Source organism: Labeo rohita, chromosome 13, assembly GCF_022985175.1.
Source record: "Labeo rohita strain BAU-BD-2019 chromosome 13, IGBB_LRoh.1.0, whole genome shotgun sequence".
Taxonomy (NCBI): domain Eukaryota; kingdom Metazoa; phylum Chordata; class Actinopteri; order Cypriniformes; family Cyprinidae; genus Labeo; species Labeo rohita.
In genome coordinates, this window is record NC_066881.1 from 26,300,806 (window position 1) to 26,370,563 (window position 69,758).

Genomic DNA, 69,758 nt, shown 5'->3' on the forward strand with positions numbered 1-69,758 from the left:
TATATATATATATATATATATGTGTGTGTGTGTGTATGTGTACGTGTTTTTGCTACATTGTGGGGACAGGATAGTAAAACCTGAAATTTTTGGACTGGCCTGCGGTCCCCACAATGTTAAAAAATGATTAAAAATAGTAAATGATGTTTATCTGAAAGTGTAACGATGCAAACATGTTTTCTGTGAGGGCTAGGTTTAGGGTTAGGGTTGGGTTAGGGGATAGACAATATCGTTTGGTCAGTATAAAATCTATAGAAGTCTATGGAAAGTCCCCACAATTCACAAAAACAAACGTGTGTGGGAGTGAACATGGTCTGTGTATTTGATATGTGTGTATGTGTGTACCGTGCATTCATGTGTAAATTTAATGACTCTTCTGTTTGCTTTGAGAGGCGTTCTCAGTTTACCGATTATATTAAATATCCAAAAAGATGAAACACACACACACGAACGAGGCTGTGTTAAATCCTGTATATGAGTGACTGTGTGTCTGTGTTTAGCGTCTTTCCAAGCAACAGAGTTTCTCAGAAACTTTTGCAAACGATCAAAGTTTAGTATGAAGGATCAACAATAAAAACATAAGAAAGCTAAAGCTTAACCGAATATGCAATACTTCTAATTAGCTGCTATAGGCAAATAATTAGAAGAATAATATATAGCAGTAAACAGTAAAGTTATTTGTGCTACAAGCCAGTGTACAAATGACTATGATGATAGCTAATAATAATATGATAACAAATACAAGGTTGCAATTTTTATGGTAGAGTTCACCCAAAAATGAAAATTCTGTCATTAATTACTACTCTTCATGTCATTCCAAACACCTAAGACCTTAGTTTATAACACATGTTAAGATATTTTTGATGAACTCCAAGAGCTTTCTCACCCTGCATAGACAGGAAAAGCAACAAAACTGACTGCTTTTGTATAGCTAAAATAACTGGAACAACTGCCTGACACCAAAAGCCTTAGACATGTAAGTTACAAATGCCTGTAGTCGCTCTTACATTAAAAATAAGACGAAATAAGCAAGCCAAAATTTACTGTAGCAAGGAGGAAAAACTATTACCCTAGTAGTTACCCCAGTCACAAACATGTAACAAAAACTTTTGTAGCAAACATGTAACTATTTTGCGAGAAGAATAGAACCACCAGTGATGTCTAAACTAAATGAACAGACAGCAGTCTCACCAAAAATGGACCAAGAAGACGAACCAGTCCTCTTGAACAACTTGTAACCCAAATCTTACCAGCATCAGAGCAGCGTGAAGCCAGCAGACTCCTCCTGCTCTCCAGCTCATCTGCCTCTTCACTGATGGGAGTCAGACGTTCGACAGAGGGGGCATAATCAAACCTGTAGCCCATGCTGCCCTGACCTCGCAGTGGCAGCATCTTCTGTGGATCTACTCCAGATCCATGAACAACTCTCAAGCTCTGCTCCACCCCTGAACTCTCATCTTTCACTGAGACCTCAGAGTCAACAGCTTCGTTTTGGCCGAGGCGGCGGAAGCCATTGGAGAAAGCATCTGAAATCTGAGTGAGCCATGAAGAAAATGCGGAGATACCTTCCTGAGGAACGTCCGCCATTCCATCAGATTTCAAAATGTTTGTGACAACAGCTCAAAAGAAGGTCGATATTCAGATGCACAGAAGGCACAGTGAATTCCTTCATGCTGTTACTGTTTAAAAAACAAAATCAACAAAACTTATACAGAACATATTTATTTTTATAGTGTAACTAACAACCACAATTTGCACAGGAGAGTGACATCAATAATACAATTTAATTAAAAGCAAACCTCCCTCATCTTTGAGCTGGGCGATAAACGATATCATATCAAGATTAAATTTATGTTAATAATGATGATAAGCTTTAATTATTATTCTTCTGAGACTAAAATTTCTGACTCTAACTCCTCCTACAGCTTTAACTCTACAAACTCCAAACTCAGCCCAGATCTTCAGACTGATCTGGCCGGGTGTGCTATATCTTTTCTAACTGATCGGACTTACGGTTTTCCTAAAAATGACGTTTAAAACTGGGAAAAATCCCATAGACTTACATTGACGGAATGTTCAAATGAGCCAGCACTTTTCAAATTTCAACTGTCAAAACTCCCAGAATCCTTTGAGACTCAATCAGACTTCCCTTCTATGTACTGTATTTCTAATCCATTTAAACTCATTCAAACTCATCTATCTATCTATCTATCTATCTATCTATCTATCTATCTATCTATCTATCTATCATCTAACCCTTACTAACTATCTATCTATCTATCTATCTATCTATCTATCTATCTATCTATCTATCTATCTATCTATCTATCTATCTATCTATCTACTATCTATCTATCTATCTATCTATCTATCTATCCTTGCTATCTATCTATCTATCTATCTATCTATCTATCTATCTATCTATCACATATTAGAAACATGCTAGCAACTTTGCTAATCATGCTAGAAACATGCTAGTGACATGCTAATCATGCTAGAAACATGCTAACGACATGCGAATCATGCTAGAAACGTACTAGCGACATGCTAATCATGTTAGAAACATGCTAGCAACTTTGCTAATCATGCTAAAAACATGCTAGCAACATGCTAATCATGCTAGAAACATGCTAGCGACATGCTAATCATGCTAGAAACATGCTAGCAACTTTGTTAATCATGCTAGAAACATGCTAGCGACATGCTAATCATGCTAGAAACATGCTAGAAACATGCTAACAACATGCTAATCATGCAAGAAACATACTGACGACATGCTAATCATGCTAGAAACATGCTAGCGACATGCCAATCATGCTAGAAACATGCTAGCGACATGCTAATCATGCTAGAAACATGCTAGCAACTTTGCTAATCATGTTAGAAACATGCTAACGACATGCTAATCATGTTAGAAACATGCTAACAACATTGCTAATCATGCTAAAACATGTTAGCATGTTAGAAACATGCTAGCAACATGCAACATTGCTAATCATGCTAGAAACGTGCTAGCAAACTGTTAATCATGCTAGAAACATGCTAAACATGCTAGAAACATGCTAGCAACCTGCTAACAACTTGCTAATCATGCTAGAAACATGCTAGCAACTTTGCTAATCATGCTAGAAACGTGCTAGCAACATGCTAGCAACTTGCTAAACATGCTAGCAACCTGCTAATCATGCTAGAAACATGCTAACAACATGCTAACAACTGGCTAATCATGCTAGAAACATGCTAGCAACTTTGCTAATCATGCTTGAAACATGCTAGCAACCTGCTAATCTTGCTAGAAACATGCTAGCAACATGCTAATCATGCTAGCTAAAAAACATGCTAGCAACTTGCTAATCATGTTAGAAACATGCTAAACTTGCTAAAAAACATGTTAGCAACCTGCTAATCTTGCTAGAAACATGCTAGCAACATGCTAATCATGTTAGAAACATGCTAAAAATATGCTAACAACTTGCTAATCATGCTAGAAACAGACTAACAACATGCTAGTAACTTGGTAATAATGTTAGAATCATCTATCTATCTATCTATCTATCTTTCTGTCGATTGATAATCTGACCAATACTATCTATCTGTCTATCTATCTATCTATCTGATCTTTACATTCAAACTTTAAAACTTCTAAATATTTCAGACTGAAAACCATCCAAACTTAAAACTTCTTAAACTTCCTAAACTATTTAAACTTTTGAAACTTCTTAACTTTTTAAACTTTTTTTAACTTTTTAAACTTTTCAAACTTTTCAAACTTTTCAAACTATTTCAGATAAATGCTGATCTTTGGATCTTTCTATTCATCAAAGAATCCTGAAAAAAAACATACTCAACTATCTTAAATTGTCATAACAATAATAATAATAATAGATGTTTCCTAAACAGCAAATAAGAATATTACAATGATTTCTGAAGGATCATGTGACACTGAAGACAGAAGCAATGATGCTGAAAATTTAGATTTGATTGCAGTAATAAATTACATTTTAAAATAGACTTAAATAGAACAGTTATTTTAAATAGTAAACATATTTCACAATATTACTGTTTTTTTCTTTACTTTAGATAAAAAATGCAGGCTTGGCGAGCAGAAGAGACTTAAAAAAACATTAAAATCTTACTGTTCAAAAACTCTTGACTGGTAGTGTTTCTTATTATTGTAAGAAATATCATACAACCAAAGTCTGTTTTTTATTAATGTATACATATTTTCTGTTGTGCAGCATTTTGTTTGACAATAAAAATGCAAATGTTTAGTTGTAAATTAATTTCATTTGATTACATTTTAAAAGACTATTCAAACTGTTCAATTTTATTAACTTCATTACACACCATTTTTTATGTCTAACAAACATGTGGAAAGTATTTCCTTCCTATTAATGGTAGATGAGCACTGCGATATATATCGATATTGTATGATATAGAAAAAATGTTGTGATATTTTTGGCCATATCGCCCAGCCCTACATTAGCTACCTAATGAAAACTACTTTAAATAAAATTGATTAAACTGTTTTAAATGGTACTCTGTCCAAAAGCAATAAGCCAATCATTTATATTTATATATATATATATATATACTTTGTCTAAATAAATGAATAAAATGAATTAGAATAATTAATAATAAATAAATAAATAACACAACAAGTAAATTTAGATGTAACAACATTATACACAGTATGAAAACGGATATTTATTTTGAGCTTTGCCAAAGATTGATCTAACAAACAAAGATTGATTTTTCTAGGTAATCTAAATGTAAAAACTAGCATGCATAGTTAAATATCCAATTTCAATATCTCAACATCTCAAATATCAGCCAATAACCGATATGGTACCAATATATTGTGCATCCCTAGTACAAACACTTACCACTTACATGGCTTCCTCCAAAAACAACCAATTACTCCATTTAGAGCCCCAGCACCTCAGAAACTATCGACATATAGCAAACCTTCGGTCAAACCAGTTCAGCAGCACCTGAAGCATGGCATTTATCTAGCGAGTACACTCAGGACATCTCGTAGGACAGACAGAGTGAATGTTTACTAAAGGAGCTGCTTTGAAATACCACAGCAGAACTTCCTCCAACACCCAGCTGATATACTGACTGTGTAATGTGTGTGTGCGCAGGGTTGCAGGATTTACTCATAGGTGAGTATGTGTTTGCCTGGAATGAATAGAGATAAAGACAACCCACAGAGCACACAAAGATGTGTGTGGTTCAGTGCATATAATATAGATAATTGGATCCCAAACATTTCCCCTTTCTGCCACAGGTCATCAAACAGACTATTATTATATTCACCATGGACAGAAGAAAGTATTTTAATACTAAAGTTCACCTTTTACAAAATAGAGCAAAAGAAACATTTGTCTGAACAATAATGCTCACCGAGTCCTTGGTGAATCCCAGCGCGGTCTCTTCGTTTACGCCGGCTGTACTGCTCAAGGCATGGCAGACCTCCGACTCGAGCGAAACAAAGCTTCTTATTGATGAAGAGGAAGAGTATGGCCAGCAAAACGACAAATATACCCACAGCTGACAGGAAGCCCACTGCCTCAGGAGTGACTTGTGAGGAAACAGACACAAATACACATTGATCAGAAGCATATAAGTATAAAAGTTCAATTTTATGCTGTATTAATAATATTTTCGCCCATAAAGGGATAGTCTACCCAAAAATTAAAATGATGTAATAATCACTCACCCTCATGTTGTTTCAAACCTACATGACTTTCTTCTGAGGAACATATCAAGAATGCTGATAATTCCAGAGTTCCTATTAACTTCCATTGTATGGACAAACAATACAATGGAAGTCAATGGGAAATAAAATTGTCTAGTTATCAACATTCTTCATAATATCTTCTTTCATGTTCTACAGAAGACATACATGTTTGAAACAATATTAGGGTAGTAAGTAAATAATTGCATAATTTTCCTTTTTGGAGACATTTGTTTGGTCTACGCCATATTGATGGTGGGATTTACAATGCTTATGGGGACATTTGGTCCTCACAACCTTATGCAAACCCAACTCACACACAGATGAATGCAGCCACCATAATAATATTATAGAGTAGCTTTACCCTTTAACGTTTTTACACATCCTGGTATATAGCTGCTAGTTACACAAATGACACAGAAGACCTTGCGAATTCACAGTTTCTAGAATAAACTGTGAAGTTAATGATGTCTTTGCACGTACATCTTATTTAGCCCATAATGTCAAGCACACAGTTGTATTCATCTGGCACTGCACTCAACAACTACTGCACAATTTTTTTCCTGATTACTTTATTTATTAAAATATTTCTTTACAATATATATTTATTTATTTCTCAGAACTATATATTACTGTATATGAACACACTAATGTTCAAAAAGTTTAGAATCAGTAGGATTTTTCTGTTTTTAAAGAACGCTATAAAAAATAAAATTCAAAAATAGTAATGTGTTGAAATATTATTATAATTTTCTTTCTTAATTTTTTTTGAAAAAACATATATTACTTTTAAATTTTCAGCAGCCATTACTTCAATTATCAGTGTCACATGATCCTTCAGAAATCATTCTGATTTAGTGCTCAAGAAACACTCTTTATTATTGTCAGTGGTGAAAATAGTTATTAATGGTAATGAATTTGTGTGTGTGTGTGTGTGTGTATATATATACACACACACACACACACTACTAGTCAAAAGTTTTTGAACAGTAATATTTTTAATGTTTTTTTTTGTCTTCTCACCAAGCCTACATTTATTTGATCCAAAGTACAGCAAAAACAATACTTTTTTTTTAATTACTATTTAAAATAACTGTTTTCTATTTGAATATAATTTAAATTTTTATTTAGTCCTCTGATTTCAAAGCTGAATTTTTAGCATCATTACTCCAGTCACATTTATCTGAAATAGAAATCTTTTTTAACATTATAAATGTCTTTATCATCACTTTTGATAAATCATCCTTGCTAAATAAAAGTATTAATTTCTATAAGTATGAATGTTTCTTGAACAGCAAATCAGCATATCAGAATGATTTCTGAAACATCATGTGACACTGAAGACTGGAGTAATGATGCTAAAAATTTAGCTGTGAAATTTAGGAATAAATGACATTTTAAAATACATTCAAATAGAAAACAGATATTTTAAATAGTAAAAATATTTCAAAATGTTACTGTTTTTGCTGTACTTTGGATGAAGCCCTTTTGAGCAGAAGAGACTTCTTTAAAAAACATTAACAATCATCTGTTAAAAACCTTTTGACTGGTAGTGTATAAAACTGCCCTTTTGAATATTATTGAAATATTTTCTCTCAAATTCTTTTACTGCTAATATAACTGATTATTACAGCCCAGCTGCAGAACAGAATGCCAGTTTATATATGTATAAACTTAATTAGTCATATACAGTTGCAATATTTTCATTAAAAGGGAACTTGTTGGCCATTATAGGATTATCTCTGCCTGAACAGCCTTGCAGCAGCCAGAGAAACCATGGCCTCTTATTCATCAAAGGTGCTTTGAAGTGAACACTTCAAGTGTAAAATGGATCATTAAGTTGCATAAGAGTGAATATTTCACCGAGTCTGAGAGGGCAGCCACTCCTGAGTGTGTGTTTGAGAGTGTTTACATGTGTGTGTTGAATGAAAGGCTGAAGCCGAACACTATTATACTGAACCATCTAATCTGCACCCACACACACACAAGCCGTTTGCACAGTCACAGTTGTCGCTGCGATGAAAACAACTACCACTCTCACAAACGAGTGTGAAAAACACAAGCATCGATAAATATGTTTATAAAAACAAGAAATCGCTATCACTGTATGAAAAAGGGCAGAATGAACATTCTGCCAAACATCATCTTTTATGTTTTTCAAGAAAGTCAGTCATACAGGTTTTGAAAATGTTCATTTTTGGATGCACTATCCCTTTAAGACTCAAGTGAGATTACATGTGCTGCTGCATAGGGCTGTGAATGTCATATCCAAACACTTGGCCATGCTCTCCGCACTCTTCTACATGTGCAAGCAAGAACACGCTGACCTTGTAAGCACAGAAACACACATTCACACACACCCACATGGACCTCTGTACTGCATGAGCAGGATGGTTTCCTTGGAAACAACTCAAGCATTCTGTGAGGAGTGATTTGTGCATGGCTTTGTTCACATAAACACATACGCTTTCACGTTGCCATGGATTTTAGGTTTTCGAGTGCACAGTACGAGCACTAAATATTATTTAACATCACTATACCATTAATTACTAACTATTATCCAAGAAAGTTACATGTTTGTTTGCCTCATATACACTCAAAACTCCAGAAAGAAGGTATAAAAATGTCAGTGCATACAAAAATATGCGCCATTTAAGGGTAGATAAGGTACAAAAATGTACCTTTTAGCTTTTGTACCTCAGGATGCCACCCAAGTGATAGCTTTGTAACTTTTTTTTCTGTGAGTGAATGAGAAGTGAATCAAAAATGGCTTGCGTTGCTAGACAAGATGTAAAAATAAATACAGGGAGATGAAAATAGACTCCGTAGGGAATAACAAAACGCTGTTTTTCAAACACGGTAAAGTTCTTCCCATGCCTGAAAACTTGTAAAACATCTCCATCTGCTGACTATTTGTATGAACTGCTTTATAAAACTGCTTATAATGAGGAGCAGTTACTCAAATCCTCAAATTAAATAGCTATATTTTAAGTTTGTTGTTTTATTAAGTTATATATGTAATTAATACATTTTAGATCACATTAAGACAACACAATAAGCACACATGTTCCACATCTAGTAGTTGCTGATTAGATATGGAAGAAGGAAAAATGAAAGTTCATCAAGACAGATTTTGAATGTTGTGATTAATAATGCCATTCTGATTAAAGGGAAGGTTTTTTAAATGCCAAAACGTTTGAAAGCCAAAATTACGGGCTTGCCATTAGTTAATTGGTACAGGAAGTCGTCTCTCTCCATTTTTTCAGTAAGCTTCCTGTCAGGCTCTAACACCCTTCCTGACAGCTGAAAACTGAAGGCTCTCAAAATCCATTATACTCTAAACATAAAGGCACTCTTTTATGTCTTACACACAAAATTATATACACTAAATTCCTGGACAGAAGTGGTTTACCGTAAGTAAACTACACTACCGTTCAAAAGTTTGGGGTCAGTAGGACTTGTAATAGTCTTTAAAGAAGTCTCTTATGCTCATCAAGGCTGCATTTAATTGATTAAAAATATAGAAAAAAACAGTAATATTGCAAAATGTTTTTACAATATAAAATAATGTTTTTTATTTTAACATACTTTAAAATAGAATTTATTCCTGTGATTAAAAGCTGAATTTTTATCAGCTGTTACTCCAGTCTTAAGTGTCACATGATCCTTCAGAAATCATTCTAATATGCGGATTTATTATTAGAATGATCAATGTTGGATAATATCAACAGTTGTGCTGCCAAATATTTTTTTGGAACCTGTGATTTTTTTTTGTCAGGATTCTTTCATGAATAACAAGTTTAAAAAGTACAGTGTTTATTCAAAATATAAATATTTTATAACAATGTAAATTATTTATTATTAACTTTTAATAAACTTTTAATTATTAACTTAATACATCCTTAGTGAATAAAAGTATTAATTTCTTAAAAAAAAAAAAAAGAAACAATAAAAATGTACTGACCCCAAACTTTTGAACGGTAGTGTAAGTCACACAGACAAAAAAAAAAAAAAAACAGGCCTCAGAACACCAGTTCACAGGCCAAGCCTTGATGATGACATTTTAAAACCTTAATTATCTTATCTTACACTACTAGCAAATAGTTTTTCCTTTATTAAAATATAAAGCCTACATTTAAAGGCCAACAAAGTTTCAGCAAACAATCTTACATGATTTTACTTTTTAAGTAAATGTATTTGTTTACAGAAAAATAAAAACAGATACTGATTAAGAAGTTATCTTTTTGCAGTATTTTTTGCAACCTGTCCGTTTTAATTAACCTGTCAAACTAATAAAGTTATTTAAGAATTCTGCCAGTCTAAGACAATAAATTTCTCTCTGATGAGAATTTACCTCCCAAAATCTCAAAATAAATACACTACCATTCAAAAAATTCAGTCAGTGACATTTTTTTTAAATATATATTTTTTTATTTTAATTATTTAAATGTTTAAGCCACTTAACATCTTTTCTCTCAAATTCTTTTGTCGCTAATAAAATTGATGTATTACAGTATATAATGATTTTAAAAATAACACAGATGTCTTTCCAGGCTACATTTCATACTTAAAAAGGGTTATAAAAGTGATCTAAAATGCTAATTTTGATGCAAATTATTGCAGCACGGCTCAAAACGTGTGTGCCGCAACAGAACAGAATTCATAACTAAGAATTGCTCTTTTTGCAGTATTTTTTGCAACCTGTCCCTGTTTTAATTAACCTGTTAAACTCATAAAGTTATTTAAGAATTCTGCCAGGCCAAGAAAATAAAGTTTTGAGTCAGTAATGTTTTTTAAAATATGTTTTTTTTTTTTTTATTCAGCAAGGACACATTAAATTAATCAAAAGTGTAACAAAGACATTTACAATGTTACAAAATACGCTATTTTGAACTTTCTATTCATCAAAAAAAAAAAAAACACCTGTAAAATTTTCCATAAAAATATTAAGCAGAAGAACCATTTAAAGTGTCAAAATAAAAAGTTTATTTCAAATCACCAAATCAGCATATTAGAATGATTTCTGAAGTATCATGTGACACTGAAGGCTGAAGTAATGACTACTAAAAATTCAGCATTGCCAAAATTACATTTTAAAATAAATTAAAGTAGAAAACTGTTGTTGTATATTATACAAAATTTTATAATATTATTGTTTTCACTGTATTTTAATCAAACAAATGTAGCCTTGCTGAGCATTAATTCCTTCTTTAAGAAAATTTTTTGAAAATCTTATCAACCCTAAACTTTTGAATGGTAATTTAATTGTTGATTTTTTAGGTAAATTAAAAAAAAAATCTAGCTTAGAACCTGCTGGAAAATCAAAAATAGTACCCTTAAGCAAGCTCACACGCATGTAATGTACAAACACAACTTCCTTTAAAAACTTTCAGAGCCTAAATCACAGATGGGTCAAAAAGTAGGTCACTAAAGATTCAAAATCCTTGATTTATGTTTTTAAAGATGGGAAGGTTCTCTCTCCATTTGTTCATGTTTTACATGTGGAATTAATTAATGCTTTTGTCTCCACCTTCAAAATACACACACCACCTAAGATCATAAAATCCTGCCGCCTCTCATTGTCACGCTCTAATAAAGGCAGAGGTGGGGAACCGAGCCTCAGGTAAATGAGAATGAATCACTCTATAAATAAAGGAGAGCTGGCTGAACCTCAAGCACACAGCACATTCTCCACAGGACAAATCAAAAGCTGCTAACAGAGGAGTAAGTCAGAATTTTTTTATGAAATAAAAATTCAATTTCTTTGATAAATAAAGGTGCCATTTCCCTGAAACGGTATCATTCATGTCTGAGAATATTACTAGCCCAAGAACAGAATGAAATGTAGCAGGATTCTGGTCTATCCTGGGTCCAGAGTCTTTAACCATTAGACTAATGAGGTTATAGACCATTTTTCATCTAAGCTATCTAGAAATCAAAATAGTGCAAACACTGCAAAAAAAATGCTTTTCTTACTTAGATTTTTTGTCTTGTTTCCAGCCAAAATATCGAAAAATTCTAAAGGAGGATTTTCTAGACAATCAAAAATTATTGTCTTGTTTGCAGAAAAAAGACATCAAATTTAAGTGAGTTTTTGCTTAGAACAAGCAAAATAATCTGCCAATGGGGTAAGCAAAATAATCTTACTTCAAGCAGAAAACAAGATTATTTTGCTTACCCCATTGGCAGATGGAGCAAAAACTCACTTAATTGTGACTTGTTTTGCATTTTTTGCAGTGAAATAGTCACTAATGGAATTAGAGATAAAACTGAACTAATGCAAAATGAAAATAAATAATAAAAAATAATTAGCTCAGTTAGAATCTCATCTTAGTTATACAATAGTATGCATTAATAGTAAGGGAAATATATTATTAAAATAAAATATTTATTACGCTTCCAACTATAGAGTACAAATCAATAAGTGAACCAATTTATCATAAGTGAACTCCACTATTACGGAATATGGGAGGCCAAATCTCTTTTTCATGTTTTGACAGTAAATATTTCTCAGTCTGAGAGGATTCTACAGACTCTGTTAACATTTCTACCGTTACTGAATAACAGGTAATTTCATACAGCGACGCATGCTGTCAAAAAGCTAAGCTGCTGTTTATATTGCAACTGTTCACAACAGATCAAAAAAAAAAAAAAAAAAAAAAAAAGCAATCCTCTTAAACATAGTAAAATGCATTATAAGCAAATTGCTTTCAAGACAAATTAAAAAAGCAGATGTAAAACAATAAAAAATGGAAACAATTATAAAACTCTTGTTTTGACAACAGAAACTTAAACTTATATATTGTATAATATGACAAAACAAAACACATTAGGACTGTCAAATGATTAATCACGATTAGTCACATTTTTATTTATTATATAAACACACACACATAAATTTATATATTTTAAAAATTATTTAAATGTATATATATTTACATTTGTATATAATTCATATAAATAAATATAAATATTTTAGATATAAGTAACATATATTCATTAATATGTGTGTATGTATCATTTGTATTAATGAATCATTTGACAGCACTACAACACATTACAGCTTACCCTGATCTGATATTTACAAACAAATGGAAAACACAGTTCAAGTTAAAATCTACCTTCATTATATAATTGGCTCATCACTTTCAGAAAGAGGATTTAAAGCTGTTACTGGGGCGGCACCCTAAGATACAAAAGCTAAAAGGTACATCTTTGCACCTTATTTACCCTTATATAGTATATATTACTACCTGAAATACATATAGGCATATACAAATACAGGTATATATAAGCTACTTAAAGTGTACATATCAGTACCTTTTGAAAGGGTGCCGCCCCATTGACAGTTCTGTAGCATGCCTTTTTTTCTGAGGTTGTATTGTGTGCACTTGTTTAACAAGAAGCTATTATAAAATTATAATGATATTGAAATTTTCGTTTGGAGAACAGACTACCCTTGTAAAATACTCCCTGTGTGTGGCCGGGAACTCCCTGCAAAATAAACCAGCACATTTCATTATAAATCTCTTTAATGATTTATTAATTGAACTATTTTGAGTACTTTGGTTCTGAATTTCCCATTGGAGATCTAACAACGTTGATTTAGAGAATAAAGGACTTTCAGCAGGGCCAAAAATAAGCCTGTTTTTATTTATTTATTTTTTCTATATGATTATAGAGACACAGTTGCATAATCTACCACCTGACACTGATATGTGATTCTTCGGTTAGCTGAGGTATTGAACAATCTCGAAAAATGAACCTTCTTTAAACTTTCATCTACGCAAAAAATATTTATAACATCTTCTGTATTAAAGGAATAGTTTACCCAAAAATGAAAATTCATTCAATTCAGTCATTAATTATTCACCCTCATGTCATTCTAAACCTGTAAGACCTTTGTTCATCTTTGGAACACATATTAAGATATTTTTGATAAAATCCAAGAGCTTTCTGACCCTGCATAGACAGCAATGCAACTGATATGTTTCCAACTGACACAGAAGAGTAGAAATGATTGAACAAAGTTGTTATTTTTGTTTTCTTTGAGTACAAAAAGTATTCTCATAGCTTCATAACATTACAGTTTAACCACTGATGTCACATGGACTATTTTATCAATATCCTTACTACCCAGTGTTGCCAAGTCTGCTACTTTAACAATGTTGCCGCGTCATATTTAGCATCTGAAATACGAATTTAGCAGGGTTACCCTGACAAAAAAAAAAAAAAAAAAAAAAAAAAACGAAACGCAATTGGGTGGGTTTTGTTGTGAAAATCTGGCAACCCTGTTACTACCTGTCTGTGCCTTGAATGTGTCAATTATGTTGCTGTCTATGCAGGGTCAGAAAGCTCTGATTTTATAAAAAAATATATATATATCTTAATTTGTCTTACAAAGATAAATAAAGTATCTTACATGTTTGGAACGGCATGAGGGTGAGGGTGATTTTTCGGTGAACTATCCCTTTAAAGATCTGGGCCTTGAACAACCATAAAGAGGATTTTAGTGTATTGATGTGGATTGCTGATTGTATGTTAATTACCTTTGAACTTGTATAAATTAAATCCATTTCTGAATTAAAATTCTAAAATACTAACATGTTCAGTGTAGACACTTTATAAATCTACATCTAAACAGATTAGCTATATTTCTTCAAAGTTTTAGACAACCATTATTCAGTCACCCATTCGTGTGACGATAATGACAGCAGTGTTGGGGGTAGTGATTTGTTTAAAAAAGCCATTTAAAAAAAAGGTACTGGAAGAAACATGATCAAAATGTTTTAAAGCATCATAATGTGTGCTTTAAAACAGAACATTTTATTTAATCCAACCATAAACGTTTTGAAACTACTTCAAAGGCAACAACAATCAGCAGGTGAGGACATTAACAGCAGCACTTGCAAAAGCCAGAACATGGATTATATAAAACATCGCATGAAATTCTCCAGGCTTGTTTATTTATAATCGTTAGGATGAGATGTCAGTTGTTATAATGTCATGTTCAGTAGAGGAGATGAACCCTAGATGATATGAATGATGACAATGATGCTGGCAAAATTCATCGCTCAGCCCTGCCGCAAAATCAGCCAAGGAGCTTTAATAAATATACTGATACTGTGTATGACGATATTTGATCAAGAATGAGTTCAAAGCTTTGTAATATTGTCTAAAGCAACCCGATACTTACTATCTGATGCCATGGTCGCGTTGCACTGAACCAGCGGCGTCAATCGCCCGCCCTATCGATCAATATCGATCGATATCTTCATAAGTTTAAAGCACTGGGGATTCAAAGAAGCTTGGCGACCGGTCCAAATGTACGTTTCAGCCCGTCTGTCCCCGACAAACCTGCTGGAGAGAGACGGCGGAGAAGCCCACCGGGACACACTGCTTTCGCGGACGAGAACGCATACGGGCACGCGGGCATTTGGACGAGAACGCGCTGCGCGCTCGCTACGCTCTGCAGCAATGACCTCCAGAACCTTCATCCATGTATCAGTGTGTCATATTCACGTTTCAACATAGTTTACTAAATCTGACTACATTGTAAGACTATGAAAAAGACAAAACCTGTCATAAGTGTCATTTTTTTAAACTAAGATCATCTGAAAGCTGAATAAAAAAAGTATTCCACTGATGTATGGTTTGTTAGGATATGACAATATTTGGCCCAGATACTATTTGAAAAGCTGTAATCTGAGAGGGCAAAAAAAAAAGAAAAAAAATCAAAATAATAAAAAAGTGCCTTTAAATGAAGCTCTTAGCAATGCATATTACTAATTAAAAATTAAGTTTTGATATATTTACGGTAGGAAATGTATAAAATATCTTCATGGAACATGATCTTTATTTAATCCTAATGATTTCTGGCATAAAAGAAAAATTGAACATTTTGACCCATACAATGTATTGTTGGCTATTGCTACAAATATACCCAAGCAAATATGAGATATGTAATAATAATAATAATAAAAAAAACCCGAATTAAGCTATTTTATCAAATTATGTAAAAACCAAAAATATAATTTAATTGTGGGCATTTTAAAAACATTTTATTGCTGTTAAAGATGTCCAAATGCAGTTCTTAGCAATCCATATTACTAATCAAAAATTAAGTTTTGATATATTTATTTTAGGAAATTTACAAAATATCTTAATAGAACATGATCATTACCTCATATCCTAATGATTTTTGGCATAAAAGAAAAATTGATCATTTTGACCCATACAATGCATTTTTGGCTATTGCTACAAATAGTGCTCCTAAAGACTAGTTTTGTGGTCCAGGGTCACATATTGTTACAGGAGACAGTAAATAAAGCATATGTAAAGTGTTCTTTAAGAGTGTTTACACATAGCATTCATTATTGTAAGCATAATTCTCAATCAATCTCCAGGACCAGAACTTGAAAACACCATATATATGCACATATTTAGCAAACAGCGACTCTGTCCCTACACTGCTTATGTGTCTTATGTCCCCAGCAAGCACAGAGAGAAATAAATCTAATCTTTATGTGCAATCAGTCAATATGATTTGGATTTATTGAATTCATCTTAAAAGCTACGGCCTATTAGGTGCAAAATACGTAAATCTTGACTGTGCTGCAGATCTAAATTATCAGGCGACTCCACGCTGGCTGAGGCACGAATGAGCGAGGGAGAGAAATGCTAGGATTGGAAGTGATAAAACATATTGATTAAAATCAAGCAGCCGATTGTGTACATCAATAAAACCTTCAGGTTAAAAAGAACTGGACCACATGCATATAAAAGACCACACAACTCTTTTCTCAGTGTGTGTGAGATGTATTAGCTGGCAAAAATACAACATAAGGAATGTGGACTGATATAAAAAATAAAGAAAAGAAGGAGAGTCAAACATTTTGAATTATAAAATTGTTAACATCATTTAAAACAACAACATTAACATATTTAAAAACTACTTATTTTAAATAACTGCTTAATAACATGTTACTGCAAAAACTATCAGAGAACTGTAAACAGATTTTTTATAAGAACAATTATCTAAAATGTATTTTTGCCACAAATATTCTGATGCGCAATATTAAAATATAAAAAATGTATAATAATAAAAGCAACTTACATACACTGGCCTTCTAACCCAAAAGCAGCAACGTTTAAAATTACATGATAAAACAAATCAAATGAAACCAGAGCTCAAGGCACAGATCACACTAGCTTTTAACACTGGGATGCCCGCCAATCACACTCCATCCAGATGGTGGTGCTTAATACTAAGTGGGATCACTGCTCTTGTCAGGGTTCCAGTTGAATTTCTTCTTCTTTTTTTCTGGGGAATTAAAACGAAAAGTTAAAAAGTGAAGTTCTTGCATCAAACAGGCTCTTCTTTCAGTATTAGTCAGCATGATCTAATGACCCCAGGGGATCTGCAGGGTTTTTAAAATCCAATTTAAGCCTTTTAAAGACCTGCAAAGATCAAATTAATGCCATGAGGGTATGGTTGGGCAAAATGACTTTAAAAAATGGTGATGAGTTCACATCCAGAAAAAAAAAAAAATCCTGATAATTTACTCACCCCTATGTCATTGAAGATGTTCATGTCTTTCTTTCTTTAGTCGAAAGGAAATAAAGGTTTTTTAAGAAAACATTCCAGGATTTTTCTCCATATAGTGGACTATAATGGGATCAATGGGTTGAAGGTCCAAACTGCAGTTTCAATGCAGCATCAAGGAGCTCTACACAATCCCAGTTTAGGAATAAGGGTCTTATCTAGCAAAACAAAATACAAACTTCTATACTTTTTAACCTCAAATTCTCATCTTGCACTAGCTTGGCTTCACACATCACATAGTCACGTTCAGTGTTGGAGAAAGTTACTTTTAAAAGTAATGCATTACAATTCTGCGTTACTCCCTGAAAAAGTAACTAATTACATTACCTAGTTACTTTCTATGTAAAGTAATGCGTTACGTTACTTATGCGTAAAAATCTGGACAGGGCTTGATTCTGTTTTTAATATAAAACAATTCTAATGTAAAAGCCCTTTTACACCAAAAGTGAAATGCATTCACTTCAGTCTGAAAGAAAAGTACATTTATGCAGGAGATCACTCTTCAGCTATAAAAAAAAAAAAAGAAGCACAAATGTTAGTTTATCTAAAGTAATTTTTGCTTATTAGTATGGTTGAACTGCATCATCGAAGGTCAGCAGCAAAGACACTGGTTAATAAAATGGGATTAAATACATAAAGGATATTTGTTTTATTTTACATATTTAATTATTGTAGGGTTGCGTCATATTCTGAGTTTGCATTTCACTGTTTTTATTCATTTTGAGGAAAACTGAATCTGTTTTTTTCTGAGTGAGATGAATTAATGCATGTTCACATTTAGTCTAAAATACAGTAACATCATGTTTACTCCCAATTTCCCAACAGGAGACTTGTCAGTCAATAAATGGGCGAAAAAGTAACTGCCATTACTTATTTGAAAAAGTAACAGAGATATTTTCTTAGAAATTCAAAAGTAATGCGTTACTTCACTAGTTACTTGAAAAAAGTAATATTATCACATAACTCACATTACCTGTAATGCATTACCCCCAACAATGGTCATGTTAGAAAGGTCATGCATGACGTAGGTGGAAGTACCGACCCAGTGTTTACAAAGTAAACGTGCAAAGAATGTCAAACGCCCTTTATTCAAAAACACAAAACAATGATATCAACCGATTTTGAAATTGGAGGAGAAAATGAGATGGAATTTTTTTTACCCTACCCTACCTTTTTGAACAGAAGTACCCAGATGAAGAACTAACCATGTGTGACCTTTCCAACCTGACTGTGTAATGTTTGAAGTCATGTACATGCATTGCAGACCTAGTGCAAGATGATTATTTGTGGTTAAAAAGTATATAAATTTGTATTTTTTTAGAAACCGACTGATCATTTCACTAAATAAGACCCTTATTTCTTGGATGGGATCATGTAAAGCCCTTTGCAGCTGCACTGAAACTGCATTGACATTGAAGTCCACTATATGGAGAAAAATCCTGGAATGTTTTCCTCAAAAACCATTACTTCTTTTTGACTGAAGAAAGAAAGACATGAACATCTTGGATGACGTGGGGGGTGAGCAAATTATCAGGAAATTTTTATTCTGGAAGCGAACTAATCCTTTAAACAGTTCAAATAGTACTGGTTTTGACCAAAACAAAAAGTTTTAAAATGATAAACCTTACATCTGAGCCTTTAAACTGTTTTTAGTAAAAGGGATGAGTCAGAATGATAAATTACTATATAACGGCACTGACTGCAAAATGTTCTGTAACCATGAACCTGTAGAATGTGCAACATTCCTGTTTTTACTTTGAAAAGTGCACATTTAATTAAATCATAGCTTTTTGAAGTTTAATAATCAATCAGATGACGTAATCAGCATGACGTTATCCCATCTGTTTGCTTACCTGGTTCCTTCTCTTCTTTCACTGCAGTCAAACACCACAGCCGGGTCAAATTCGAAACCTCACCCTCACTTTCTATCATACAGAAATGGCGATAATCAATCAATGCAAACCAAACTATAACTATGTGAGTTTATCTGGGTGGGCAGGACTTACCCTGAGTTTTGAAGCGTAACTGAGTGCGTGTTTTAAGTGATGGAAATCTTTTCTTTTTTGATGACACCTTTTGTGAAATGTCTGGTGCAGCTTCTGAAACCAACTCTGTTTGTCTGTGACGTCGGGACTTGGAGGCCTAACAGGGAAATGAAGAAAAACAGTGCAATTACTTGTATAATCTTATGCAGATTATGCTTAATAATGTAATGGCCTTGAAAAAGTGTTTATTTTATGTGATCATGTACATTATGTACAATTTTAACAAACAACCCGACCGATCTCTTATGTGGCCTATATTTACCTCTATAACTTGTCCATATGATTTGGATTTGATCGACGCTAACAGCCGAGCTCTGCTGGAGCTCTTTGGGTGGAAAAAAAAAAAAAAAAAAAAACACACAGTGAATGACACACCCCTCTGGTAAAACAAAAGTACTGCAACATCACAATATTTCTCAGTGCTGCAGTATGAAATGCAGCACTATGTACTATTAAAGAGACATATATGAATATTAATTTTAACTGAATCTCTTACTTCTTGATTTGAAGGTCCCTCTCCAGCATCCTGCTGCTCAGATTTCTGAAAAAACAAACAAGCAAAACATATATAGTGCTTTAGACATGCACACAGTTACAAAACACACATACACATTCTAGAAACATACTCAAGAATAAGCTCAGTATTAAGAGCCATCATTGATCTAGTAGTTATGCACTACTGTTCTAATGTTTTATTTATATCTATTAATATCTATTAATAAATTAATATATAATAGGTAACCTATTCCTGTGATGCAAAGCTGAATTTTCAGCAGCCATTACTCCAGTCTTCAGTGTCACATGATCCTTGAGAAATCATTCTAATATGCTCATACATTTCTTAATACTATTAAAAGCAAACAAAAACAGAAAACAATACTTTAATATAGATTACTAAGCACAGATATACTTACTGTATGATTTATCTGCCAGTTGCAATAAGTGAGGATGGTACTGTTTAGTTTAGGAACCAGGTTTTGTTGTACAATGTCCAAGTTTGGGTCTGGTTCAGTGAAAGTGGCTTTCTTCAGACCCTCATAATGCTCGTGGATATTTGCAATTTCCTAAGGTCCGGAAAAATACAAATAGATTTGTTAACCAAAACAGCTTTCTCAGACATCTGAGAATGGCTCGATTTGAAAAAGGGGTTATCATTTTTACAGATTAATTAATTAATTTTTAGCATTATAAGATGATAAAAAGAATTTGTATATACACTGTGAACACACATTAATGTTCAAACATGTAAAAGTGAAGTTTGCATCCGATGAGCCCTCTAATTCATTAAGATCAATATAAATCATGTCTTTGCCTGATCATGACATGACCAACACAGTGACACTTTCTAAACTGTTTAAACATTACAGAGCAATAAAATGCTATAAAAATGCTTTATAAAATGCTTTCACACATTTACAAATGTATTTAAACAATGCTGAAGGATATACATTTTTGTATCATGGTAACTTACCTCCAGCACATCTGTGGTGACGAGTTCCTGAGGACGTGATGGCGGATCAACAAATTCTTCACAGATTTTCCTTCTCTTTCCATCTTCCCTCTTTATTCTGAAATTGAGCTGTAAACATGTACAATGAGCACCTTTGGTTGTCAGAGTTCAGAAAGATCAGGTTAAATCAGTTTGTTTACATCAGTATGGACACACAGCACAGAAAAAAAACACTCATCATTCTTCTCCTACATGACATATCCTAGTGAAACAGGATATTCAGTGTAGGGTGGAACTTTATCCAGTGACTGAAAAGAAAGACTTGAGAAACTAAGAGGGACTTAATAATAACATGTAAATAAATAAATAAAAAAAAATGCTAAATGCAAAAATAAATTATATACACTACCAGTCAAACGTTTTGAACAGTAAGATTTTTGGTGTTTTATTTTTTTTTTAAAACGTCACTTCTACTCACCAAGCCTGCATTTATTTGATCCAAAGTACAGCAAAAACAGTAATACTTTGAAATATTTTTACTATTTAAAATAACTGTTTTCTTTTGAAAATATTTTAAAATCTAATTTATTCCAGTGATCAAAGCTATTTAATATAGAATTTTCAGCATCATTACTCCAGTCTTCATTGTCACATGATCCTCCAGAAATCATTCTAATATGCCGATGTGCTGTTCAAGAAAAAAAACTGTATTATTATCAATACGGAGTAAATTATTTTCAGGATTCTTTGATGAATAGAAAGATCCAAAGATCAGCAACTATCTGAAATAAAAAGCTTTTGTAACAATAAACACTATACCTTTTAAAAGCTTGGAGTCAGAATAAGTTGTTTCTAATTATAGAAATTAATACTTTTATTTAGCAAGGATGCTTTAAATTAATCAAAAGCGATGAGAAAGACATTTATAATGTTACAGAATATTTGATGTTGTACTTTCTATTCTATTCAAGAAACATGAAAAAACTACTCAGACGTTTTCAACATACTACTACTTACTACTACTACTACTACTACTACTACTAATAATAATAATAATAATAATTTTTTTTTTTGAGCAGCAAATCTGAATTTTAGAATTATTTCTGAAGGATCATGTGACTGGAGTAATGATGCTAAAATTCAGGTGTGAAATCACAGGAATAAATTACATTTTAAATTACATTCAAATAAAAATGGTTATTTTAAATAGTAAAAATATTTCACAATTGTACTCTTTTTACTGTACTTTGGAGTAAAAAAATGCAGGTTTTGTGAGCAGAAGAGACTTCTTTAAAAAACATTAAAGACTGACTGTTCAAAAACTTTTGACTGGTAGTGTATTGTGAATGAATGAATAAACAAATTAATAAGTTTGTCTGATTCAAGCCTTTAGTTGTAACCCTGTGTCTTGCAGCACTGAGCTTATTAGCCTACCGGTGTTGGCATGGCAGTGAAGTAGAAAGCTTTATCTGACAGGAGCTTTCTGAAGACATAAACCACATCATAATGTTGAGCATTCACTGCATCCTTTTGAAACTGCGTAACATCATTCCAGTCCTTCAGAGCAATGCGGATCTACAAAGTGAAACATACGACAGCTCAAAAAAATATACCTGAGTTATAATTATGCCATCATTTACCCTGTCATGTCATTCCAAACCTGTCTTTCTTCTTTGGAACTAAAGATATTTTCACTTTTGTCCATACAATAAAAGCCAACGAGGTCCAAAACAAAACTTGTAAGGACAAAAAATGTCAAAAGTATCTTATGCAAAAGTCATACAGGTGGAATGACATGGGAGTAAATAACCCTAGGCCCTAGTAACAGAAAACAACAATTCTAACCAGTAGAACGGAATGACAAGTTGCTGAATGACGGCACACCTTTTCTCTGGGAGTGGCGAGTTGTGTGTTGAAGAGGCCGTACAGCAGATAAAGGCCCCCCACTCTGATCTGGAAAGTGTAGGGGGGTAAGAAGTAGGGAGACACCACGGACAGAATCAGACGAGCAAAACGTCTTCTCTCATTTAGCTCCGGTTTACCACTGCAGAGAGGAAGAGAGAAAAAGAAATTACATTTCAAACATAATAGGGGACGGGAATCCCCAGTACAAGATCACATTTGGGGGTGTGTGGCATCTTAAAAGTTTGAAACCCCCTGCACTAAAGCATCAATACACAAAATAAAACCAGTCACAGGTTTAAAAAAAAAAAAAAGAAAAAAAAAAAAAAAAAAAAGGCCATAATGTTAATAATAATAATAATACCCGATAAAAAAAAAAAAAAAAAAAAATTCAACAAGACAGTCATTAAAATTAAAAATACTTTTAGATATACTGATATTTAAAAAATTTGCATGAAACTGTCACTTGCATCAATGTCAAACTCACTGGAAGATGCTGCTGAAGTCCATGTCTTTCCAGATCTGTACAAACTGCTCGTACCGAACTGACTCGGTCGCTTGAAAACGACCCAGGAGTTCTTCGCAGTCTGCTTTTACCGGTTCCCTAAAATGATCCATCACCACAAACAATTATTAAAACTCATTCATGTTTTAAAATAAGATAAAACTCGCATTAAACGTGTTGTTTGTGTTCCCGTCTCACTCGCATGCTGCCTGTTTGTTAAGATGATTAAAGCTTTCTACTGCCATCTAGTGTTTCGGCTGTATGAAAAGTGTCAGTGTACCAAATACAGGTAGAAAGGACTTGCAGTATTTAAATCATTGAAACCCTAACTTGTTCTGGTTCTTGTCTGAATCCCAAATGTTTTTATGTATCTTCATGATATTGCAAAAAAATAAAAAAGTTGTTGTCAGAGGTTGATAAACAAATGTGACCCTGGACCACAAAACCAGTCGTAAGTAGCACAGATATATTTGTAGTAATAGCCAAAAATACACTGTATGGGTCAAAACTATTGATTTTTCCTTTATGCCAAAAATCAGGGTATTATGTAAAGATCATGTTCCATGAAGATATTTTACATTTCTTATCGTAAATATATCAAAACTTAATTTTTGATTAGTAATATGCATTGCTAAGCACTTCATTTGGACAACTTTAAAAGTGATTTTCTCAATATTTAGATTTTTTTGCACCCTCAGATTCCAGATTTTCAAATAGTTTTATCTCTTATTGTATTTTATCTCTTATTATCTTATTGATGTATAAATCTCAATTTCAAAAAAATTATGACTGGTTTTGTGGTCCAGGGTCACAAATATTAAAGATTCTAGTACAACAAAAGAACATAGGCCTAGTACATTTTTTTTATTGTTTATGGTTAAAGATTTTAATACGGGTTACATTCAAATGTTTATGATGCTCTGTCACAATAATAAAGATGGAAGTAATCAAGCTATAATGTACTAATGATTGCATCACTTATTGTTAAAGAGCAAGTCATAAAACTAACATTTTATAAAGTTAAAGATAAAAACACAATCTGACATCTGTAATACCAGCTCTATTATAAGTTTTGTTCATACACTAAGGAACTTTTCTTGGTAACAGATCCTTGAGGCTACTGACTTCAAAACAAACATGATGAGCATGCAGAAATACCTGCTAGATGGTAAAGTGTGCCTGCATAACACATGATCCCATTTATTTGCTGTCACTGGGTGGAGGGTAGGGTATGTAGGTCATTCTGGGCGTATTACCTTATTACTAAATACCTAATGTTCTGCTAGCATGTCTATGTTTTCTTTCCACGTCTGTGAGTGCTCATTCTAGTGACACATCCATTGTGCTCAAGCATTTCAAGACTGCTATTAATGTTTAAAGAACAACCACTGGAGAACAACAGCTGTACATTTTTACAAGGGTGTTTCTAAAGTTATTTTTAGCAATTGCATGCTTGTACTCAAGTAATGTCTTCTTTATATGCTGCATACTCAACAGTGATTTCATTTGCGTTAATTGCTGCGTTAAAGGATTGATTTTGATACTGCACCTGGTTAACCCACAATAATGTATCTATTGAAAGTAATACATTAATGAAATGAAGTACTAACTGAAAGCAATAAACTTTATTTTTTACTTTAACTGTCAAAATAAAAATACACTTGAAACACCAGTTTCTCAGAGCACTCCTATATAAAGTAATCATTGTTTGTGATTGAGAAGAACTGTAAACAAGACTAAGCTATAATATAAGACTACAGTTTTGTTGTTTGCTTGTGCTTTTGATTTGCTTTCCTTTCCTTTCTAAAGTAGCCACTCACTGATTATAAAAGCTCTCACATTCAAGAGTCGAGTTACAGTTTTTTTCAGTTGCTAACATCCTTTTGTCCAAACTTGTCACATTTTCAAAACTCTAAACACAACTAGCACAACATCTGTCTGTTGTGACCATACCATTAACACAATTTGTGTTGTTTTCACACAATATGCAATCAATTATCATGTTTCTAAAATGCTTACATTTTCTTTTCATACAAGCTTACCCAAAACCAAAATCATGGATCTTTGTCTTATTTATAAATGCTTAAACACAGCATGTCAGAAATGAAGACCTAATGTTCCAAACCTTAAATATAGTATTAAGCTTCTACTTCTGCAACAACAACAGCTCAAAAGTATTGAAAAAATTCTCTCTATATAAAATACTGTAACATCTGATTAGCACCTTTAAGTAACAAGATCACTGAAATATTTAGAAAAGCTGATTCCATTCTCAGTTTAAGGAACAGTCAGGTGTTGAAGCTCTTTCCATTACATCAACAACATAGAGTAAAAAAGACCTCTTTGATTTGGTTTTGTGGATGCAGAACACCACAAAAAAATCAGAGAGAGAGAAAAAAATAATGCCTGGCAGAGGGAGAGGAGTAGTTCAGAAAAACAGAGAGAGAGGAGTAAGAATGTGTTGGACTGTGCATTTTTATGTTTGTTTGTTTTTTTCCCCCTTTATACATGAGAAACCTATGAAAGCTTATTTCTGCCATCGAATATAAAGGGTAATTTGACTTTTGCATCTCACAATTCAGATTTTTTTTTTGTTTGGCAATTGTGAACATACAGTATCTCAAAATTCTGATAAAGTCTGAATTGCAAGATGGAAACTCACAATTCCAGCAGAAGCCTGAATTGTGAGATCAAAAGATTACTGTTTTTATTTTATTTTTATTTTCTTACACTGTGATGGAAACAAGTTTGCATAGTCACCAAAGGCCATGTATGTTGGATTTTCTCTTGTACATTCTATAAAGTGACTCATTGACTCATTCAGTAGCATGTTGCCAAGAAGAAACACATTCAACGCTTAAAAATGTTAAACGGGTTTCAGTTGAAGGTAAACTGAAGGCTAAATTACAGAAAAAAATATTTATTTTTATGTTGTCTATTATATGCAGGTAGAACTGAAACATGACAAGCAATGCAGTTTTTGTAAAGCCATCAATTGTTAGTATTTTGACAGTCACTGTGCTATGATTGACGATATGTTTCTGTTGGATAGAAACTAGTGCTAATGTTTGGACTGAATGACTATTTTGAATCAGGTTTGCTGTGTTTTGAAAGAGTTATTATATGTAGAAAAGGGTATTCAGCATTTTGAAATGTAGAGTTTGTATTCATTTAACAAAATGTGGTTTTGGCCACAAAATGAACTATTTGGTTAGCTGTGTGATGTAGGTGTGTTGCTGTGTTAAGAGTTAAAAAAAGGACTAAGTATTGGTAAATGGTTGTTAGCAATTGAAAAAAAACTGTAAAAGCAAGTGCATCTTCCAGTTCATTCGCTTTAGTGGCGTCGACTTTCGATGGACCCATGTAAGTCTATTGTAATGTAACTGTAGAATCTTACATGTTTATCACCAATTGACAAACTCTTTACTTATTTTTCTTTCCTTTAGTTACTATTATTGGAGCTGCTGCAGGAGCAGGTAAAATATACAGTGGGTACAGAAAGTATTCAGACCCCCTTAAATTTTTCACTCTTTGTTATATTGCAGCCATTTGCTAAAATCATTTAAGTTCATTTTTTTCCTCATTAATGTACACACAGCACCCCATATTGACAGAAAAACACAGAATTGTTGACATTTTTGCAGATTTATTAAAAAAGAAAAACTGAAATATCACATGGTCCTAAGTATTCAGACCCTTTGCTGTGACACTCATATATTTAACTCAGGTGCTGTCCATTTCTTCTGATCATCCTTGAGATGGTTCTACAGCTTCTTTGAGTCCAGCTGTGTTTGATTATACGGATTGGACTTGATTATGAAAGCCACACACCTGTCTATATAAGACCTTACAGCTCACAGTGCATGTCAGAGCAAATGAGAATCATGAGGTCAAAGGAACTGCCTGAAGAGCTCAGAGACAGAATTGTGGCAAGGCACAGATCTGGCCAAGGTTAAAAAACATTTCTGCTGCACTTAAGGTTCCTAAGAGCACAGTGGCCTCCATAATCCTTAAATGGAAGATGTTTGGGACGACCAGAACCCTTCCTAGAGCTGGCCGTCCGGCCAAACTGAGCTATCGGGGGAGAAGAGCCTTGGTGAGAGAGGTAAAGAAGAACCCAAAGATCACTGTGGCTGAGCTCCAGAGATGCAGTCGGGAGATGGGAGAAAGTTGTAGAAAGTCAACCATCACTGCAGCCCTCCACCAGTCGGGGCTTTATGGCAGAGTGGCCCGACGGAAGCCTCTCCTCAGTGCAAGACACATGAAAGCCCGCATGGAGTTTGCTAAAAAACACCTGAAGGACTCCAAGATGGTGAGAAATAAGATTCTCTGGTCTGATGAGACCAAGATAGAACTTTTGGGCCTTAATACTAAGCGGTATGTTTGGAAAAAACCAGGCACTGCTCATCACCTGTCCAATACAGTCCCAACAGTGAAGCATGGTGGTGGCGGCATCATGCTGTGGGGGTGTTTTTCAGCTGCAGGGACAGGACGACTGGTTGCAATCAAGGGAAAGATGAACGCGGCCAAGTACAGGGATATCCTGGATGAAAACCTTCTCCAGAGTGCTCAGGACCTCAGACTGGGCTGAAGGTTTACCTTCCAACAAGACAATGACCGTAAGCACACAGCTAAAATAACGAAGGAGTGGCTTCACAACAACTCCGTGACTGTTCTTGAATGGCCCAGCCAGAGCCCTGACTTAAACCCAATTGAGCATCTCTGGAGAGACCTAAAAATGGCTGTCCACCAACGTTTACCATCCAACCTGACAGAACTGGAGAGGATCTGCAAGGAGGAATGGCAGAGGATCCCCAAATCCAGGTGTGAAAAACTTGTTGCATCTTTCCCAAAAAGACTCATGGCTGTATTAGATCAAAAGGGTGCTTCTACTAAATACTGAGCAAAGGGTCTGAATACTTAGGACCGTGTGATATTTCAGTTTTTCTTTTTTAATAAATCTGCAAAAATGTCAACAATTCTGTGTTTTTCTGTCAATATGGGGTGCTGTGTGCACATTAATGAGGAAAAAAATGAACTCAAATGATTTTAGCAAATGGCTGCAATATAACAAAGAGTGAAAAATTTAAGGGGGTCTGAATACTTTCTGTACCCACTGTATATATATTATTCATTACTTCATTATATATATATATATATATATATATATATATATATATATATATATATATATATATATATATATATATATATATATATATATATATATATATATATTTTTTTTTTTTTTTTTTTTTTTTTTTTTTTATATTATTCATTACTAAAAATCAAGACTACAGATTAAACATGTTTATATCTAAATTGTATAGAATATTAAGATAAAAATATAAATATATAAAATGTTTAAGTCTCAAGTCTCATTTATTTATATAGCCCTTTATGCTACTTTGTAGGCCAAAGGACTGAACATCCAAGCGATAGTAAAATGAAATAAAATAAAAACATAAAATACATGACATACAATAACAAGATCAGGAATTAAAAGCGACAGAATAAAGATACGTTTTGACACGAGATTTAAAGACCGCAACTGAGGATGCAGACCTTACATCAGGGGGAAGTGCATTCCACAGTCTAGGACCAACAACTGAAAAAGCTCGATCCCCTTTTGTTTTTAAGCGAGTTCTCGGTACAAACAATTGAAGACAATTGGAGTACCTTTGTGCTCTACAAGAGTTCATACACACCAAGTCCTTAATATATTCCGGGGCCAACTCATGCACAGCTTTATAAACGTACAACAAAACCTTGTAATGAATTCACTGTTTCACAGGAAGCCAATGAAGTCTTTCTAGAACCGGAGTAATGTGCTCCCATTTCTTGACACCAGTAAGGAGCCTTGCAGCAGCATTTGTACCATCTGCAGCTTAGTCTTGAAGACACTTAGGCCTGAAAAAAAATAAAAATAAAAAAAAATAAAAAATCTCATTTTAGAAGAAAATTTCAAACTGCACAATTTTAGTCTTTTACATCTGAACACATATATAATAAATATAAAATAAATATAAAAAGAACTGTACACTACTAGTCATACGTTTTTGAACCGTAAGATTTTGAAATTTTTACAGAAGTGTCTTGTTCACGAAGCCTGCATTTATTTGATCCAAATTACAGCAAAAACAGTAAAATTCTGAAATATTTTTAATATTTAAATAACTTTTCTATTTTAATATATTTTAAAATGCAATTCTTGCTTGTGATTTCAAAGTTACATTTTTAGCATCATTACTCCAGTCACATGATCCTTCAGAAAGCATTGTAATATTCTGATTTGCTGCTCAAAAAACATTTTATTATTATTGTTATTATTATTATTATTATTATTATTATTATTATTATTATTACTATTATTATTATCATTATCATTATCATTATGTTAAAAACAGTGGAGTATAATTTTTTCAGGTTGCTTTGAATAGAAAGTTCAGAAGAACAGCATTTATCTGAAATAGAAACCTTTTGTAACATTACAAATGTCTTTATCATCACTTTTAATTAATTTAAAGCACCCTTGCTAGAGAAAATAATTAATTCCCATTATTTCTTCCCCTAAAAAAAATACTGACTCCAAGCTTTTGAATGGTATAGTGTATAAGGTTATACAAGCTTTTTATTTCAGATAAATGCTGATTGTTGGATCTTTGTATTCAAAGAATCCTGGAGAAAAAAAAAAAAAAAAAAAAAAAAAACTGTTTTAAATATTGATAATAATAAACGTTTCTTGAACAGCAAATCAGCATATTAGAATGATTTGTAAAGGATCATGTGACACTGAAGACTGGAGTAATGCTGAAAATTTAGCTTTGATCAAAGGAATAATCAGATTTTTAAAATATACAAATTGAAAACATTTCAAATATTAAAAATATTTCAAAATGTAACTTTTGTTGTAATTTGGATAAAATAAATGCAGGCTTTGTAAGCAGAAGAGACTTCTTTAAAAACATTAAAAATCTTACTGTTCAAAAACTTTTGATTGGTTGTGTACATCTCATAAGTCTTAATGTGTCTAAAAGTACTATTTCCAGAGTATTTTTGAAGCTTTTGGAGCCCACAATCCCTTTCCACTACAGATTTTCTGATGCAAATGTATGCAACTCTTTGCAAATTTAGTGATCTTGCATCATATATAAAGCATGCCGATTTAAAATCTACAGTATTCTGTGGAATGGGTGGTAAAATGTATAAAAGTGGGCCAAGATTCTCTACATCCTTCTTGGAAGCTGACAGCATAATTGAATTAACCATTCAATGAACATCCGGCCAACGTGTAGGACTTCATGAATGACATGCGTTCCAAATCTGGCCTGTGTATTTGAATGTTTTTATAGCAGATTGATATAAAAAAAAAAAAAAAAAAAAAAAAAAAAAAAAAAAAAAAAATTTACTCACCTTGCAAGCTGACCAGATTGTAGATGAGCTTGTCTCTTTAACACAACAGATTTGTAGAAATTTAGCATTATATCACTTGCCCTCCAATGGATCCTCTGCAGTGAATGGGTGTCGCGAGATTGAGAGTTCACACAGCTAATAAAAACATCAAAATAATCCGTAAGTAATTTACACGACTCCACTCTATCATTTAGCATCGTGAAAAGTGAAAAGTTGCATGTTTGTGGAGTGGGCCCTTACACTTATAGGGCATTGCAAGCCCTCTGAGGCATAAGCCAGGGCTATTTTTGTAGTCAACAATCTCACGAAAAGCTGTCTTTGACACCATCCGTCACCCACCGATCGATGCCTCACTACTGATCTCTCACTGACAGTGCGAGAATTTAGAGCAGCGTCTCGCTATGGTAAGAGTGCTTCAGGTGAACATTGGGCAGGTGAGAAAGTCACACCACCTGATGCCTTGGCTCATTCCCATAGATATGGTGTGATGGGACAGCACTCACCACCCAGCGTTATCCACCACCACCACCATCCAAGACAGCAATCTCATGAGAAATTGACCACAGATGCAAATCCATCAAAAAAATGTTTTAATTTGTTTATTTTCCATATGACTAATTTTTTTTTTTTTTTTATTTCAAAATTGTCAAAATGGTGTAATTTAATTTAGTTTATTCATTTTGCATATTACTAGTTATCTGTTTTAAAAATTGTTAAACGGCATTATTTACGGTTCTTTAAATGGCAGAAAACAGCATTAGTTGTGGCGCTCATTATCCCCTAAACAGCGTAAATGAACTATTTATTAATTTTTTTTTTATTTTGCATTTTACTAGTTTTATTATTTGAAAATTGTCAAACAACATTAATGTCAATTTATTGTCAAACATAAAGCGCTGTCAGTTGCTGCACTCATCTCCTAAACCAGACCTGTGCAAACTCGGTCCTGGAGGGCCGGTGTCCCTGCAGAGTTTAGCTCCAACCCTGATAAAACTCACCTGTTTGTAACTTTCTAGTAAACCTGAAGACACTGATTAGCTTGTTCAGGTGTGTTTAATCAGGGTTGGAGCTAAACTCTGCAGGGACACCGACCCTCCAAGACAGAGTCTGCCCAGGCCTGCCCTAAATGGCATAACTTAAATGTATTAATTTTTTTTCTTTTGCATTTAAGTTTTTTTTTTTTTTTAAATTGTCAAACAGCGGTATTTATGGCATTTTAGACAACAGAAAGCGACGTCAGTTGTAGCACTCATTACCCCCTGAATGGCGTAAATTAACTTAGTTTTTTTTGCATTTTACTTCTATTATTTGGAAATTGTCAAACGGCGTTATTTACGGCATTTTAAATGACAGAGCGACGTCAGTTGCGGCACTCATTATCCCATAAACAGCGTAACTTTAATTTTTTTTATTTTGCATTTTACTAGTTGTTTTGTTAGTTTTTTTAAATTGTCAAATGGCATTATTTACGGCATTTTAGACAACAGAAAGTGACGTCAGTTGTGGCACTCATTACCCCCTAAACAGCGTAAATTAACTTTTTTTTTTGCATTTTACTTTTATTATTTAAAAATTGTCAAACAGCGTTATTTAATGTCAATTTAAAACTCACCTGTTTGTAACTTTCTAGTAAACCTGAAGACACTGATTAGTTGTTCAGGTGAGTTTAATCAGGGTTGAAGCTAAACACTGCAGGGACACCGGCCCTCCAGGACCAGGTCTGCCTAGGCCTGCCCTAAATGGTGCAACTTCAATTAATTTTTTTCTTTTGCATTTTACTAGTGTTTTTTTTTTTTTTTTTTTATTAATTTAAAAATGGTCAAACTGCGTTATTTACAGCATTTTAAACGACAGAAAGCAACGTCAGTTGCGGCACTCATTATCCCCTAAACGGCGCAGCTTAAATTAATTTTTTTATTTTGTATTTTACTAGTTTTATTTAAAAAAAAAAAAAAAAGTCAAACTGCCTTATTTACAGCGTTTTAAACGACAGAAAGCAATGTCAGTTGTGGCACTCATTATCCCCTAAATGGCGTAACCTAGTGCTGGGCGATATGGAAAAATCATATATCAGGATATGGATTATTTTATATCACGATATACCACAATAAAGTACGTTTTCAGTTATTCTCTGAAAAGTTTGACAAAAATATCATTGCATACTTTTTTTGCAACTTTATTTTGAAGTGACATTTAACTGAACTGTCACAAATGAGAAAAATACATTTTAGTGCACACATTGGGGAGTCGCTCTCTAAACGTGGGGAATTAAAATTGCTTTTGAATGCGCGTGCGCGTCTGACTTTTGGTTTCGATGACCAAAGCATTGTAGCCGTTCCCACTCAACGTAAAGCGTCACTACGCAAAACCACAAGACGGAGTTTCTTTGCGAAAAAGTTCATTTTTATTCTTGATTATCACTTATATAAAGAGGGTAGAGTATGCATTGCATAGCGACAAGACATTATCATACATTTGTCATAGCCTATTTAATGCAATATTTTCTTTAGTAATTGATAAAATTAGGTTAGAAACGATAGAAACCATAGAAGAGAAATAGGACGATAGACACTTTTCTATCGTCCCCACGATATATATCGTCATATCGCCCAGCACTAGCGTAACCTACATTATTTTTTTATCTAGCATTTTACTAGATTCCTTATTTAAAAATTGTCTGCGTTATTTATGGCATTTTAAACGACGTCAGTTGCTGCACTCATTATCCTCTAAACAGCACAACTTAAATGAATTTATTTTGTATTTTACTAGCTTTATTTAAAAATTGTCAAACTGTGTTACTTGCGGCATTTTAAATGACAAAGCGACGTCAGTTGCGGCACTCATTATCGAAAATTCATTTAAGTTACGCCTTTTAGGGGATAATGAGTGCTGCAACTGACTGCGCTCTGTCGTACAACACCGTTTAGGGCAGAACTGGGCAGACCTAGTCCTGGAGGACCGGTGTCCCTGCAGAGTTTAGCTCAAACCCTGATAAAACTCACCTGAACAAGCTAATCAGTGTCTTCAGGTTTACTAGAAAGCTACAAACTGGTGAGTTTTATCAGGGTTGGAGTTAAACTCTGCAGGAACACCGGCCCTCCAGGATAGAGCTTGCCCGGTTCTGCCCTAAACGGTGTTGTACGACAGAGAGCGCAGTCAGTTGCAGCACTCATTATCCCCTAAACGGTGCAATTTAAATGAATTTTTTTATTTTGTATTTTACTAGTTTTATTTAAAAATTGTCAAACTGCGTTATTTACGGCATTTAAACGACAGAAAGCGACGTCAGTTGCGGCACTCATTATCCCCTAAATGGCGTAACTTACATTTATTTTTTTATTTTGCATTTTACTAGATTCCTTATTTGAAAACTGTCAAACAGCGTATTCTGCGGCATTTTAAATGACAGAAAGCGACGTCGTTGCGGCACTCATTATCAAATTCATTTAAGTTACGTCTTTTAGGGGATAATGAGTGTCGCAATTGACTGCGCTCTCTGTCGTACAACACCGTTTAGGGCAGAACTGGGCAGACCTAGTCCTGGAGGACCGGTGTCCCTGCAGAGTTTAGCCCCAACCCTGATAAAACTATATCAGGGTTGGAGTTAAACTCTGCAGGAACACCGGCCCTCCAGCATAGAGCTTGCCCAGGTCTGCCCTAAACGGTGTTGTACGACAAAGAGCGCAGTCAATTGTAGCACTCATTATCCCCTAAACAGCATAACTTTCATTTATTTTTTTATTTTGCATTTAATTAGTTTGAAAATTTGAAAATTTGAAAATTGTCAAACGGTGCTATTTACGGCATTTTAAATGACAGAAAGTGCCGACAGTAGCGGCGCTCATTATCCCATAAACGGTATTATTCAAATTTTTTTTTTTTATTTTGCATCATAGTTTGCAGTTTTTTTTTTATTCGAAAATTGTCAAACAGCGTTATTTATGGTGTTTTAAAACTAATTTAGGCCTTCAGGTGACGTCGGTATTTGGTCATGCAATTTAACTGAGGTTACCACTACTAACGTTACTACTTTTGTTGCGGTTGTTGTTTAACGTTACATTTTCTCACTCACCACAAGACAGGAGCGGCTGACTCTTCTTCTTCCATCAAACCGCGAATCCGTGAGTTTCTGGCCTCTAGCAGACACCCATCGCACATGCTTTGTGTACTCATGGCAGTAGCCGCATCGCTTAATCGCTCGTTTCAGCGTTGACTCGGGTGTATTTCTTCTCTTCTCTATAATCATCGTGTAGCGTGCGGTGGAGAGGAGATTCTCCCAATCGATACCACTTTTCGTCCCATTGACTTCCATTCAGAAAAGCAAACGCGTGCAAAAGTTTGGCGTTTTGCTGCATTGCACATTTAAAGCTTCGTGAACTCTGCCAATTCGTATCACGTGAAGCCGTGTGACCTATAGCTAATCGTTACCTCACCGCGTGACCACGTAGCTAGGTGTTGGCTAGAAAGAATACAGCTCTTGCTACTGGGCATACGCACATAAGTCTAACGTTGTTTTTGTCACACTGTACAACAATACTTTTTTATTATAGTAAGGGCTACGTTTATGGTTGGGGTAGGTGTATACGTTATAAAACACCGTCTAATAGCTAGAACAATTCATTTCATTGTTAGTTTCCGGTCGGAGTTGTACACCTGGGAGAAACGAGTCTTTTCGAAGCTTCGCATCGCGTGACCGCCTTACGAGGAGACGAGTGAAGAATCCAGAATTTTCGATGAAGTGGAGAAATAAACAAACCCGCCTGTTCAGTGGTGAAAGAACCCCTAGAGTCCATTGATGATCAACCCAACTGTGTGTTTACAGTACCTCAAACAACCCAGAATTTTGACCCAGCACAATTAACCCAACAATGTGTTCACAGAAATAACCCAGCACTTTTTAGAGTGCAGGCTTGGTGAGCAGAAGAGACTTCTTTAAAAACCATACATCTATATCTATCTACTATATGTTGTTATCATTATCTTACATTTCTGTCTTAGTGATTAACATCCCATTGGCAGAGGCTGTTTCTGTTTCAGTAGTTTGGGTGTGTATGAAATTTTTTCATGCACACCTAAATGCGGTAAGGGTGCTGTTTATAGCAACAAGTTAACTATTTTGAGATGCAATGGTATAACTCTGACTTTCGAAAAGCTAATCACTATACTGTACATGCTTTTTAAAAAATTACAAGTAATGATAAAATTCGAAAACATTTGAATACATCAGAGTGGTTCCAGCATAAATGACTCAATCATGCAACTTCCACCTGTTGCATCTATTACTCCCCTTCTGCAAATTCTTGAGAACTTACTGGGTACAGTGTTTGTACACTGCTCCTCAGATCAATCCAACATGTAACAGGCAGTCTTTCTACCTCAATTGTGGGACAATAAAATTTCATATTTTCCAAATATATATTTGAGATATAGTATAACATCCAGCTTCTTTAGGACTGTATAAAGCTGTTGTCATTCCAAACAAATCTGTCAGCATTTTCACATTTACATGAATCAAAATGGACTTTTATGATGCATCCAACAAGTACAGGCCTACATCTGATGTTAAGCATTCCCTGGGAATCAACATCAAGAAACCTTGATGTTGCTAGCATTTGTGATGTACTGCTTTTAGAAAATACAATCCATATTCATGGATTTATTATATAATTTATATTCAAAACAGCTTAATTTAAACAGTTTAATGTTACAGATTTTTCAAAGTTCACATTCATAATTTAGGCTAAGACAATTGTGTTATAATTACATTTACTTATTTAGCAGATGCTAAATGCAAAAAATGTGTGTAGTACAATGTGAACTTTAAATTAGAAAGCTAGATTAGAACAGCAAACGCAGAATTGATCCTGCAGTGCACATCAATGGTCCACCCACAGCTGCACCCACAGTGCCACCTATGGCACCTATAACAGCCTGAGCTGCAACAGGGATTCCAGCGGCACCTAATAAAATGAATGAAATTTTTACATAATTAGTCATTCAAAATAAGACTTCCATTAGAATTTGTAGATGGATGTTGTCACTTAAATTCAAAGATCCTGATTAATTCAGTATAGGGTGGATTTTCATGATGTACCTGATGTCTAATGTGCACAATTCATTACAACTGTATGCAGCATTATGTATAAATAAAAAAAGTCAAAGACATTTATTTTATCTCCAAGATTATCTTTAGGTCTTTGATTACATTTAGTAAGTAACCTTATAAGTGAGAAATAAAAATCTAAGGGCTTACCACCTTTTAAGATAAGAAAGTGTGGCCACAATCACTAGTGTCTTTTCATCAACCTATACTACTTAAAGAAACAATGTCACTTTAATTAAAAACTAAACCCACAGCTTAAACAGCCCAATTTATCTGAATTCATCCTAGGCCAAAGACAGCAGAGGTTTTTAGATATTGGCTCACCAATGGCTTGAAAAGCTGCCACCATGGATCCAGCTGCGATCCCTCCTCCGTTAGCCACAGCAGCAGTTGACATCAAACTGGAAGCAATAGAACCTGCAGCAATTCCACCTGCTGTGAATCCGGCCGCAGCTAGAACAGCAGGAGCTGCAACAACTGCTGCGACTATTGGTGTAAACATGGCATATTTGTAAAACCTTACTGGTTCAGTTGGATAGGGGAAAGTGGGGTAAGTTGAGCCAGTGGGTAAGTTGACCCACGCCCTGTATCTTGGCAACTGTTCACTTTTACTGTCATGTGACCATGTATTTTGGAATCACATCATTTCTGCCAGACTGTGAAAAGCAGAAACGCGTGGGAGGAGTGGAAGGCACCTATTTATTTTAAAAACTGTTTTTGACTCATCAAAGTAACATTTTAGCATAACAGACCTAATGGTTGTTACATCAAAGCAAATTTATTCAGGTTTAAAAATATTTATGATGCATATAGTATAGGTGATTTAGCAACATATACAACCATGCTAATTATTTAGCTAAATATTAGCCAAAATTGGTAAGCTAGCTAGTTATTTTTTTCCTCAAAAATGCCTGATATAGGACAAAGTGAGCCAAATGCTGTGGGGCCAAGACTTTAGCTTACCCTACTATAATGCACTGAAGTTAAATCTGTGAAGAATAAACTGGTATTTTAATGTGATATTACGCAACTGGAATATTATTTGTAGTTTATTTGATAGGGACAGTGTACAAGTGCACCAAATCCTTCTCTGAGAACCAGAAGATGCTTTTCATCACATTATAATCAAATATATCTTTTTACCTGTAGTCCCTAATGGTCTCTTTGTTAGTTTCAGTGACATTTATTCTTTCATTCTAATTCAATTTTTTTTTTTAATTTTACGCAACAAAGTCTCTGTTTAGTATGTTTTTGGGAAGGTTAAAACTGTGTTCAACATATTGTTTCAGAAATCCAAACAATTAAAGATTGAAAATTAAACTTCATTTGGTTTTATTTTAAGTTAACTTGAAGAAAGGAAATATGACTGTAAAATGAAATTTGATTATTATGTTAGTTTTTAAACGAGGTAAATTATTTTAAAAACTTCACATGGGTTTGAATCAGTCAGATGGTCAGTTTTCACCCAGATATTTGATCCTACCCACTGACTTGGATCAACTTGCCCCAGGTTAGGGACAGGAACAGGAACAATAAGCCATAATTTTAGAACCCTGAATTTTGGAACTTTATAATTCTGATCATTAAAATGATAAGAAACATCCTGAAATTGCTTTAGATACTTTCATAGTACTTCTGCCTCATTTTACTTTATCTTGACGATCATATAAGTAAAAAAATGGCCCATCTTACCCCACTCTTCCCTAAATGTTTAAAAGCACATAAAACACTTAGCCTGTGTTAACATTTGTGTTGCAACAGTTCATTACATTGAAGCTTAAGCCGCTTTTCCACTGTTGGGGCAAACCGGTGGCTTCTCGTAGTTTACTGATTCACACTGTGCCGATCCGGCCTAGGCCGCACAGTTATGGTTTCGTTTTCCAAGCAAGCCCTGCTCACTGCTTTCCAGGTGGAGCTGGCTGATAATAGAACTCGAGGAGTCACGCAAGTAATTACATAAGGTATGAATGTAAACAGCGATCGTTTTGGTGAATGGTCAAATATTTCTGTTTATTTCGCTCAAAAAAAAAAAAAAAAAAAAAAAAAAAACTACAGTTGCCAGACAAAAAACAATTGATCATTCCCAATTGGCGACATCGTTCAATTGGTTAGTTAACCGTGCTGAGAATTCTTGACCGAAAACGGTTTCTAATCTTGTACCGAACCGAGCTCAAGTGGAAACATAACTAAAAGCGTTTCTTACCGTTCGGCTCGACGGTGGAAAAGAGGCTTATATTTCAATAAAATGTACATCAGCAAAACTTGAAAATCATGTCTTCTCTAGTGAAAAGACATTTAACGTTTTATTTACCTGCTCCTGCACCAGCTGCGATCATTGTACCTTAGAAGAAAACAAACCATGTTAAACTTTGATTAATAAATATTAAAGATTCTGCTATATTTAGGCTACAGGTAGCTGTCTACTTACATGGATCCATCTTAAGTCAGCTGGGATGCTTTGTCCCAGCGAGCAAAAAGTAGTCTAGAACACATCTATAAGACGTAATTTATAGACATCCAGAAGACGTCTTCACAGGAGCCAGAATGAAAGTTTTTTATACGTCTTTTCTGGACATTGCATAGACGTAAATTAAAGACATGCTACAGATGTAATTTATAGACATCCAGAAGACGTCCTCACAGGAGCCAGAATGAAAGTTTTTTATACGTCTTTTCTGGACATTGCATAGACGTAAATTAAAGACGTGCTACAGACGTAATTTATAGACATCCAGAAGACGTCCTCACAGGAGCCAGAATGAAAGTTTTTTATACGTCTTTTCTGGACATTGCATAGACGTAAATTAAAGACATGCTACAGATGTAATTTATAGACATCCAGAAGACGTCCTCACAGGAGCCAGAATGAAAGTTTTTTATACGTCTTTTCAGGAGAATATTTAGACGTCAATTAAAGACGTGCTAAATACGTAATTGTTGGACAGCTAAAGGCAGCCAGAATAAAAGTTGGATTAAATGCTTTTTCTGTAGAAATGTCTAAGACAACTGTACTAACATGGAAATCCCATCTGTGCATATTTGCAAGGATCAAACTTTAAAAAATGTTTACTTCAAACAGTGGAAGTGAGTTAGTTCTCACTAAGAAAAACCCAGTTACTCTTGTTAATGGTTGTCGCGTCACGAAACTTCAGACAGACCATACACTGTAAAAAAAAAAAAAAAAAAAATAATATACGGTAAAATACCGGCAGCTGTGGTTGCCAGAAGTTCACCGTAAAATATATGGTCACAATGTGAAATGCTTTACAGAATACTTTTTGATAACCCGTAAATTTTACATTTGAGAACTGCTGCTTGTTTACAGTACATTTCTGTTAAATAAAACAGATACATTGTAAACATGTTTACAGTAATTTACTTTAAAATAAGCAGTTGTAAATGTAGATTTTCTTATAGTAAACTACTGTTAATATAATAAATATACTGTCAAACTAATTACATTCTATTTACGTAACAAACACAATACAACTGTATAGAATATTATAGTATTTTATTGTAATGTTCAATTTTACAGAAAATTACCGGCAGCTGTGGTTGCCAGAATTTCACTGCAAAAATACGGTAAAATACAAAAGGCATTACAGTTGTTTGCCACAGATTTTACAGTAATCAGTCAGGTTATTGGAATTGCTAAATTAACTAATAAATACTGTCTATAGTAAATCAAGGCACAAACCATAATTATTAGATTTTAAAGAAACAGATTCTGCACACAGGCACTGTGTTAAAACAGTCTGAGCTGATCCAATAACTTGACCAGTGTACTCACAAAGACGTGTTGATCTTGGAAATAAAATGTGTCCATATAAATTCAGGATAATCAATGATGACATAAACATCAATCAGGGCCGCTTGTCTGGTTGAACAACAGTAATGAGTCCACACTTGACGGAAGACATGGGACTGAGTCAGTTCGAGAAACTGGAAATGTACTGCTTGAAGACTTGAATGTTGTCACTATTTCAATGTGGATTGGCATGATCTATCTGCAGAAAACAGACACAAAGAAGTTAGTTCATAAGCAATATGCTTTAACAGAGATAAACTCAGTCTTCTTTTGTCAAATTGATTATTAATGAACTACACACAAGCAAGCAACACTCTGAATTATGCAGTCTACTTTGATAATCAATACGAGTATCAGGGAAAAAGACTGAAATATACACATCTACACCTATTGTAGCTGAAAAAATAAAGCACTGTTTATTTCATTTGTGCATTTGTACTGTGTATTATGAGGCGCCACGTAGGATTTAAATGAAACTTCGCTTATCAATACATACATAAAACACATGCATATACACCTAGAAACTACTTGCGTATACATGTATACTATTGGATGTTCAAAATATATATATGAAATACACATGCACACTAATATGAAATCCATACCAATACATCTTTTATTAGTAATGAATACATATACACTTGTGAATAACTTGTATATACATATTAACTTACCGCATGCATACGCTAATAGACACTCGCTTATACGTATAAACTTGATCCATGCATATACACCTACAACAACACGCACATATACATATAAACTCGCTGCATGCAGACACACCTGTACATACTCGCATATACATATAAACTTGATCCATGCATATACACCTAAAAACACTCGCACATACATATAAACTCGTTGCGCGCATATACACCCATAAAACACTCACGCAAACATACAAAATAAATTTCAGGTAAGACACAGGCTTTAGTTGTGTATATACATATATGCAAGTGATTTCATATGTGGATGTGCGTTAACTTTTCAGTGCAAACAGAAGGCATTTCAGTGTAAACGGAAGCAGCGGCACTTCCGGCGTAATCTCCAGATGCCGGGGCATTTTAAAACGCTTAACGTGACTTAATGCATTAAAATAGTGTTTTAAAAGACCTTTAATATAGCATACGATGTACCAGGGGCGAATTTCCACTAGTCACTTTTCAAAATCCCGTTCAGCACCGCCGAGAGTTCGCGCGATCATTCAAACAAAACCGAAAGTAAAACGCGCACGCGCCTTCAAAAGCAATTTTAATACCCCGCGTTTAGAGCGCGGCTCCCCAATGCGTGCAAATTAGGCTACATAACATATCTAGGATGTTATTAGTATGTAGGCTATAATAGGTTGTGTAGTTGTCTATAGTTCTGTATCATGCTCAAAAAATTTTGGTCTCTATTTGAATTGTTTTAACTATGTTCTGTTCTACTTTCTGAGTATGAATTATCACATGCAGTAAAAGACAACAACACTTAAGCACCATAAAAAGTTTTGCTACAAACTCAACTGACTGGCTTAATTCTCTCCTGCATGATTTCATAAGTCTCTTCAGACCTTAGAACTGTATATGAATTATGAGCTTCTTGAATGTTTGACCTCCTAACTAAAGCTCTTTTTCGCAAATTTAACATATAAATAAAGACAGTATGTATATGTATATATATATATATATATATATATATATATAACAGTCCTAGTTTATACAGTCCTAGTTATAGTAGCCAAGTAGGCTACTCTCTCAATATTCAAATAATTATTGATCTAGAGAGTCTGGAGAACTGTGCTGCAGTGGTTTGATCGAGATTGAGTGAAAAACCTAGGACTAGTTCGCAAAAGTAGGTTTTTAACATATTTGTGAATAATTAATGAACGGTTTGATTGACAGCAATGGTTCTTGAGGCAAAGTTGTTCATCATGAGGAGATCTATCAAATGATATGCATATTGTGTGGATGTGTGAAACACCACGTGATTACAGAGCCATAAAACTCGTTAGCGCCAACTAGTGGCCGATTTCTTTCAAAATTCTTACAGACCTTTAGGGCCATGAGTCGAACATGCCCAGTGAGTTTTGTTCCGATCGGCCTCCGTTAACCTTGTCTAATAGGTGCTCAAACTTCATTGGCCGATAGCGGCCATGTTTTTTGAGATACGCCAGTGTCCTCATAGACCCTTATGGCACGTTGGACAGAGACACTGCATACCAATTTTCAGGTCGATCGGACCAACGATTGCATAGTTATAGTCATTTTTATGTTTTTTCAGGCTTATAGCGCCACCAAGTGGCAGAGCTGTGCAATTTTTTGTATTTGTCCAAAGATTGAGTTTATACACATGTGTATCGAGTTTGGTGAAGATATCTCTTTTGGTTCATGAGTTATAGTCATTTTAGTAAAAATGGCCCCCCACCTGACAAACTTTTTGGGGCCCTTTCGCAACGATGAGTCAAAATTTGACATTTTTTTGATAATTATTGATATTCACTGTCCAGAGAACATTTCTGCACTGGTTTGGTTCCGATCGGGCGAAAAACCTAGGACTAGTTCGTAAAAGTAGGTTTTGAATTTACTTCAAAATGGCGGAAAAACCGGGCCCCGTAGAGCGAATCTGATTTTTTAGGCTTTTTATCGCCTTGACCCAAGGATTCCAAATATCAAATTTTGTGAGTCTATGACAAACGGTCTAGGAGCTATAAGCATTTTTGCATTTTTGATCACTGTAGCGCCACCTATAGGCCGATTGGGCCGGTTCTTTGCGCCTGAGTAGCGAGGGTGACTACTACCTTCTGACCAAGTTTCAGCTCTCTAGGCCTTACGGTTTGGGCTGCACGATCAGTTCTAGGGAAGAATAATAATAAAAAAAATCCTAACAATTACAATAGGGTTTCAGCACTGCGTGCTCGAACCCCTAATAAAAAAAAAATCCTAACAATTACAATAGGGTTTCAGCGCTACGCGCTCGAACCCCTAAAAAAATCCTAACAATTACAATAGGGTTTCAGCACTACGTGCTTGAACCCCTAAAAATCCTAACAATTACAATAGGGTTTCAGCACTGCGTGCTCGAACCCCTAATAATAATAATAATAATAATAATAATAAAAAAATCCTAACAATTACAATAGGGTTTCAGCGCTACGCGCTCGAACCCCTAATAAATGAATCATGCATTTCTGTGAATATGTTTCTTTTACAACAGCACTGAAAGCTAAAAATGCTGCAACCACATTGATAGATGTCAATATAGAGTCAAAAAATGAATGTCATATCAGCCAGTAAAACATACACAAACAGATATTTTACAATGAATGAACATGAAATGTAATGAAGCACTGCTTCAAAAACATTACTCTGAAAGTAAAATGTTTTAGATAAAGATGTTATTAGTTTGTTAGCAGCTCAAGCTGTTGTAAATCAGAACAGTAAAGCAGAACAGAACAGAATCTTCATCATCACACAAGACAAAACAACAATGAACAATATCATCATCCTCATCTGGACCATTGCAGTTTTTATTCAAGGTTGGATGTTTATTTTTTATATTGATAATATGTTATTTTTGTTTTTATCATTTAAATATTCTGCTTTAAGATGATTTGCAAAATAATTTATTTTATTTTCTCTTCTTCAGAATCCAGAAGAGTCACTGTGACTCAGCCTAAAGTTAAAACTGTCCAACAGGGTCACAGAGTTACAATAGAGTGTAGTACGGATGTGGGAATATACTATGACAACTTAGCCTGGTATCAGCAGAAACCTGGAGAAACCCCTAAACTTCTGATTTATGAAATAAGAAACCTTTATTCAGGACCTCCATCTAGATTCAGCGGCAGTGGAGCTTACTATGAAAAAGATTTCACTCTGACCATCAGTGGAGTCCAGACTGAAGATACAGGAGATTATTACTGTCAGAGTTTACACCAGATCAGTGGTTTAATACATGATCCATGCATATACACCTAAAAACACTCGCACATACATATAAACTCGTTGCGCGCATATACACCCATAAAACACTCACGCAAACATACAAAATACATTTCAGGTAAGACGCAGGCTTTAGTTGTGTATATACATATATGCAAGTGATTTCATATGTGGATGTGCGTGAACTTTTCAGCGGGGTATTAAAATTGCTTTTGAAGGCGCGTGCACGTTTTACTTTCGGTTTTGTATGAACAATCGCGCAAACTCTCGGCGGTGCTGAACGGGATTTTGAAAAGTGCCCAGTGGAAATTCGCCCCTGGTACATCGTATGCTATATTAAAGTTATTTTTTAAACACTATTTTAATGCATTAAGTCACGTTAAGCGTTTTAAAATGCCCCGGCATCTGGAGATTCATGCATGCATTAAGTTTATATGTATATACAAGTTATTCACAAGTGTATTCATTACTAATAAAAGATGTATTGGTATGGATTTCATATTAGTGTGCACGTGTATTTCATATATATATTTTGAACACCCAACAGTATACATGTATATGCAAGTAATTTCTAGGTGTATATGCACATGTTTATGTATGTATTGATAAGCGAGGTTTGATTTAAATCCTACGTGGCGCCTCAAAGTGTATCTTTGATCTTTTTAATAGTAAAAATAAAATGATGAAATAAATATTTTTTTTTATTATTCACTAATAGTTTGAACTGAGTGTTGTGCTTGAATCTACCTAGCATTTGTTACACTGAACTATACCACTACTTACCATTAATTGTCCTTGAGACTGCTGTCTTATTGGGTCCAGACTTGACTGAAGAGAGGTTGGACAGAGTCTCTTGCTCACAGAATACAATGTTCAGAAAACTGGAACTTTGAGCTGGTGCTGACATGATCCTCTTTGCAAAAAGGAGATAAGAAACAAAAAAAGAAAAAAATGATAACATAAACAGTTAAGTGATATAACAAATTTTATAGCATTTACACATTAGCTACAGTAAGTGCTTCGCTTAGAAATATTAAGCAGGTTGTGTTATTTCCAACTAAAAAAGTAATCATCGTCAACATTATGTAAACAATGTACATGAATATATAATACATTTTACTCAAGATCTTTTACATGCATGCATACAAGCTTCACGAAGATGACAGAATGTGGTGAACGTGTGGTAATATTAATCTGTAAATGTGCAAGCAATTTTAGTAATATGATGTTAAAAGTTTAGAAAAATTAGCATAAACAATATTTTACACATCAGTTGAGATCAAGCATTAGGACCTCTGTTTTGAAATTAAAAACTGACATATGCACTGCTATAGAATGAAAGATTGTGAACACATTTATGTTGTAATAAAATACTCTTTAGAAAAAAAAGATTTTAGTTCCACAATTTTATCATATCAATGACAACAGAGTAAAGTTATTTGAGCAGCTGACCAAAAGGTAACATGTATGATCTGACAAATATTGATGCAGGGCAGTTACTTTAAAAGCTTATGAATGAAATGTACTCACTGAAGCTTAGCACTCTGAGACTTGGCCATCCCACATTTCTGCAAAGTTGGAAGCACTGAAATTTCCAGCTGTGCAAGTTAAAGAAAGGGTTAAATAATTTGTAAAATAATTAATAAAGTTTTTGGTAAGAAAGTAAAAGAAATTAATGTATAATGAACAGCAAAACTTACTGCTATTTATTCTTGAAAAGTATCGAAATCCAAATGGATACTGTCAGGAAAAAGAGATTGAAGAGGTCCTTGTTGCGTACAACACCTGGCATAACATAACAAAAACAGGTAAGGGAAAAATATTGTCCTAAATAAGACAACATATTTTCAAGCATATCTTTCACTCTTTTAAATGCAGTTTGCAAATTACATGTAATAAATAAATGGCCACATTTAGTGAAAAACCAACAGTTGTGCCTCACAAGTGGCTAATCAGGTTCAACACAACACATACCATTATTGTAGCAACCAAAGTTCACTTCCACCTAGGTCCTGGTGCTGCAATCCTGATCTCTCTCCATTGTGTCTCTTGTTAAATAAAGTGGATACAGCAAAAACATGTCATTAAAAGTTAAAACCAGTAAATTAAATAAATACTGTTGATAAAAAGAGTACAATTTCACCACTTTCTTTTGTCACAAAGGTCCAGAAAGTTGTTTCCTCAAAGTCATCATCTACTGAAGTTTGAATGCAGTGCTTGAAATGTGTCAGAATTGAAAGACTTCAATTTTACACTAGTTATGAAAATAGCTTATACAATGTGTGTGTGTCTGTAAAAGCTACTTTACTTTTAGCAGAAAAAATTGAAAGTATTTACTTACTTTTAAGTAGATTCCTAGATCTTAGCAATGCCATCAGCCATTAACTTAATTTGAAAGGTTACAACAATCACTGAAAAAAGGTGTCTGGAAAGTTTTCCAAAAGGTTTATTAACATCAGTATGTAAACAGCCAAACACTCTAAACTCCCTGTTGTATCAGACTATTTTGAAAAAACTTCTAAAATCCAAAACTAAAAGCATATCACACTATATGCAGGAGTATAATCAATTTTTAGAAAAATGTAAAAAAAAAAAAAAAAATTGCTCTTTTTTTTTTTTTTTTTTTTTTTTTTACTAAACTGAACAAATACAGCCTTTAACAAAAATGTCCAAAATGTTACATTGTTCTTAGGTAATCATTAGACATTAATAACTTTTACCAAAATGTGAAATAAGCCAGTTTACCAATTGAACTGAACCAAAAACAATGCTTATTAAAACATTAACATTAACCCAAAACCTAAAAGCATACTTTTTCTGTTAGTGGTTAACAGATAAGGTACAGTAAAGTGGATGCTGTTCCATACAGGTAGTGCTGTTTAAGTGTTTTGTCTTAACACTTCAAATGGATGTGACTGCACATTTAATAGCGGTAATGTTAACAGCTGTCCCGACAGTAATGTCAACAGGCGCATTAACATTATGTTTTCTGTAAAAATGAGCCTTAAATGATGCATATGTACAGAAAGTCTGTTTGCAATCGGCTGCAAAGCACTTAAATAAACAACGTGGTTCATTTCGGTGAAGTTTGCAGTGTAGTACATACCCCCTCAATGACTTGACCGACTTGCCACAGAAATTGCAACATAACATCGTGTCTACAAGACAGGATCAATAACTACAACGACAGTTGTTCGAGAGTTTTACCTTTTTAGTTTAGAAAAGTGTTGTCGGGCTTGACTCGAAAAGAGATGTGAAGTCCCCAGAAGTCAAACAGTTGTGTTATCACGTATCGTTATTCCAACAGTTGCTAGGCGGTGGGCGAGCTAAAATGGCGCTGACTAAAAAAAATGACGTCGACGTTGTTAACGTTTGTTCAATGAGCGGTGCCCTTCCCCCATTTTAAATTAGTGCGCGTTCCCGTGCACTATTGTTTTTTTTTAATAAGCCCAGAAATGGGGAATGGGTTAAAAGAAGATGCAGTTTGAAAAGACGTTATACTAAACAGATACACATGTAGCATGCGTCAGCAGTGCACGATAATGCCTTTCCCCTCACCTTCACAATTTGCAAGTTACCCTAAATAATATAAATAAATAAAGGCATTATAGTACTCACCACTTGTATTGCATGCAGATCGCGCTGTGCAGTTCTCATGATGTCAGAAGTCGGGACTGGAAGCCGTCTTCTTCTTGTTGTTTTTTCTGTCTTCATGTTTGTTCATGATTTTGATAAATGTTTCTCAGTGTTTCACAGTTTTATGATAGGTTACTTTATTTATTTATTAATTTTTAAAAAATAGGCTTAGATCATGAATAATAGGCTACTACACAGTTTTCAATAATTTACTTTTAAAGGGTATTTTTAATAGGATTTTTAAAACATGCTATCATGAATAATAAAGGATAAATAATAAAACACATTTTCATAATTTTCTTTTAGAATGGGCAAGTTTTTGTTATGTCTTGTGCTCTTTTATTTAGCTTATTCTATCTGATTTTATTTCATAGCCTATAGTGACAATTAAAAAATAATATGGAAAATCAAATATTTTTACAATATGATTACATAAAGGTCAATATATTTGTATTTTTAAAATTATCTCTTGACTTTTTTTCAAGACATCCATTTTGTTTTTCGTTGCATTTTAACTATCAAATTTGATCCATATTTAAAAGAAAAATACACAAAAGTACAGTCAATTACAGAATATTTAATTTTTTTAAATTAAAGGGATAGTTCACCAAAAGAAAATTTAAATTATGTCATCTTCGGAACAGAAATTAAGATTTTTTTGGATTTAATTGTGTAATTATGGTGTAACGACCATTGCTGTCTATCTTAATTTGTGTTCCAAAGATGAATGAAATCTTACGGGTTTGGAATTTTCATTTTTGGGTGAACTATCCCTTTAAAATTGACTTATTTAACAACCATATGTTTAACATCTTGCTACAGTAGAATTTAAGGTATGTGTTTGTCGAATTTTTGAAGGTTTTATGTTGTAAATTCTATAGTACACATCAACAAAATGTGTTTTTACACAGAATTATACCGTTGATTTTAGGGGGATTACTTGCTTGAGAAGTTACGGTAGTTTTTAATTTATTTTAGCCAAAATTAATATTTTCACTGTAACAATTTGTGTTTTTTACATTTTAAGAAAGTAAAAATTTAAGTTATGTACTGTTTCTTAAGTTACGGTAATTTAATGTATGTAATACAGTGACATGCCATTTTTTTAAAATAATCTTTTACTGTTGCTGCTTTACAGTTTTTTACTGTAGTTTTCACAGACATTTTTTACAGTGTAGACCTAAATTAGATTTGAAAGAATACTGATAATACTGAATATTCAATTGAATAACTGTGTAGTGTATATTAGTCTTGCATTTTTGAATCTTATCAATATAATTGTAATAAACTGCTTACCATTTTCCTGTAAACCAAACTGATCACTCCCAGAAATCAACTATTTAAATCTCAAAATATATTTTTATTACTAATACTTAGCAAAACTTAAAACTAGAGCAGTAGTATAAATTAACACAACAAAATAAAACTTAAAACGATCGTGTTTAAGGGCTTGGCACTTAATCTGGAATGAAAGACTTTAGGAAATTAGTCTGGACTGAGGGACTCTGCAATTATGACAATGACGATGGTTGTTAATTTTTTTTACAGTCATTTCAGATGTCTTTTTTGATTGGTTGACGTTTCGATTGTGGCCTTAACATATTTTCTGTCATTTATTGACTAAATCTGGATGTTTACGGACGTTTAGATTGTGGCCAAATTGGACATCTTTATTCACGTAATTTGTCGAATAATTCTGGATGTCAAAGGACGTACAGATTATAGCCAGGATGAACGTCTTTTCTCAACTAAATCTGGTAGTCAGTGGACGTTTAGATTGTGGCCAGATTGGACATCCTTATTCACGTCATAAATCGACTAAATCTAGATGTCAATGGACGTTTAGATTATAGTCAATATGAACGTCTTTTCTCAACTAGTACTGGCTGTCAGTGGACGTTTAGATTGTGGCCTGATGAGACATCGTTTCTCAGTGTCATTAATTGACTTATTCTGGCTGTCAATGGACGTTCAGATCATGGCCTGGACGGGCGGACGCGATATCAACATGTTTTGTATGTCCACAGACGTCACTTGCTCAGTGGGAAGGATTAAGTTGCGGATCCTGACTCACCATCTCCTCTTTGGACGCGCCTTTAGAGAAATGCATCTTTACAGATTACATATTGAAAGAGTTTTTTGTTTTTGTGAAAGAGCATTCGTTTTGTTTCGTTAAATAATAATTTCAAGCTTTCTATAGATATATGTATCATGTCTGTGAGGTATGTATTCGCTGAGTTTCCGTTAATTTTTGTGAAGAGCTCCTGTTGAGGCAACAGAAAGCGCATCATGTTTGTTTTCTTTATTTAATAAAAGCACCGTTTGCAACGTTTTGTTGATATTGTGAGTGCAAACAAAAGACCCTTAACAGTTCCGAATGATGTATTACTCTTACCTTTACGAGCAAAAATGACGGAACATTTTAAATTGTTTCCACTGAAAAAAAATGCAAGTAATCGCGCTGGCGCCTCCATTTCCTGCAATTCGTACTTATACTTATTATAACTTATCCGTTTAATTTATATAAAGCCTTAAAGTTCTGCATAATTAAGGGTGTGGCCACTTGAGTGACAGGCGGATTGCCGCTTTGCCCTGCAAGGCAAAAGACTCGCTGGAGTGTGGAACTGAGAAAAATGGCTTTAAAGATTTTTATTTTTCCAGAAAAAATAATTATAGGTAGGACACTGGAAATCTGGCAATTAGATGTTTTAATGAAAATGATCTCAAACTTGATTTTTGCCACTATTTTGAGTTATTGTACTCCTTTGCATTATCTGCAAAATGTGAAATGTCACGTCAAGGTAAAAGGCAGTAATTACCACATTATATACAATATTTGGGTGCTGATCACCATTTATAGAATCACTATAGTAACATCTGTATAAAATCTAATGAGCATTTGTTACCTCAATGTGTTAAACATATCCGATGACGTTCATTGCCATGGATTTTATCGAGTTACAAGAAAAGGTAAAAAAGGGATTTAATTGCGAACTGTTACTTATTTTATGTGTAATACATGCTACGCTGACACAGCAGTCCTCACACGTGTAGAAGTGGGCAGCCCCAGACTGACAGTTGGCACTGAGTGAATAATCTGCACTATAAAAAGAAAACAGATGTACACTCAAAAAAATATTTCAGCCCTTAACTTAATTCAATTACGTACAAAATTTCCATGCATTTAGATTACATAGTTTTAATTTAAACAAATCAATTAAACTTAATGTGATTCAAATGCATCAGTCTTACGTAAATGAAACAGGTAAAGTTGATGTAATATTTCCCAGTGTTAAACAAACCCTGCTCAGTGTTCATGTGTTTCCACACTACAGAGTGTTCAAGTAGCATTGACACAGTGTTGGAGTTAAGGAGATCATTATGTCACGATTGACCAATAATGATGAACACCTGCTGTTTACAAGCAGAATCACCGAAGGAAAGAGAAACACAAGAATCAGACACAGCCAAAGAGAAAATGAACTTAAATAACTGAAGACATTAAATCTCTGATTAAACAACTCCACAAACAACATTACAGATTGACTTGATTTCTGTCATATATCTATAAATATTATTTGAGAACGTCTAAACAGAGGTTTAGATGTTTTATTTTAAAAAATGTTTCATTTGACCTCACCATCATGGCGAACAGGGTTTACTTTAGTTGGGCTCTTGACCCTTGACTTTCTTAGTATAGTTTTTTTTTGTTCTTTGGTTGCTGTAATTGTGTTCGTAGAGCACATTTGTATAGCGCAAAAAAAAAGGGGTCCTTATTAAGTGTTCTTGGTTAATTATTATTGATGTTGTAATCATTCTCAAGTGGTCTGATTTGCTGATATTGTTCAGTGGTTTACCTCTTAGTTTCATTATATTTACAGTAGTTGTATGAACTGTTACTATTACTACTTTAAGATCTCCAGTGTTACTTAGACACACACAGACATCAAGAATCAGCATATGAATCTCAACAATGGTGACATTCAACAGCTGCATGCTGGGAGTCATGGGTGAGTTTTATAATCTGCTGTTACCCAGCATGCAGCTGTTGAATGTCACCATTGTTGAGATTCAAATGCTGATTCTTGATGTCTGTGTGTGTCAAACTGATGCTGTAGATTTCAAGATTTAGTGTATAAGACAAACATCCATAGTCGTTCATACACCTGTCGTAAACATTATGAAAATAATAGACTAACCACTGCATGAGATCAGTGCATCAGGCCACTGGATGATAATGATTTAACAAACAATAAAAATTAACCAAAAACACCTAATCAGACTTCTTTTTGGCTTTTTTATTTTGTTGTAATAAATGTGCTTCATACACATAATTACAACAGCCAAAAAAAAAACTAACATTAAAAAAATCAAAAGTCAAGAGTCCAACTAAAGTAAACCCTGTTCGCCATGATGGTGAGGTCAATTGAAACTTTAAAAAAAAATAAAAAAATAAAACATCTTAACCTCTGTTTAGATGTTCTGAAATAATATGTGGAGTTGTTTGTTGTTGGAGTTGTAATGTTGTTTGTGGAGTTGTTTAATCAGAGATTTAATGTCCTCATTTATTTAAGTTAATTTTATCTTTGGCTGTGGCTGATTCTTGTGTTTCTCTTTCCTTCGTTGATTCTGCTTGTAAACAGCAGGTGTTCATCATTATTGGTCAATCATGACATAATGATCTCCTTAACTCCAACACTGTGTCAATGCTATTTGAACACTCTGTAGTGTGGAAACACATGAACACTGAGCAGGGTTTGTTTAACACTGGGAAATATTACATCAACTTTACCTGTTTCATTTACGTAAGACTGATGCATTTGAATCACATTAAGTTTAATTGATTTGTTTAAATTAAAACTACGTAATCTAAATGCATGGAAATTTTGTACGTAATTGAATTAAGTTAAGGGCTGAAATATTTTTTTGAGTGTAAGATTATTTACAATTAATTATTGCTGCCAAGTTATCTAATTGTTGCTTGCTTACAGTGCTTTATGCAGCAGCAGCTGCAACTGCGCTGTCTGAGTCAGCCTGCTGCTCTTGAATCGCTATCGCGGTACTTTGATGCAACACGTGACGTGGCGTCGGTGCTGCCTCAAGTCGGACAAGTCAGAATTCGATCGAGCTGCGCAGCGCTGCGTTAAGTCGAGCATGACAACGATCACGTGTGTTTTGGGTTTATTCTAACATCCTCAAGACCGATAATGCTGACAAATCTGTGTTTTTAAAACAATAAAAGTGTTTTTACTGTAGTCGCAATGTTATATTGAGTCCGATTTATCATAAAACACTGATAAAAAGCATAAATAACCCCACTTTATTAGTATTTAAATAGTACGTGTTTATGTTGATCATTATTCTTGTTCAGATGGCGCTGTATTAGCGTTTTCGATGCGGTTCGAGTTCCTGAAGAGGAACGCTACCATTTTAAAGTTGTAATGTTAGACTACAACATAGATTTTGACAACTACCGTATGCTATTTTACAAGATGTGTCTGATACTTTTTTTGTTTTAGATCAACGTAAGATGCGCGACTTTTTCTTTTACTTAAACTCTTGTATCAGCAAAAAACTCCACTTTTTTTTAAAGTGCAACATAGATTTTGACAACTATCGTATGCTAACGTGTCTGATACTTTTTTGTTTTGTTTTGTTTTAGATCAGTGTAAGATGTTCGACACTTTTTATTTTCTTACTTGTAGCAAACACTACCTTTTTAAAATTGTAATGCTAGACTACAACATAGATTTTGACAAGTATCTTATGCTGTTATACTTTTTTGTTTTAGATCAAAGATGCTCGACTCTTTTCTTTTAACTCTTGTATCAGTAAAAACTCTACCTTTTTAAAACTGTAATGTTAGACTACAGCATAGGTTTTGACAACTATCGTATGGTTTTGTTTTACACAGACGTGTCTGGCTGCTTTTTTGTTTTAAATATATCACCAAAATTGTTTAACAATACATAAATGCTCGTCTTGACTTGTTTTACTGTTTCTGGAAAAAACACAGTCGTCACAGTGTTTCTATTGTATGTGAAAAACTTTAATAAAACTATCCCTTGATACCGTTTTACCCAACCGTTTCACAATTTAAAGTTTAAAGCACATAGTTTTGAACAGTTTTCAATGGCCTGCTTCAAAAACACCTTCCCAAACAATAAGATAACAGTCATAAATTCCTTTGGATTACTGAGGTGAATAAACAGATGTACAAACAGATGTCCAGTACGGGGGTGGGGGGTGTACATAAACAGGTGTCCAAACAGGTGTCCAGTTGGGGGTGGGAGGGGAGGAATTTTTATGAAGGGGGCAATAAATCAAAAGTTGACAACCAGTGCCCTAGTAACTCTCTCTTATATACTTGTATATCAATACATATACCATGTACACCATGTATTCATACAAAATGAACAGTTATTAAAGGAAAAATAAATAAATAAAAATTTTATGAAATAAAATGAGGGGTACCCACACACATACACATAAGGGCATTGCTCATGTTCAGGAACTCCAATTAAACCAATTGAAAATACAGGTAAAGATAGAGATGATCATCTCAACCAGATTTTCACTGACTCTGCAACAGTGTGCCAACGACAAAGGGTTTTCACATTTGCACCATTTACTCGAGCAGTAGACAATCCTAAAAAAATTACATCCAAAAATGTAAGGATCCAGCATTTAACAGAGAGAGAGAATGAGGAGGTATCCATCTTAATGCAGTCATCTTTTTAGCAGCTGTGAGGCCAGCTAGTAATATGCTCTTGTTCTGATTATTAATATTCAATACTGTTAACTTATTCAATAACAAAACCGGGATCGTTACAGGTACAGTTGTTGAAACTAGATCAGACATTTTTGATGCTACCTCAGTCCAAAATTTAGCAACCGGTGGACACTCCCACATCATGTGTAAAAAAGTACTTGGAACCTTCAAAGCACACAAAGTTGAGTTTGCATCAGCTTACCTCTTCATTAAATGGAGTTTATGGGGGTTAAATATGTTCTGTGTACAAAATTAAAATGTATCTATTGGTGGTCAGGATTACGAGAAGTCTTCTTTATGTTTACCCAAACATCCTCCCAGTTAAAATCTGGATCCAAATTAGGACAATCATGTCTTCACAGCCTTTCTAGTGGCAGTTTAGCATAAGAGGCTTCCAAAATAAAATGATATAAAGTAGCACCAAACTGCTATTATTTCTGAGCAATTAATTTATACAGTTGGTGTACAGATAAAGATTGTTGCCAAGGTACACCATATGCTTTGAGGCCTGACCTAAGATGAAGATAGAAGAAAAAAGAAGAGGCTGGCAAATTGAATAGTTTCACAATTTCTTGAAAAGAGCACAGCCCAGAATCATTATACATATCTTTCAGATAGCGAATACCACTTCTACTCCATTGCAAAGGAGGAATGGGTCTACCACCAATAGTCAGACCTTTATTATTGAATATGGGCAATTGTGTATGCCACCTACAGGAGATCTTGCATACAGATTCAACCATCCTCCAAGTTTAAATAAGATGAGAAACTCTGGGACCAAAACGCAGACGACAGTGCTTTTCTGACACATTAGAAAAAAAAAAATGTCTTCCAGGTTCCATGGGTGAACGATATTTTCTTCTATCCTACACCAAGAGACAGAGGTGTGAGAATTAAACCATACAAGCCATACAAGGCCGGACCACAAACAACCAAAAGTAAAACTTACAATTAGGTACTGCTAAGCCCCCATCTACCTTCTTCCTCTGTAGAGTAGACAGCTTTAAATTAGGTCTTTTTCTATTCCAGTTAAATTGGGAGATATTACTGTGGATTTTGTTCCAGAAATTGGCAGGAGGGGAGAGAGGTATCATAGAACAAAAAAAATTAAGCCGAGGTAAAATGTTCATTTTAACTATAGACATTCGGGCCTGCAAAGAGTTGGGCAGGTTAATCGACCTGTCCAAATCTCTTGTGATGTCCTTGCTCATGTCGGAGAAATTGTGTGTCACAATTTGGTTCAAGGAGGGAAAAATTTGTATCCCAAGATACTTAAAGTGCTGAACAACAGAAATAATAGGTGGATAATGCAACAGTTTAGCAGATTCATTTAAAGGTAAAAGGGCAGATTTAGACCAGTTAACCTAGACCAGATAAATAACTATACTCTTCACAACAGACAGCAGACTAGAAATAGAATCTATTGTTTTTTCCATGAAAACCAAAACATCTTTAGCATACAGTGCTACATGATGCAAAGTATTGTGAACAGAAATAGGTTTTACCTGAGAAGACTGTCGAATCATCTGGGCAAGAGGCTCAAGGGAAAGAGCAAATAGGGCAGGGCTTAAGGGACACCCCTGTCGCAAAGACCTAGTGATAGAAAATGGTGAAGAAAGCAACTGCCCTGTGAGTACTAATGCAGTTGGATTAGAATATAGAACTTTAATCATATTTATAAAACCTTTACCAAAACCCATATGTTCCAGAACATATCACAAAAAAGACCATTCTAGTGGATAAAATTAATGTCACAGCTTTCATTTTCCAGTTTAAATGGCTGATAGTGTAGAATTTGATTTTGGCAGAATTTGCACTAAGTGCAAATAGCAATGCATTCTATTTACACTAAGTGAAAATAACAGTGTTTTTAAATGGAAACAAGGGTCTGCAGTCACATTGCTGCTCTTGTTTGTAATTGAATTTACATGGATGTTTTATTGACAATGAAATATGGAACAAAAAAAAAAAAAAAAAAAGATTTATTGAGACTGATCATCTTATCCCAGTCATTAACAATATTAATACACAGTAAAAATAGATGGGTTATTTTTTTAACCCAATAGAGGGGTTACACATATTGGGTCACAATGTTGGGTTATTTTCTAAAACGTTGGGTTATTTTTTTAAACATCGTTGGGTTGTTTTTAATAATAACCCAGCGTTGGGTTTAATTTGTTCCCGCGGCGACAGTTCAAATTTTAACGGTCGACAGTGACTGACGACAGAAGAAGCTGCTGCTGCATCAGTGTGAGGTGAGTAACAGGGTTTTGATAACTCTTATAACATTATACTTATAAGAAGAACGTGAAATTCACTTTAAAACTGAACTTTTGTTGTTGTATGTTTGTTTTTTAACGAAGCTGTAATTTCCTTTAGTCAGTAACGTTACTGCGGAGAATGAGCTCCATTGTAAATGAATAACTTAACGTTAACGTTAACTTAACTTAGCTGTCCCAGTTAGGCCGCTAGCAGTAATAAAGTATACGTAATATTCTGACTACAGTTTGTTTGGTCGCACTAATGATTATCACATTACGTTATGGGAAATAGCTAATGCTAAATGTTAATTTAAACCGTTCCGCACAGACCATTAAACTTCGGTCCAGTATCAGCGGCAGCTCAGAGAGATGCGCTTAAATTCTGTAATTCTCTGTTTAGAAAAGTCTAAAAATAATCAGATTTTCCCAAAAGAAAGACGTGATGGAGAAACGAACCTTTTCAAAGTTTCGAATCAATTAAACGAATCGCTTCGCAAAATGATTCACTGCTTCCAATCGTTCGTGACACAACGGCGACACCTGCTGCTCAAAACAGGACAAGCGTCAGTTGTTTGAAAGCGAGCACTAATTGTAATTACACTAAAAGTGTTTTTATGGTTTATTTATATTGAATATTGTTATGCATATATTAGAATCGCCTCTAACTACAGCCATTTCTCTTATAAAGCTATGACAGATTTGCATGTTTTTTAAATGTGTACTAAATGTGTTTTTACTTATTTTTAGACATTGGGTTCTTCAGTGAAGAGAAAACTACAACAGTGGAATCTCATACATTAAACATCCACATGCCAATTAACTGAAATATTTCAAGGTAAGTAAACTATTTAGATCAGTGATCCATATACACTACCAGTCAAAAGTTTTTGGACAGCAAAATTTTCAGTGTTTTTTAATGTGATCAAAGCTTAATTTTCATTACTCCAGTCTTAAGTGTCAAATGATCTTTAAGAAATCATTCTAATATGCTGATTTGCTGCTTAAGATTTTTTTAAAATATATTATTTTTATTATTATTATCAATATTTAAAACAGTTTAGTTTTTTTTTTTTAGGATTCTTTGATAAATAAAAAGATTCAAAGATCAGCATTTATCTAAAATAAAAAAGCTTTAGTAACATTCAAAAGCTTGGAGGCAGTATTTATTTATTTATTTAGGTATCATTTGGATGCTTTAAATTGATCAAAAGTGATGATAAAGACATTTATGTTACAAAATATATCTATTTCAGATAATGCTGTTCTTCTGAACATTCTATTCACCAGAGAAACCTGAAAAAATTCTACTCAGGTGTTTTCAGTAATAATAATAATGTGTTATTTGAGTAGCAAATCAGTATATTAGAATGATTTCTGAAGGTTCATGTGACACTGAAAACTGGAGTAATGATGCTGAAAATTCAGCTTTGAAAACACTGGACAATTACTATTATTTTAAAATGTATTAAAATAGAAAGCAGTTATTTAAAATAGTAAAAATATTTTAAATTTACTGTATTTTGGATCAAATAAATGCAGGTTTAGTGAGTAGAAAAGAATTCTTTAAAAAAAATCTTACTGTTCAAAAACTTTTGATTAGTAGTGTAGGTGTTCCAACAATTATGAAAAAAAGTTTTCTAGTTTATCTGTAAAATGTTTCTTCTTCTGCTTCGTCTTATCACAGAGGAAGGAGTCAATGAAGGAAGTTTTATGCGACCGGATGACACCAGCATTGCTGCACTAACTCCAACTCCTCCCAGGTTTTGAGCATTTTCAACGGTGAAGCAGTGGAACAGAAGACCTTACTACAAGCAGTGGATCTGTGTTTCAAACATTTCTACATGTATGACATCAACTACCCAAAGCTCCTCTGCACCCATCTGCAGCACAGTCTTTAATGTTCCAGTTCTTTCAACACATTACCTCTTCCTTTGTATTTGGAGATTAGTAAAAACTTTTTATGTTACCGATTATCAGTAAGTCCAGCAGCCAGCAGATTTGTTTTGTTTTATTATTATTGTTACTTGTATGATTTTTTTATTTTTGGTTTTATTGATAAAGGTTTGTATGTTATGTTTGCTTCATTTGTGCACATTTGTGTATGTGTTGATATAAATGAATATGAATTCATACACATTTGTTGGTTTTGAATTCAGTGTACATCTTGAAAATATGTCAGTTGTATGTGCATATTTGTGTTTTAAATGTAATATATTTAAACATTCTTGTACACTTATTTTGTAAACATTTGCAGTGTGAATTTATTGTACTTACTAAAACTGTATTACATTTTAAAATATATTTGTTAAAAATTTATTATTTGCATATTTAAATAAAATATGTGTTTGAATACAGAGTAGTGTTATAATGTATTTTTATTAAGTAATTTTATTTAAAAAATAAATTAATTAATAAAAAAAGAAAGAAAAAAAAAACTGATGTAAATTAATCAAAATAATTAACCCAACTGTTGGATTACTTTTAACCCAACTGGATTTTAACCCAATTCATTGGGTTAAAATAACCCACAGATGGGAAGGTGCTATACCAACCCATAGTTGGGTTACTAGTTGGGTTATTTTTAACCCAACATTTTTTAGTGAGTAGTAATAGTAACAACAATGTCATAGTAATAGTAACAATACCAATGATACAAATTAAAAAAGTAACTGAAGCTCATTTGCCAACCACACTGAATTACACTGGCTATAGCTCAATAATACACCCAGGGTAACATGTAAAATGTTAGAATTTTACACAAACAACCGTTTAAAAAAAAACAAACAAACAAAAAAAAAAAACAGTGACACCTAATCCATCTCATCCCCGTTACCCCTGTCAAAACCTGTTACTCTGTAAAGTAACAGGGCTGACAGTAACAAGTTTGACGATTTCAAACTAATTTGCCAATTGCTAGCTAATTGTCAAGTTCACAAAAGCACGTTGTACACTTTAAAAGGATGTTACTTGTAGATATTGATTATATTAAATCTAGTAAATAATTGTTTAGCAAATGCTTGTAACAGTATCGACATCCCTTGCGAAAAAGAAGTTTATTCAAGTGTGCTATTAGTATACTTCTTTTAAACTATAAAAATAGGAAAGTATACTTTTAGTCTATTTTGTATGTACTTCTCAGAAATGGGCTTTATGTACTTCTCAGAAATATATTTAAAATGACATTTAAGTATACTTGACTTACAAAAAGTCAAAATATATTTGAGATATACTTGTGCTCCTAGAACCAGTGTTTTCATTGTTATATGGTAGGGAGCGCTATAACAGATTTTCTGTACAGAATTTCACAAAAAAACACAAGTGAAGAAGAAACCTAAACAACATGCTTCCGCATGTAATCTAACAGGATCATCAGACATAAAACAACATCAAAACTGCGTAACATTATGGAATAAAATGTTGACCAATGAAGAGATAATAATGACTGTAAAGCTTTGGGATTTCTTTTGATGTTTTGTATGTTCAGATATTCATATAACAAAATATATACAAATTAATACCTAAATAGGGACATAGTAGTATACTTGAAGTATGATGCAAAGTTCACTTAAAGAAAACTTATGAGTATACTTGCAGTGTAAAACTACAAATCTAGTAGTTTACTGAGACTATACTTCAAAGTGTACTAAAAATGCTACTACACGTATTTAATTAGTATCCTATCAGTATACCTATAAATTCACTTTTTAGTATAGTTGCATTACACACTAAAAACTTTGATGTAAAATAGTTGTGTACTCAAAGTTTACTACTGTTATACTTAAACTACACTTAAACATATACTTTTATATACTAGAAAGTGGGTGAATTTAGTCCCAAAGAGTATTGAAATAGTACACTTACGAGTATAATACTAGTACACTAATATTTGTATACTTACTACATAAAGTATAGTTAAAAATATACTTGAACTTCACTTAATAAAATAAACTTGAAGTATACTACTTTTTGGTAAGGGATTACATGATGTCCCCCCTCAGTCAAGCCTCATAAATCATCAAAAACAGAACATTATAGAAGAGTGAGAGAAACAGAGAAACGTGTATGTTTAAGTGTTGGAATCCTGTTTGAAAGATGATGTAACCTTCTAGAAGTCCACTGCACTTGAATGTACATTATTTATTTATTTATTTATTTTTAAACATGACATAACATGACATAAAATCAGGGGACACAAATAAAATGATTTCAATTTTATATTAAATTTATTCTTATGCCAAAAAGGCAGGAACCGAACAGAGGGAACCCTGCGCCAGCAGACCTTTACATCCACTTTGTCCAAGAGGGGGGAGGCGACAAAAGCACCACTTCACGAGTTCACCCTTACATCTAATCTGGTTGAGTAAACGGTAAGCATATTTTGGCGTGCTGTCCTGGGGGAGGGCTCTGAGCCCGGAATATGGCCCGAACCCAGAGAACTCCCCCCATCCCAAGTATAGGATGAGGATAGATAGAGTGAGGAGTTGGGGTGGAGGGGGGTTGCCGAAAAACAGTTGAATCACGGAGGTAAGTCGGCTGTGTGCATATATATGACTTGTGCTAGTTTGGATGATTAGCTAAACGAGTTGCACCTGTGCCAAATTAGTTGATTATCTGATCGTGCTCCTCCCGAACTTTGTTATCAAACATCATTTCACGAGTTCTAATCTGGTTGAGTAAACGGTAAGCATATTTTGGCGTGCTGTCCTGGGGGGGGGGCCGTGCACTGCTCGACGGGAGCTGCGGCTCGAGGCGTCAGACTGGTGAGCCCTACATGTCGCTAAAGGAGGAGCATGATGGCAGATCACCGGGAAGGAGAGTCCGATCTGCCGCAGAGTACACAGTGTAACTCCAACAGATGGGGGACTCATGTTGCGACCGAAAGGCCGCGGCTCTGCTGCACCAGTAGGGGGAGCCCCGTCCGATGTTGAATAAGTAAAGAAATTCAAAGCGAGTGATGGAGGGACTCTCACTGCATCCGAAGGGAGCTGCAGCTCTGCTGCACCGGAAGGGAGAGTCCCCCTTGCGGCTGAATACGAAGCGTGGTTTGATGCCTCGGATGGAGGGCTCTCACTGCAACTGAAGGGGGCCTGCGGCTCTGCTGCACCGGGAGGGAGAGCCCCGTCCGATGCAGAGTACGCAGCGTAACTTGAGATGATGGACGGAGGGCTCACACTGCGACCGAAGGGAGCAGTGGCCCTGCTGCACCGGAAGGGAGAGCCCCATCCGTTGCTGGATGTGCAAATGAGATTTGAAACGATGACTGAAGGTCTGAAGGGCGACAAAAACTAGCTGTATCGAAAAGGAGAGCCTTGACTGCTCAAGTAAGTAACGTGATTAAAAGCAGGGGATTTATTTATTTATTTCTGATCCAGGCTAGATGGGCTTCCTTTATGTGGTGGTGATTGGACCGGATGTAGCTTCTGAAAGCATCTGATGACCACTGACCGACCGCTTGTATCTGATGCTGTGAGAGAGCGTTTTTTTTTTTTTTGAGCTGCTGTAGTTGCTGCTCCGAGTGGCTGGAAATTTTTTTCTGTGGGCAAGCTCATTTGAGCAAGAATCAGTTTTACATGTCTTCGAACCAGAAACATGTTGCACGTTAGTTAGAGTTATTGACGCAAAGAGGGTCAAGAAAGGATTTAGATTGAGCGTTCCTGAGTTGTAAGTAGGAAAAGAGAGCCTGATATTTTAGACTGAAAAGAAGGGTAAGAAGGAAGATAAGGAAGGGCCATAGCTGTTTGCGGAGGCAGCCTCATGCATGGATTAGTTCCTGGCCATTGATAGGGAAAAGGAGCAGCAGGAGGGTAAGAGTAAGGTGGCAGATCTTGAGTGGCTAGCGAAGGCAGCCTCACACTAGCGTCTGCTACCAGAGGTAGAACAGAAGGGGTGGGAAGGATAGGAGGTTGGAAAGTCGTGTCGGCGTGCGGTGTGAGGAGCAGCTGAGTCTGGGGTGCAGCCCAGGCTTGCTAATGGCTTGCTACGACTTGGCGATCGAGGAGAGCTGAAACTTGATCTGGAAAAAAACAACGTTATTTTGAATGAAGTCGAGAGCTGTGTGGAGCATGGGGCACAATTGTCGGCGAAGGCAGTATCACTCTTAAATCGGCCTCTGGGTTAGTGTCTGCTATGGGAGCTGGAGGCCACTGAAAAGAAAAAGAGTTATTAGTAACAGGAGGAAAAGCCTGAGATGTGTGGGCCTGAGTTGCAAGCTGAGACAGCCTCACGCTTTCTTCAGCGGCTGTAGGTCACAGGAAGGGAGTGGGGTTTGAGACATCCAGAAGAGCCTGTGGAGCCAGTGAAGGCAGCCTCATGCTACCATATGGTGTTGGAGCTGGAGGCCGCTGAAAAAGAAAAGGATTAAAAGTAACGGGAAGCAACTTCAGGCTTGTTTAAGCTGCTGGGAGTGGTTTGTGACATTCTGCAGTAAATGCTAAAATGCATGAGTGGCCTGCAGTGTTGACAACCCAGCAAATTTGTTTCTAGATGTAACGACTTCTCAGACCACCCTAGAAACTTTTTTTTTAAATTATGGTTATTAGTATTATTATAATACTTATTTATTTATTTATTTATTTTATTTTATTTTATTTATTTTATATACGTTATACATTTATGTTAATAATTGACAACTTTTGCAACTTTTCATAAAAAGTGAAAAAATGATAAAAAGACACACTTTTCCTTTTAACCACATAAAATGAGTATTGAAACAGCTGGCCAGCTGAGAAGCAGATCAGCTGGTAAGAGAGGTGCTTAGCAGTAAGCTTATCACGTACAAATTAGGTTGCTAGTTGTACTTCTTCAATAAAAACATTAATAGTTGTTTTATGATACACATTAGTTGGGAGTATGCACCTATGATTGTTAATTTAGGTGCACTGTTAAACATTTTTCTTGAAAATCAACCTTTTTTCATCCTATCTGTCTGTGTACAACGTATAATTTAAAACCCAGCTAAATGCTAGTGGAACTTAATACAGAACATTTGAGTAATTTTGTTTCGCGACTTCACCTACAAACACAAAAATCATTTGCAACACGGCCTGCATCGCGCTAGCGACTGCTGCGAGAGCTGGAGACCTGACTGCATGCAACGCTGTGGCCGGAAGAGCCGCGGTGCAAAGTTGAGCCGAAGCGGGAAGCGAGTGAGGTTTTGCTGCGGTGAGAACTGGGACGCGATCTGTGCTCACTGATGCCTGCCGCTGCAACCCAACGCTCGAGGAGAGCTGGGTCTTGTGCGGGACTATGGTGGTGTCAAACAAGGAGAGTTCGGGGCTTTGCTCGATCTGTTGGCCGTCTTGGTGGCTGGAGTGGATTTAGGAGTGAGGTTGGCTAATCTGCAGGATGAAAAAATATTCCGTATGGGTCCGCTTTGTTTGTCCTCTGCGAGAATGGTTCGTCGAGATTAAACAGCGTATATAGTTCACTTTCCGTGCAGAGGATATATTGGCATGGTTGAATGATACGAGGATGCCAGGGAAGAAACTGGAAGTCTCGCCGGTGGAGGCAATGTTAAGCCTCTGCGTTGTAGTGAGCATGTGGCTAATCGAGCAGAGCGACGGTCGCGATGAAGCGCAATTCTCGACGGCAGTTGCGACAGGGGATCTCGTGTAACGTTCCAGGTCTCGTCGTTGTGCAGAAACAATTGAGTCTGTAATATAATGGCAAAAGGAGCAAAACCGAATGCCGAAAAACATTTGAATGACAGAGGTAAGTCGGCTGTGTGCATATATATGACTTGTGCTAGTTTGGATGATTAGCTAGACGAGTTGCACCTGTGCCAAATTAGTTGATTATCTGATCGTGCTCCTCCCGAACTTTGTTATCAAACATCATTTCGAGAGCACCTAGGAAACCAACCTTATTGACCCAGGACTGCAGCATGAGAGTTGACCTTGACAGGAAGCTCAGGTTCCCCACCGAGATTACCAGCACAAACCTGCGTCCAGATATTGTGATGTGGTCCAGCAGCTCTAAAACTGTACTCATTGTTGAGCTAACCATTCCGTGGGAGGCAGGGATGGAGGCCGCATGGGAGAGGAAGAGGCTGAAGTACCATGATCTCGCAGCTGAATGCAGGGAGGTAGGATGAAAAACCATCATTTACCCTGTAGAGGTGTGATGTTGTGGCTTCGTGGGGACATCAGTTGTTCGCCTCATGAGAGACCTGGGAGTGTCTGGAGCAAACTTCCAGAAGGCCCTCAAAGACCTGGGTGAAGAAGCTGAGAAGGGTAGCTTTTGTCTCTGGATAAAAAGGAAGGACAAGACGAAAAACAAAAGACAACCCGCAGGCCCTCCGAGAGATGGGGTAAAAGATGGGCCTAATCAGACGGATCACATGGAAACGACAGGAACGGACAAGGATAACGAGAAGAGCCTGCGAATATGTGGGTGCAGGTGGGAAAAGATGACCACAATAAGAGGACTCCAAATCCACCAGGGGAAAATTAAATGTGGCGGGAACATCCCACAGCAAACTTGCACTGCCACGGCAGATAAGACAAGAGGGACCGAAAGCCAGGGTGAAGACCACAGTGCTACTGGACCCATTGACGCTGGGGGAAGTCAGGCAAAGGAGAAGGAAGGCCCTGTGGAGGAGGAAGATCTGCAATGTGGGCACCGAGAAGATTCATCAAGTTGCCCCGAAATGATAGAGCCAAGAAACACAGAGGAACAGGCTCCAACTAGGAGGAGCAGAATTCAGTGGCCAAAGACCAGTGAGGTATCAGTGTGGCAGAAATTGGACCTTAGTGAGGTTCTGCAGAGGTCTTTGCAGGGGAGTGTGGAGTCTAAGCTCAACATGTTCGGAGATATTCTGTATCAGAAATGTAAAGACAGGTTTGGAACACTTACCAGCAAAAATCCTCCATGCCAAGACAAAAGGGCAGTTGGTCCAGCAGCGGCAGCAACTCCGGAGGTGCTGGAGGAAGGCAAACCAGGATGAAAGAGAGGGTCTCAAAGTTCTGTGGAATGAGTTAAGGCAAAGGCTAGCCACTCTGCGGAGGGCAGAGTGCATCTGAAGGAAGAGGAAGAGGAGAGAAAAAGAGCGATCCCACTTTTTCAAGAACCCCTTCAGGTTTGCCAGGCAGCTGTTGGTGGAGGCAAAGTCCGGGACTTTGAATGTCACTAGAGAGGAGCTGGAAGAGCACGTGAAGAAGCAGTATAGTGACCCAGTGAGAAATGAACTCCTAGGTCTACCGGGCTACCTGCCTCAGCCAGGTCCCCCTGAATTCAAGTCCAACATCCTCACGCCAAAGCTCAGTGAAGTTCGAGAGGTGGTGAGAAAGGCCAGAGCCGCATCAGCCCCTGGTCCCAATGGGGTACCCTATATGCTAATTGCCCGGCAGTTTTAAAGCATGCAAGCTGCTTTACAAATATACTTTTCAAATACATAATTTTTGACTACAAGCTACAATATTTTGCTGTTCAGATTTAGAAAACAACTGAATCAAATTTTAAAATGTACACGTTTTTCAAAACCACTGAATTACAAGAACAGCATGAGCAAAAGAGATTCAAAATTATTGACTGAACTACAGAAATTTGCTACATTTACATTTTAACATCAAATCTCTCTTTTCTGTGTATTGTTGGAAACTTTTCTTAGAAACCAGGAGACGTTTTGGATATCTTGAAGCAGAAGTTTCTCTTTATTCAGATACTTGCTGCTTGGCGCTGCAGTCATCAAAAGTCGTCTGACAAAATCTCAGCACAGCAGAGTATATAGGTTTGAAGGAGGAGGAGTACATAGAGGTGGAATCAGTCTAAACAAAGCATGCAAATGTGGTACATGAAAACAGCTCAGTAAAAGATTTGTCCCAGCCTTGATCTATTTATCATACAAGTGTCATTCAAATGCATAGGTGCTTAAACAAAAGGCACAGTTGTACCTTGAGCTTACAATTCACACTTAACTTGGGAAACCTGCCAGATGTTCAAGAACTGCATAAAAACAAAAGGTTACTGTCTCAGGGCCTGGGCTGCCTGCTCTTAGAAATCACAATATACATAACTTTTTCAGTTCATGTTGTTATATTGGAACCTAGCATAGGATCAGCACATTTTAAACAGATTCTTAAATGTGTAATCCAACAGTATGACATCTACAATAAAAACATTAGCTATACATAAACACAACATAGAAATGAACAGTGTTGGGGGTAACGCATTACAAGTAACACAAGTTACGTAATATTATTACTTTTTCCAAGTAACTAGTAAAGTTACGTATTTCTTTTTAATTGACAAGAAAAGTTTATTTTTTTTTTTTTTAAATAGGTAACGCCAGTTACTTTTCCCCCCATATATTGATTAAAAGCTCTCCTGTCCCCATGTTGAGAGAAATTGGGAGTAAGATGTTAGTTCTAGAATAAATGTAAACATGCATTAATTCATCTCACTCACAAAAAAACAGATTCAGTATTCCTCAATGAATAAAAACAGTGAAATTCAACTCAGAATATATGTTAAATAATACAAATATCCTTATGCATTAACCAATGTCTTTGCTGCCGACCTTCAATGATCCAATTCAACCATACTAATAAGCAAAAATTACTCAAAATAATCTAACATTTGTTTTCCTTTTTTTTTTTTTAATTGCTGAAGACATTTTTTTCTTTTGCGATCTACTGTACAGGCTTTTACATTTGCCAAAAATATAACTTTTTATATTAAAAACAAACAAGCAAGCCTTGCCCAGATTTAAAAAGTCACTGAAAAGTAAAGTAACACATTACTTTCCATAACAAGTAACTAAGTAACGTAATTAGTTACTTTTTGTAGGGAGTAACTTAATATTGTAATGCATTACTTTTAAAAGTAACTTTCCCCAACACTGAAAATGAAAGGAAAAAAAAAAACTGTGATAAACTGATACATGCTTAGTGAAACACATTATGAAAACATTTTTAGACAGGAATTGTTTGTTCAAAGTGAATAATTTAGTTTTTCTAAAAATCTAAACATGTTTTTGAACAACAAATATTTTACATTAAATGTGTGTTGTTAATATTCATTGTTACAAAAGTAATAGTTTTGTTGTTTCAATTTTTAAAAACATTTTGTATAATTGTAATGTGGGTAGGGGGAGACGAGAGGCGAGCAGATCCAAATGCAAGCTTTTATTCTGACGAGACAGAGACAGTGAAAACAGGCAGGGTCGGAACAATAGCAAACAGGTATAGCGAAGGCAAGACGTGGGGATAGTCCGTGCAGCAGGCGTGGGTCGATGATTGGCGAACGTAATCCAGTGGGGAAAGGCAAAGGGGTATTCCGTGAAACGAGCAGGAAGTCCAAAAGGCAGGCTGCGAGACAGACGAAACGAGATGGCCAGGCGAGAAAGCTAAACACTAGGAACACTGGAACTCGGGAACTAGGGAGACACGCGAAACAACAATGCAAAACCACAATACTCTGTGAGTCACAGGGGGAAGTCCGGGGCTTATATAGAGCGTCTGATTGGCTACAGGTGTTAGTGCAATCAGCGCGATGGGTGATGGGAGACGTAGTCCGGGGTGTAGTGCAACAGTCTGTGTGATATGAAGTGTTCGTGAAATGTATGGGCAACCTCTGGTGGCAGGCAGACCGGACAGGATTCATGACAGAGCCCTCCACCAAGGAGCGGCTTCCAGATGCTCCAAACGACAAAGAATCCAGGGGAGCGGTGGGGCGGGGGCAAGACAAGGCGAGGGTTGGAGGGCCAGGTCCATGTGGAGGACCTGGGGACTGAGGCAGAGCCGGCAGAGCAGGAGTCCACCAGGGCGGAGCAGGAGGCGCTGGAGCCCTCCAGGGCGGAGCAGGAGGCGCAGAAGCCCTCCAGGGCAGAGCAAGAACAACAGCTGTAACTTGACTTGACACGGGAAGAGCAGCTTTAACTTGACTTGACTCTGGTATGGCAGCAGTTGAGGAAGATTTTATTAACTAAAATATAGAGGAATTGTGTCCAAATTATTTTCCTATTATAGTCCTACCTACATTTTGCTGGACCAGCACATTCTGTGTTGTTGTAGAGGCCATAAGTATGACAAGCCCATATGGTTATTTTTTTAGGGCCCCACCAGCAGAGCTATATCTCATGTTATTTTAGGGGCCTCTAAGAGGCCTTATGGAAAACCATCTGTTTCCCATGATAGTATTTACCTTAAGACCCCCGCCCCAATGATTTAGGTTGACATGCTTGCGTGACTAGACCAGTATAAAAGCTATCCTCGACCAAGTAAAAATTAGTTCTCTATAGACAACTCGGCTTGATTGTCCTCTGCAATAAAGTCTATCTTTTGGCATCCAAACCCAAGACTCAGAGTGATTCTTAGACGGGAAAGAGGGGAGACCACAACACAGTGACACGACGGAGCTTTGTTTTTGCCGCCATTTTGTGAACAGGCTCCGCTGTCGCCGCCATTACATGAGTGCGTTCCAGCGCGGCCGCCATTTTGTGAACGGGCTCCGTTGTAGCCGCCATTTCATGAGCGCAGCTCAACACCGGAGTAGCAATCATTATTGCTTGCGGTTGACTCAACTTTGCGACTGTCCCAACCGCGATGTTGTGTTCCTCCTCCGTGACACCCACAGTAAAGGACGAGCCCAC

At 35.2% G+C, this 69,758-nt stretch overlaps 2 protein-coding genes and 1 long non-coding RNA gene across 8 annotated transcripts in view; all 3 read right to left on the minus strand.

The window, feature by feature from the left end:
* Positions 1-15,166, minus strand: part of syt16 (synaptotagmin XVI) — a 29,814-nt gene extending 14,648 nt beyond the window's left edge. The window contains exons 1-2 of one of the 3 annotated variants that reach the window (XM_051126443.1): positions 14,940-15,166; positions 5,410-5,586 (exon numbers count right to left, since the gene is read on the minus strand). In XM_051126443.1, the coding sequence (XP_050982400.1) occupies positions 5,410-5,586; positions 14,940-14,952 (190 nt within the window). In that variant the 5' untranslated portion in view covers positions 14,953-15,166. Of the gene's footprint in view, positions 1-1,250; positions 1,680-4,886; positions 5,080-5,409; positions 5,587-14,939 lie in introns of those variants that run through there. The other 2 variants (XM_051126442.1, XM_051126441.1) reach the window with 2 other exon arrangements.
* Positions 15,167-15,980: 814 nt separating this feature from the next.
* Positions 15,981-23,467, minus strand: snapc1b (small nuclear RNA activating complex, polypeptide 1b). Its single transcript, XM_051125343.1, has 10 exons — positions 23,233-23,467; positions 22,728-22,887; positions 22,278-22,418; positions 20,865-20,972; positions 20,308-20,457; positions 19,890-19,934; positions 19,656-19,718; positions 19,355-19,490; positions 19,202-19,273; positions 15,981-17,066 (listed from the first exon to the last, which is right to left on the minus strand). Exons 1-10 carry the CDS (start codon positions 23,361-23,363, stop codon positions 17,011-17,013), a joined length of 1,062 nt encoding a protein of 353 aa, XP_050981300.1. The 5' UTR covers positions 23,364-23,467; the 3' UTR covers positions 15,981-17,010.
* A 16,881-nt stretch (positions 23,468-40,348) lies between these two features.
* Positions 40,349-47,852, minus strand: LOC127175521 (uncharacterized). 4 transcript variants are annotated; one of them, XR_007829004.1, is made up of 7 exons: positions 47,708-47,852; positions 46,842-46,925; positions 46,475-46,716; positions 46,201-46,285; positions 46,031-46,098; positions 45,284-45,413; positions 40,349-40,776 (listed from the first exon to the last, which is right to left on the minus strand). It is a non-coding gene; the product is annotated as an uncharacterized LOC127175521 (long non-coding RNA). The 4 variants fall into 4 exon arrangements; XR_007829003.1 differs by lacking the exon at positions 46,842-46,925 and having other exon boundaries at positions 46,475-46,548; positions 47,708-47,847; XR_007829002.1 differs by lacking the exon at positions 47,708-47,852 and having other exon boundaries at positions 46,842-47,010.
* Positions 47,853-69,758: the final 21,906 nt, after the last annotated feature.

Bases quoted from the DNA above. Each gene is read 5' to 3' on its own strand.
- snapc1b (XM_051125343.1), bottom strand. From the start codon at position 23,363: ATGGATCATTTTAGGGAACCGGTAAAAGCAGACTGCGAAGAACTCCTG. The intron at 22,419-22,727 runs GTGTGCCGTCAT...TTCACTTTGTAG, and splicing joins TCGCCACTCCCAGAGAAAAG to ATCCGCATTGCTCTGAAGGA. The intron at 17,067-19,201 runs GTAAGCAAACAG...TTAATTCCCCAG, and splicing joins GAAAGAAGAGAAGGAACCAG to AAAAAAAGAAGAAGAAATTC.